Source organism: Diospyros lotus, chromosome 7 (genome assembly GCF_014633365.1).
Source record: "Diospyros lotus cultivar Yz01 chromosome 7, ASM1463336v1, whole genome shotgun sequence".
NCBI classification, from domain to species: Eukaryota; Viridiplantae; Streptophyta; class Magnoliopsida; order Ericales; family Ebenaceae; genus Diospyros; species Diospyros lotus.
Genome location: NC_068344.1, coordinates 28,408,021 through 28,480,109, shown reverse-complemented (window position 1 = coordinate 28,480,109; position 72,089 = coordinate 28,408,021). Strand labels below are relative to the sequence as shown.

General features: G+C 34.7%; 4 protein-coding genes across 6 annotated transcripts; 1 reads left to right on the top strand and 3 right to left on the bottom strand.

Annotated features, from left to right (window-relative positions):
• The first annotated feature begins 13,892 nt into the window (after positions 1 to 13,892).
• Positions 13,893 to 19,227, top strand: LOC127805649 (uncharacterized). The gene is made up of 3 exons (XM_052342400.1): positions 13,893 to 14,786; positions 14,915 to 15,838; positions 19,157 to 19,227. Exons 1-3 carry the CDS (start codon positions 14,783 to 14,785, stop codon positions 19,225 to 19,227), a joined length of 999 nt encoding a protein of 332 aa, XP_052198360.1. The 5' UTR covers positions 13,893 to 14,782.
• A 5,118-nt stretch (positions 19,228 to 24,345) lies between these two features.
• On the bottom strand, positions 24,346 to 26,170 carry LOC127806897 (transcription factor MYB36). Its single transcript, XM_052344471.1, has 3 exons — positions 25,789 to 26,170; positions 25,501 to 25,630; positions 24,346 to 25,262 (listed from the first exon to the last, which is right to left on the bottom strand). The coding sequence occupies exons 1-3, from the start codon at positions 25,922 to 25,924 to the stop codon at positions 24,470 to 24,472; spliced, it is 1,059 nt and encodes a 352-aa protein (XP_052200431.1). The 5' UTR covers positions 25,925 to 26,170; the 3' UTR covers positions 24,346 to 24,469.
• Positions 26,171 to 34,630: 8,460 nt separating this feature from the next.
• LOC127806896 (uncharacterized) lies at positions 34,631 to 55,364 on the bottom strand. 3 transcript variants are annotated; one of them, XM_052344468.1, is made up of 16 exons: positions 55,033 to 55,179; positions 54,834 to 54,881; positions 54,101 to 54,221; positions 53,784 to 53,901; positions 53,474 to 53,652; positions 52,176 to 52,258; positions 51,905 to 52,089; positions 42,298 to 42,359; positions 41,994 to 42,102; positions 41,791 to 41,910; positions 41,181 to 41,300; positions 40,924 to 41,044; positions 40,669 to 40,825; positions 39,550 to 39,622; positions 35,547 to 35,674; positions 34,631 to 35,013 (listed from the first exon to the last, which is right to left on the bottom strand). In XM_052344468.1, exons 5-16 carry the CDS (start codon positions 53,576 to 53,578, stop codon positions 34,891 to 34,893), a joined length of 1,386 nt encoding a protein of 461 aa, XP_052200428.1. In that variant the 5' UTR covers positions 53,579 to 53,652; positions 53,784 to 53,901; positions 54,101 to 54,221; positions 54,834 to 54,881; positions 55,033 to 55,179; the 3' UTR covers positions 34,631 to 34,890. The 3 variants fall into 3 exon arrangements, with proteins under 3 accessions (XP_052200428.1, XP_052200429.1, XP_052200427.1); XM_052344469.1 differs by having other exon boundaries at positions 54,142 to 54,221; XM_052344467.1 differs by lacking the exon at positions 54,834 to 54,881 and having other exon boundaries at positions 54,142 to 54,221; positions 55,033 to 55,364.
• An 8,530-nt stretch (positions 55,365 to 63,894) lies between these two features.
• LOC127806895 (ALA-interacting subunit 5-like) lies at positions 63,895 to 67,022 on the bottom strand. The gene is made up of 8 exons (XM_052344466.1): positions 66,904 to 67,022; positions 66,140 to 66,198; positions 65,960 to 66,034; positions 65,634 to 65,750; positions 65,450 to 65,520; positions 65,069 to 65,363; positions 64,595 to 64,884; positions 63,895 to 64,164 (listed from the first exon to the last, which is right to left on the bottom strand). The coding sequence occupies exons 1-8, from the start codon at positions 66,977 to 66,979 to the stop codon at positions 64,104 to 64,106; spliced, it is 1,044 nt and encodes a 347-aa protein (XP_052200426.1). The 5' UTR covers positions 66,980 to 67,022; the 3' UTR covers positions 63,895 to 64,103.
• Between the last annotated feature and the right edge of the window lie 5,067 nt (positions 67,023 to 72,089).

Here is a 72,089-nt window from a genome sequence, read left to right as displayed (position 1 = left end):
TATTTGAACAATATTATTGTATTTGTTTTGAGAATTTTTGTTTATCTTTATTATATTTGTTATTATGTAAAAATAAATTTTATTAATGACTTTAATTAAAAAAAGTTTCTGGGGAGACAAGCTCAAGCTAGAACATATTTTTGAGCACGAGCTCGCTAAAATCCTAACGAGTCGAGTTTTATTAGAACCTTATATATAGGTGCTACTAGTTATAAACTATATAAATATTTGATATATGAGCTTCCCTTTTTTTTTTCTTTGGAGAGTATCTACTTAAAGTGTTTTTTTTTTTAATTTTTGATTACAGGGTATTTAAATCTTGGCCGACCTCTCGCCAATTCAAAGACAAGGCCAAATATCATACATGTTTCCCTTCATATTATATGTATACATCGAGAAAAAAAATATTAAATGTATATGACTTTAAATACTTTGCAGGTTTATGATAGGGTAAATCATACCCAATATTGCCAAGTGATCATTATACTTCAATTTTTTGTAAAGTGATCGTAGAAATTTAAAATGTTTTGCATTGTAGTCACTAAATTAATTTTTTGGCAAACCTCTCGTCAGAGTTGGTGATGTGGCGCTAACATAGTGCTGACATGGTAAATAATAAAAATCACATGTTTATTGTATAATAACAACCAATAAAAATTTATCACGTGTCACTAACTCAAATCCCCAAAAATAAATTCCCCTCCCCCCATCTCTCTCTCTTTTCCTTCTTGTCAGCGACTGCTACCTCCTTCTAGTGGTCGTTCGCCGTCGTCATTGCAGCCACCACCGTTCGCCTCCAACCCAGCTGCCAAAGCCTCCATCTCAATGGCCGGAAGTTCACTCGCACTAAACTACACTGCCCTAATTCCCAGAGGACTCTCTAACTCGGCCACCATTGAAGGCCTGCTGGAGCTTGATAATAGAAACGTGGATGCCTAGAACGAACTCATTGATGCTAATAAACAAGTGAAAAATGGCCAGGAGGTCATGGACACCAGTTCGTCATTTGGATCAAACTCTTCCACTCATTTAATGGCAAACTTGTCGTCGATCAAGGTGAAAGTTGAAGACACCTAGATGGTTGGATTGGACAAACACTTTTCGCATTTGGCTATCGCTTTCGATGTTGTTCAAAAGCAAGACGAAAAGTTAGCGCTTTTGGCAGCTCATCTTCCACTCGCTGTTTGCCATCCATGTTCCCAGCTATTCGCAACCATCACCAGAGAAGATCGAGAAGAACCAGAGAAAGAAAGAGATGGAGATGGAGGCATCAATGGTTGGGTCAGAGGCGAACGACAGTGAGTATGACGGCGGCGAACAACCACCAAAAGGAGATAGTAGTTGCTGGCAAAAAGGAGAATAGAGAGAGATGAGGGAAGGGGAAAGGGTTTTTGGGGATAGATTATGCTATTTGTACAGAAGGCCTTTTATAGGTAACTTGAAAAAGACTATTTTGCTCATTTCTCTCTTATCTTAATGATCATTTTATTCCTTTCTTTTTTCTCTCTCCCCCTCATCTCCCCCATCTCCCTCTCTCTCTTCTCCTCCCCATTCAGCACAACCCATCGCAGCCTGCCTCACCCTTGCCCTCGCCACTCATTGCTCACTGCTGCCTTGCCTGGCCAACTGCCGTTGCGAGAGGTGAGGCGGCCAGGTGAGGATGCAGCAGGCGGCAAGCAACGACCGTCGAACAGGCGAGTACGAGGCAGCGACGACGGTCAACGGCGAGGGCGAGGCAGTGGCAGAATGTGAGGCAGAGGCAGTAGTGAGATAAAGGCTATGAGAGGCAATGTTAAAAGGGAAAGGAGAGAGAGATGTGCGGTTGCTAGAGGAGGAAGGGGAGAGAGAGAGGTGCGGTTGCTAAAGGGGGAAGGAGAGAAAAAAAGATTAGATAGGAAAGAAGAGAATATTGAGAATTTATCGCGATAAGTCTTCAATTTATTGCGAGAATATTATTCTATAAACCCAACTGTAAAAGAGCTTCTTATAAATTTATTGACTAAAAAATCAAAAAAATAAAATTGAAAATTCAAATTAGCGACAAACTTCTCGTCTGTTGCTAAAAATATTTTTATAATGATCAAAATATATTAATAAAAAAATAAAAGAAAAATTAAAATTAGCAACAAATTGAATAATCCGTCGCTAAAATTATTTTTTTATTTTTAATTTTAGCAACGAAAATAATAATTCGTCTCTAAATTAGCGACAGACAAGTGTCTCCATTGCTAGATTTTAAAAATAAAATTTAATTTTTATTTAGCGACGGAATTAATTTTTCGTCGCTAAATGAAAATTAATTTCATCACTAAATAAAATAAAATTTTATTTTTTTAATTATTCAAATTTAGTGACTTAAACACTTGTCTGTCACTAATTTTAGCAACGGATTATTATTTCCATTGCTAAAAATTTAAAAACTTTTTTGTTTTTAATTTTTTTTATTACAATAGTGACGGAATATTGTTCCATCACGATTCCGTCATTGTTCTGTAGCGAAGGAAATTTGCGTCACTAAAAATCCATCACTAAATCCCGAATTTCTTATAGTGTCTTTTCACTCTTCAATGGACATTCAAATTTCATGTCCAAATTTTTTGCATCCATATTATTTTACTTCTCTTATATATTTCTTCCCCTCAAACTTATCATTCATCTCCATTGAGCTTTTTCTTTCTTCCAATTTTTTCTTTAATTTTTTCCCTCTAATGAACCTCTTGAACTTCCCAGTGACTTACTAAATCATCATGATCCTCACTTTCTTCTTCCAATGTGTAACCTTGAAAAGAAAAGACTTATCTATTTTCTTCTCATTATCATTTATCTTCATCATAATCTCATAAGTCATGAGAGATCCAATCAAATCATCAAAAGATAAAATATCTAAATTTTTAGTCTCTTGAATGGCTATTACTTTAGGATCTCATTCCTCGGGTAGACTCCTAAGAATGTTTCTAACTTTCTCTCCATTTAAATAAGATTTTCCTAAGCCTCTAAACTTCTGACAATATCATTAAATATAGTAAACATAACCTTAATAAGCTCCCAAGATTTCCTTAAAAAAAATTCATACTCATGAATTAATAAATTTATCTTTCTTTCCTTAACTTGAGTTGTACCTTCATAAATGACTTTCAATTTGTCTCAAATCTCCTTGGTCGTCTTGCAAGTTAATACGATCTATTGAATTCTTCTAGCCCAAATGCATAAAAAAGGATGTTCATGTCTTTTGCATTTATCTCTACAACCCATTTTTCCTCTTTAGTTCATTCTCTATATATTCTTCTACATTGGGAGTAGTATGACTCCATACATGATAGTCTCATAAATGTTGAGATCTTACATCACATAGCAAGAGATCATTTTCTTCCAATATGCGTAATTTGATCCATCAAAGTAGAGCAGTCTTATGGTGCTTTGACCTCCAATTATTTACGCCATCTTAGGTTCCTCCTTAGGTGATTAAACTTGTGAAAATAAAAACAAATGAGACCAACCTCTGATACCAATTGTTAACTTTGTGTAATCAATGGCACCACACACCCAAGAGGGGGGTGAATTAGGTGTTTATGATTTTTAAAGAGTTTATGAATGTTTTCAAGAAAAAAAATTAAAACATTGAAAAATAAACAAGAAAGTATAAAACAAATATGCTAGAGACACAAGAATTTTAGAGTGGTTCGGCTAAACCCAACCTAGTCCGCTACTCTAGCTCCCCACTAGAGATTTGAAATCCAATATATCCTCCTACTTTACCAAAGTACTCTAGTATAAACCGTTAGGAATTACAACTTCCTACTTATACCCAAGTAGACCCTCTAACACAACCACTATGATTACAACAAGAATACAAAAGAGAAGATTTGAGAGTTGACACTTTCATTTACATGATCTCTCAAATGAAGATAAAAAAGTTAAAACAAAATAATACAAATCATATCTATAGCCTTTTGAGAGAAAAATGAAAAGATGAGCACTAGTGAGAAAATGTATAAATCTTGTAATTTCTAATCACTTCATTTCTATCCATTAGCCTCTTTAATACATCATTGAGCTGGTATTTATAGGCTTCTCACAAGCATTGAAGAAAACTAGTTGTTAAAAGCTGTTGGATCTTGTAACGCCCCGTTTTCCCAAGTGAGCATTACCTCGAGATTTCGGGAATATTTTTTTTTTTCAATATTATATACAACATAAGTCTCTCGATATACATACTCTTATCATAATCGTTTCCCGACAATCCCAATTGTACCTTCTTAGCATATCAAAATTTGATAATTAATAGACTAAGATAGGCATTATCAATCACATCAGCGGAAGCAAGATCGAAATCTTAATGATATATAACCGACAATTCCTTTATGATAACCAAATCGATATTTCACATGAAAGTATCAAAATATTACATAACCTCTGAACATCGTAATCATATACAAAACCTAACTAAACATAGCAGCTACATCTCAATGACATTCTTTCCCTTGGCGCCACTACTTTCACCTGGAACGTTTGAATATTCCAGTGACATAGTCCAAATTAGATGCTGAATCATCTAAGTGAGAGTTCAAAAATATTTTCATGCAAATATGCAAAATCATATATAAAACCTATAAATCCCGACACGCCCGAGCCTAAGAGAATCCCACATAGCACTTAGCCCTAACTAGAGAAAATACAATCTCTCTAAAGGTGACATGATCACACCGATCCATTGGCAAACCAATCATGCTTAAGAGGGACAACCTCGACATATGAACCCGGGAATCACCCCATTGTCATTGTTAGGCTTTACGCTCCTACTCAAAAGCATTCCAAAACCCAACGCAACCCTAGCCCCAAGAGTGTCACATCAGCACTATCCCTGAAATCCACGACACCTCGAGTGTTGACACTCGAGAGCTACGTCACAGGTTAACAACCCACGTCCCACATGGACAACATAATATGCCAATGCCAAAAAATTATAACATGCATAAAATCAACATCTTAATGTATGCAATTTACCGTACGAAATATAACACATGTGTAAGTAATCATTTGTAAAACCATCAATAAATCTAGCCATGAGGATGAACACTCAAAGTAAACCATTCATATGCCACAAACGAGTTTTTTGATAGAATCACTCACCTTGGGCTAAATTCAAGATTCCTCGAAATGTGTGCCCGATCGACCTCGATTCTCGTGCCAGGCGCTCTATAGTTCAAATTCGAGCCTCAACAATACCCTAGACATCATATGCATTCAAAGGGAAATTAATATCTATTTTCCCAATTTTTTCATTATTTTTCTCTAATTTCTTCTTATTTTTCTCTCGATAATTTCAAGGAAATACCTCTTCAAGAATTTTTTTTCTAAATTTTTCTCCACAAAAATTTATAAAACAATATTTATAAGCCTATTGAATTTTATGGAAATTTTCCAGATTTTTTTTCCTATTTTCTCAAATTTTCATAATTACGTTTCCTTGAGAAAATTTATTTCTCATTGATTTTCTTCGAATATACTTCAATAAAAATCACCAAAATTCATAAAATAAATTCCTTATCCTTTTGGAAGTTTTTCAGAATTTTCTAAAAATCCCTCATATTTATTTTCCATTTACATTTCCTTTAAAAAATCAAAAATAACTATTTCCTCAAGAAATTTCCAAGATACAAATTCATCAAAATAAACTATTCATTTTTCTTGAATTTCTGGATATTTTTCCAGAATTTTATTTTCTTTATTTCTATTTTTTCTCGAATTTTCTATATTTTCAATATTTAAAAAATACAGAAAATACCTCCGGTCATCTTCTCAGGCGACGGCGACCGGCGACCTGCTCCGATGGCTGATCCGACGACACCACCTTGAAGCCCTCCTCAAGTTGATCACAATGGTACTCTCACATGGCCGAAAAACTCACCGAAAATAGCTCGATTTGACGATTTACAGTCCGGCTCCGACAAAGCTTTGCGTTTTCCGGCTCGCCAAATTGACCTTCGATTCGAACTCCGATTGACACGAAACTTTCCAGATCAGTTACCCATGACCTCGCGACCAAAATTCCCTTATTAGATCATTCGATCAATCACTCTACAACCCGATTTAACCATTCCCGCAATATGTATATATATATAGGCGACCGAATATATATATATATGTGAAAACACCCTCTATACTACTCCAAAAATTCTCAAAATCTCCAGAATTGCTCCTCACAACCTGGGGAACAAAATCCCCTTATCCCCGACCTCTAATTCGCTCCCAAAAGTGAGAAATCCGAAGTAAAATTTTTTATACAAACCCTCACCAAAACTCGACTATTTATAGCCAAATTTGTCCGTTTTTCTGATCAATCAGAGGCCATATCTTCACCCTTACGTGACCTTGGCCATGCCCTGTCGAATAACACTGCAAATCCCCTGATTTTTTGGCCCAAAATCGCGGCTAGATATGCCATTTTTGAGCAGATTTTCTAAAATTACACTTTAGCCCCTTAGAAACTTTCTTTTACATTTTGGCCCTTATCCTCAAGCCCCTTAATTATCCAACTATACCACTAAGACCCACAAGATTAGTACTTCTCATTTCTCCCTTGAAACTTTCAAAAAATTATCTTTTTGACCTCCCTCAGGCAAATTCAGAAAATTGCACTTAGGCTCGATTGATCGTTTTGACCTCAAATCCACTTGATTCAACCTGAAACCACTTAAGGGTTGTTCTATACATTAAATATTAGTTCTAGACACACTCAGTTGATTTTTCGGACATCGTCTATAATAATTCGGTAATACGACCTAATTGGCAGTTGTATTTTTGCTGTACCGAAAACTATTTTCGATCTCATTTTTTTTATCACTAAAAATTATAGTTTAAATCACTCGTTGATACTATACCATTTTCCTTGGCTATCTAGGGTCCGGGGTACTCCCTCTGACTAATTTGGTCGTCCAAATCTGGTTAGTGTACCCTATAGTCTTATTTTTTTCAAAATTCCATTTATGCCCCTTATCAAATATCATTTTTATCCTCAATTTATTCTCGAGTATTATAGATCTTGTAAAAAGTAGCCATTAAAAAAATTTGCAAGAATGCACATAGATCAATCGATTTTTTCAAGAATGCACATAGACTGGTCGATAGGTTGGAGAAATCAGTCGGCTAACTTCATAATGAGTGAACAGATTTTATACAGTGGTTGTCGATCGATGGTGGCCAAGAGCATGCAATCAGTCAGTCGACATGCATATTATACCGATCAACAATTTTCAACGAAATGATCGACCAAATTTTTAGGACAATAGATAGTTTTTGAACTTGAATGAAAAGAACAAAGACTTGAAAATTATCCTGTCGACAATTCAAGAGAACAATCGACTGTTTTTGCTGAAAAGCCTAAAACGGTCGATAGTTTTAAACAATTATATCAATCGACAATTTTTCCTTTCTTCGACAATCCAAAATTCAAATGCATAAAACGATCAACAGTTACACTAACAAGGTAGACAATTTTGTCTTCAAATAGATTGTTCATGATATGAAAAATATTTTAACAGTCTTAACACATTTGACATCAAAACAAGTACAAAAGATTGATTTCAAAGTAAATATAAAAGATTTTGCATACATTGAAAGCGTATTTATCCTTTGATATTGATTAAATTGATCATTTTAATTTTCAAAGATAAAATATAATTCAATTTCAAATGCCAAACATATAAAGTTTTTCATCATCAAACACAAAATAACAGATTCCATATTCTAGTGTAGTGGGGACTCTCATGTATGATATGGTTTTACATGTCCAAATCTAGATCATACACTGGGTGTGGTTAGTAGATACATAAATAATCCCGATAAATAACATTAAAAAATAGTCCAAAGCATTTGGCGATATTTTCGTGGTACCTATATGGCGTGTTTAATTTTGTTAATTTTGATTTTGAAATGGAGTCATAAATTTAGTTAATTTTGATTTTGAAAGAGATCTTGACAACAGAAAATCACTTACTGTGTATGTTTTCACCGTTGGTCTGGCTCAATAAATCTGGGCAAGTTTTTGGTTTAAAGATGGCAAAAGAGTACAGACTTTGGCTTACTCATGGTCGGCCTCGGAAAACAAAGGAGGCCCGGCCGTTGGTACAAGACAACGAGGATGAGCAGCAAGCCCACACTTTTCTTTACAGTAGTATATCCAGCGATTCTTGTCCCTTTTCTCGGTACAAAAATCACAGTAGGAGTCATTATCCGTATCGTTCTGAGGATCAAGAATGAGCTCAAAAGGGTGTCTATGAGTTCTACAGACAGCCGTCTTGGGTAACCAAGCACAATAAGGTTCTACGAGGTACGAGCAATCTTGGCACCTGTACCAAAGACCCTGCCCATTACGAAGCCCACAAGCAGCACACGCAGAATCATCTTCATATAACAGCTCAAGCTGCAGCTGATGCTCGTGAAACTCCACTCTCCGTTTGGTGGGCAGCAAAAGGCAGTCAAGGTCGAGATTGGTTAAGCGGTTGCCTTTAGGCTCATCACTGTAGTAGTATCCTTTGAGCACTTGTTTGCAGGAAATGCACCTCGATTCCACACCCTCCTCATCGTCCTCCCCATTTCGGAGGTGGAAAATACCGCTTAAGTGAGGGTAAATCAGATTTAGCTCCAGCGGTAACTGAGAGCAGGATTTGTCCAAGATGAAGTTGCAGCCAGAATTGGCGCATCTATGAGGATTGGCCTTGTTGGTCCCCATCTCCGTATACAAGTTAATGACATGTTTGCAAACGCATCCTTCATCGGACAGATCAAGACGAAGATCGCGATGGGGATGAGCGAAAATGGCGTGGATGACGTATTCGATGGAACTTTTATACCCAGCTGGTGAAATCTTCACATTTAACTTGGGTATTTGGCCTTCACCGTAGCATGATAACCTGGCTTGTTCCAACAGCTTCTTCAAATGTTCCAAACTGGACGGCTTGACCCACAACGGTGATCCTCGAGTACGACTACTACCGTCTTGATGATTCTGATGATCGCCCGGGAAGCATTCAACGATGAAGAGCTGGGCTGGATGATGAGACGCGGCCAAGCTTTGGAGCCGGAGAAACAGAGAGCGGTGGGAGAGTTGGGAATCGACAACGACCGAGAGGCCACATGAGAGTTGGAATCAGCGATTCGGCAAAGGAGGTGGGGGTGGAGACCGAAGTCGTCTTCCTGGATGAGAGGGCATCCAATTGCCGCAGCGAGCATGAAAGCCAGGTGTCTCCGTTCTGCGCAGCCTTGGCCCTTCATTGCTATCAAAAGCGGTTGATCAACAACCCCTTCGGTAAAGTCTCCGTACAGTCCGCGGAGTTGAATGGCTTCCTCTTTATGTTGAACCAGCAGCTCTTCTTCCATCTCCCTCTCCCTATCAGCCACAAAGAAAGAAATTTTTTAGTACCTACTTTTCATTTGGGTGGGTACTATCAACATGAATGCGCAAAAGCCAAAAGGAGATCTGTGACACCAAATTCACAAAAACCCAGCTTGCAAAAATGTACGAAATTAGCAATAAAAAGTGAAACAGAAACTCCGCGTTCAAGCCATTTGTTTAGTGTGTGTGTGTGTGTGTGTGTGTGTGTAAGAGTAAGAGTTAAAGCCATTTGTCTCTTTTTGGGTGTGCATTTGTTTCAAAGCAATGAATTATTTGGTCAACCAAACTCAACGTCTTTCAAGTATTGCTTCCCATGAATACCCGAAAAGAATATTCGTTGGCATTATCCGAAGAATCCAATGGCAAATAGCGTTCTCTCTCTCTCTCTCTCTCTCTCTCTTCAATCCGAATCAAATTGAAAATTTTAAGGGAAACGTCACTTCTCTCTGTGCTATTATTATATATAGGTAAATCTATCTGGATAGAATCTATGAAAAGTAAAGTATTTAATGCTTGTTTTATATTATTTTATAATATTTTAATATATTAAACAAAATAAAAAGACAATTTTAACTTTATAAAAATTCTAACTCTTCACTCATATGCTTTCTTACCTAAAACTCCCACCTAAAACTACTGTTCAACACATTAAAGCTGCACATTTCTCAAATAAATAAAATTAGTTATGAAAATGAATAATGACAATCATGACACTTAGGGAACAGCACATCATTGACCGTAATTAATGTATTCTCTTTGCATTCTCCTTCTATTTTATTTCATTCATGAATTATTTTACTTTGTCCGAATTAATTGACGCACAGGATGACTAAAGACATCAAATCATAAAAATATCATCATTTTAAAATTGTCGCATTGCCTCGAATTGAACGGGCAAACTTCATCTATGTTGAAGTCTGCCCACATTAGACGAATTGCATGCAGTGCTGGCGGACTGCATCCAAGATGCAGCCCGCCCCTGCATCCCAGCGGGCTACATCATAGATGTAGTCCGCTGGCGGGCTGCAACTGCATCTGGCGGATTGCATTTAGATGCAGTCCGCTCAAATGCAATCCGCCAGATGCAGTTGCAGCCCGCCAGAAATTGAGGTTTACCTAAATTATTAGGTGGGTTTTATTATTGATATTTTTGTTATTTGATGTCTTTAGTAATTTCTTGCGTCAATCAATTCGAATAAAGTAGAATAATCCGTATTTAAACCTATTGTAACTTTGAGATTCTAAAAATTTATTAAATGAGGTGAGAGATTAAAATTTAAATTTAACAAGAAAGAGAGAAAATGAAATTTTGAATTATGACGGGAGAGAATATTGTTAGTAAATAAAATGTTAAATGACATAATTATTCTAATATCAATAATTAAAATAACAAAAAAGAACAATTCTATAACAAGGTCTTTATATATATATATATATATATTTCTTGCCTCAAATTGGCTAAATTATAAGTAAACGGTGCAAGCCAAGAATAAATTAATAATTGTAGCACAGACGGCAACGAAAATCACGCCGTGCCTAGCAAGGACCTTTACCTATATACGAGGATCTTGCCTTGAAACTGTTGGTTATTGAACCGTGGGCTTCCCAAAACTCAATTATTGAACTGCACGAGGACCTTGTCTTTAAGGACTTGATTTTTTTTTTTTTTTTTTTTATCATTATCTACCTAGAGAGCCTCAAGTGAAAAATTTAATTATTGAACCATACGAGGACCTTGTCTTTAAAGAGTTGATTATTGAAATGTTGGCTCCAAAACCCAATTATTGACTTTAAAGAATTGATTTAAAAAGACATAGAAGTACAATTTAAAAGTAAAAAAAACCCTTTTGTCTCCCAATAATCATGTTCCCCTTTTGTTAATAAATTGATAGCCAATACTAATTTTTAATATTTAATTTTGATATTTAAAATTATAAATATTTTTTAAAGAAATTAATAATATTTTTATTAATTATTATTTTTCCAAAAATTATAAACATTTTAAAAATTAAAAGTGTTTAATTTTTTTAAAAAAAAACTATAAACACTTTTTAACATGCCAAAAATATTTATAAATTTTAAAAAAGAGTTGATAATTTGATAAGAAATATTATTAATTCTTTAACAAATATTTTTTAATTCTATAAACAATCAAAATTAATGTACACTATAAAATCCAAAAGGTTTCAAGACTTGCTAATTCAATCTCTGAGTCCCTCAACCAAAACAAAAGGAAATTTAGTATCCATCTGATTGTCCAAATATCACCAAATTCACAAAACTCAAATTGCAAAGAGTTATCCCACACAAGTAGGGTCGGATCGAATCTATGTTAATGTTAGTATTATTAACACATTATCCTTAAATATTTATTCCCATCATTCGAACAACATAATCGCAAATAAAGACAACAACAACGCTCTAAATACATTTACTCCACCTTTATAATTTTCTTATGTGTATTTAACGTACTACATTGTAATTAATCAATTTAATAAGTGTAAACACAGTTTCAACGAGATATAATATAATATTAGTGTAAAAAACATATATTATTTTAAACAAGATAGTGCTAATTATTATTTTAAGAAATAGTTATTTTTCAATAAATATATCTTATTTTTAAACAAAATATATTGTTTTTAGTCTTAAAATAATTTTATTAATAAATGAAAAATAGATCTTGTTTTATAATACTTTATTAACCAATAAAATGTATTATAGTCCTATGAATAATAGTTAAAAATTAATAAATACATTTTTTTCAAACAAAATATATTTATTACGTTTTATTTTTAACATTCAAATAAGTATTATTATGTTTTTTAATGTTTAAAATAAAATATAGTAAATATATATAAAATAAAATTATTAAATTTTAACCATGCCCTAACAATTTTTTTTAAGATGTTGAAACGCTATTCAGATGTTCAAAATGTGCACATGTTAAAAAAATTTATAACTTTTTTTTTTTTTAGAAACATAGTCTTATGTTCCGACGATCTCATTTGAAGTTAGTTTCGTTATAGTTAGAGTATTGTTCTGAGATCGAAATCGAAAACCACAAAATTTTCTGATTTAACTCGTTTACCATACTCTAAAGCCAATAGCTAAGAGTGCTTGTGATAGAATGTTACCTAAAAAAAAAAATTTAATTTTTTCTTACCATTATCTCCCTAAAGAAAAATTTAAAATAAAAAATGTTATTTGCACCTTCACTTTTTGTAACGCCTTTTTTTATATCTTTTATATTATTATATATACAAACATTATATTTTTGTATTATGAATCTCAATTAATAAAATATTTTTGAAAATATTATTTCTATATCTTGATTAAAAAAATAAAAGTATGTTAGAAAAATTTAAATTCATAACCCTTTAATTGATAATTAATTTCTTAAATAATTTTATCATTTATTTTATTAACATTTTACTAAAATTACAATTGTGATCGTCACCAAATAAATTTTCATCTAATTTTCTTTTTACACGTGCATGATAAAACCACCCTCCTAGTGGAGGGACAAAGGCAATCCCGGCCCTACTGTAAGACTAAGTAGGCAGCTGCTTCAGACCCCCAAATGTGAAAAGGCCCAATTTTTTAAATTTTTAATTTTTTTTATTTTTTAATAATAAATATTTTATTAAAAATTAAATATAAAATATTAATTTTATATTTTCTTCCCATACTCTCTGTCCAATTTTGTACAGTCGTCTGTCCAATTTTATAGTGTATTCATAATTTCCAATTCTTAAACCCACCCATTAAACTCACTTTTCACTTCTCCCTCTCTTCCCCATCTTTCTCTCAAAATCCCAATTAAACTCATTTTTTCCTACTCTCTCTCTCTGTGCAGTCTAGGTCACTGTCTCACTACATGTTCTTAATCTCACTTCTCAGTGTCCCCTCTTTCTCTCGCACTTATTTGCTTGTTTCAGTATTCAGACTCAATTTTCACAAACTCATAGTACGATTTGCAGGTCTAATTTATAACTAATAATTGTAATAATTAAATTAATGTAAGTCTACCAATAATATTTTTTTACCCATAGTATGAATTTGATGTTGAATACAAATTTAGTAAAATTAAACGATGTTTTCAATTTTTAAAAAAAAATTAATAAATAAAAATAAAAAAATGACATCAATTATGTAATTGATTGAAATAAAAAATTAACAAATTTCGTAGTGGATTTAACTTTAACTTTTTTTTTAATTTAATAAAATGATGAATTTTTTTTTAAAAAATATGTATTATTTATTTTTTTATTAAAAAATTAATACTTTTAAAAAAGCCTCAAAATTTTTTTTGCCTAGAGCCCCCAAACTGATTGGGCCGACTTTGGGCAAATGTGGGTGGATCTGCTGGCGAAGGTGTTGGTAGACGACAAATGCGACGATGGTGGTGGAAGGAAGGCCTGACAAAGTCGAGCGGTGGCGAGTCTGAAGGCTCTATGTAGCAAACTTGAAGGCAGCAAAGTAATGGCGGAGGGCGGTGGTGGATGGTAATGGCAGGCGATGGTTAGAAGAGGAGATGGAGTAAAAGAGAAGGATGAAGAAGAAAACTGAGAGTTTGAGCAAAGAGAAAAAAATGAGAGAGAGTGAGAGAGTCTGTATACAAAGGGGGGTATTTTGGTCAATTTATGCCATCCATTCTAATTATATTTTGAGATTATTTAATCTAAAAATTTGTGATATATATTTTCATGATTTTTCCCTTAATAAACCATCATCTTCTCCTTGAGCCTAGCCAAACTAAGCCTTACTCTTTTTTTGGACTTCAACAAGAAAAACATAGAAAGGCGTGAGAATCCAATTACCGTAACCACCACCTATGGGTAGGTTGTCTCATTTTAAATGAATTTTTTTATTTCATGAAGAAACAGTTGACGCTGCTGCTGCTGCTCATCTCCGATTCTCCGCTACAAGCAACTCTACTCTGTTTGAGGTAATTCTACCGTATACTCTCACGGATCTGGTTAGATGTGTTGTTTTAATTCTAGTAATGAATCAGGGAAACACTTGCTCTCAAATGGAAGCAAAAGCAGCAGCAAACAAGCTTAAATCCATCTCAAATATCAAGATAAAAGAACCACTCAATTGCTTGAAAATTCTGGTTTAGACGGTGATGAGGCTTTTTTGAAATGGCAGAACTGAAGCAACTAAGCAAAGTGTTTCTGTCCCTGTTATCTTCTTTTTATGCTCTGCTTGTCCTCCTGATTATATGCCATCCGTCTCTTCTGAGATATCACAATGAATGTGCATATTTACATGCACCTACAATCCTACTGACTTATCTTCTTTGAATTCTGGCGAATTTTCACATCTGTGGCGAACTGGGTTTTCCTTAAATTGGCTTTGCTGTAGCAGATCCCTTCTTGGCAAATGGGTTCCTTCATTTACAACCCTTTACCTGCTCTTTAAATTTATTTGATTTTAGCCCAGAATATGTGTGATTTGATTTGATCTGCAGGCTAATCTTAGTTACGCTAGCTGCAATTAAACTTGTGTCTTCAGAAATAGGTATGGCTGGAAGACCCCATCATCATGAGTACAAAAGCTTTGCAGAAGAGCTCAGGCCACTGATTCCGGAGGCTGAAAACATTTATAGTCCTATAATTGTAGCAATGAAAGGCCATCGCTGCACAGGCAGGAGACTAGTTGCCTTTTCCTTGGCAGTGACACTCAGATGTTCGCTTCTCAAGGAAGATGACATTTCTGAAGAAGAGGCAATAAACCAGCCATCTAATTACCAAATGCTTCGCAACTTTGTCGCAAGGCAACTCCAGGTTGCGGGCTCTGTTGTTATTGATTCCGAACTCTCCGACCCATCTCTGTTTAGCCAGCTAAAAACCCTGGCTAAATCTACAAAAACCACATTCTTTATCATCGAATGCAGGCCGAGCAACGTGGTTGAGTTGTGGCAGGATCTGGATCGAGCAGTAGGAGATAAAACCATTGCAAATTGGTGGGATAAGCCGTCTTCTTTGGAACATCTCCAGAGGCTGCTGAAAACCAACTCAGATTACGACATCGGCGATGTCCCCAAGTTAGTAGTGGACGTCATGCCGAGTGGAGATTTTAAGAAATGTGTCTCTGATGTGCTACGCTCCATGTCTTACCATTGTTATCCAACTTTGGACCCCAACTATACTCAGCCACCATATTTGAGCCCCAAAGACTGCAATTGGCATGAATTTGGGTTCATACACGACGGCAAAGGCAACTGCACAGAGTGCCATCAACATATGTCAGGACCTATATACCGGTGCGCAAAGTGCGGCCGGACATTCCATAGATCACGTTCCAAGTTACCCGAACAATTCATATTGGACTTTAACATTTGGTTATCCCTCGGACATCCCAACGACCACAGTGAGGAAGAGGAGGTAGTTACGTGCAGTTGCTGTAAGCAGCCTATCGAAGAAATTAATGCAATAAGTGTTGTTTTACTTTTATATACTTAGTTTTGATGATAAAAAATAATATTTTATTTAATCCCTAAGTTATGAATCAAGGTTGTGGTTTTCAACATAAATCAATTTCAATATCAAGTATTATTTTGTGAGAATGAAAATCAAATGAATTTCAAGTATCGAGAATTCAAAGTCATATTTTTCTAAGTCTGGAAGGCTAGAACACCTTATAAGGAGACATATATGAAAATATTTTAGTTTTATAAAACTAACTCTCGGTAATTCAATAGTTAACATTCATTAATGATAAAACGATTTTTAACGAATTTTTCAAGAAATAGAAAATGTATATCTTAGAGGTGGTAAAATCGCAAAATCCTATGTTCCTACTAAAACCCAAATTCTACTTTTTTATTCTTATGGATTTTGATTTTTTAGATATTTTTATGGAATCCAAATGAGGGTATTTTTTTATTTACATTTATGTATTAAAGTAAATAGAAGGTAAAATATAAATTAAACAAAATGAGGACATTTACTTAAACTAAAGAAATGTAAATATGTGGTGATATTTTGTATTAATCAAGTGTACTTCTACATGTTATCTGTTAAGTTTTCAGATTTTCCAAGAAGATAGTCGACTATGTTGTTTAGTGCTGTCGACTATATATGGCCTCTGTCGACTATATTTCATTCTGTCGACTATTGTGTAAGGATAATCGACTATGCTATTTCATCTGTCGATTATGTTTGCTCATGAATTTCAAAATTTTCCTTGTATTTTTGATCTGTCGACTGTGTAAAAGGATATGTCGACTATGAAAAGTTTTGGTTGAAAAATAGTCGACTATGCTTTCTTATCTGTCGACTATCCCTAGTTTTATTTGAAGAAATAGTCGACTAACCCATTTGATCTGTCGACTATGTGTTTCACAGAAACTTACAATGGCTAATTTTTCAATCTCCAACGGCTAGTTTCTCATTTTCCAACGGCTCAATAAAGGCTAGTTTTGTGCAAAACTCTTGAGATGCTTATATATACATATCAAGGAGATCAAGAGAAGGCTAATGGACGAAAATGAAATAATTTGAGCTTACTGTTACTCTCGTTTGTATTTACAGTGATTGGGCTTCAATTTTTTCTCTCTTCAAGGCTTTGATTTTAACTTGTATTAATTCATTCAAGCCTTGTTTTCTTTGTGAGAGAACTTGTAACTAAGAGTGCCAACTCTTAGCATCTCGTTTACATTTGTATCACTTTTATTTTCCTATCTTTGTGCTAGAGGACTTGCTCGTTAAAGCAAGGAGTTGTAATTCCTAGCTAGGTGCTAGAGGGCTTGCTTGTATAAGCAAGATGTTGTAATTTCTAGTCTTGGACTAAAGCACCTACTTGGTTTAAGTAGGGGGTTTTAGTGGATTGTTTGCAAAACCCTTAGTGAGCAGCTAAGGTAGTGGATTAGGCTTGGGTTAAGCCGAACCACTATAAATTCTTGTGTTTCTTGTGTTTGTACTTCTTGATTTATTTATCTTTCCAAACATTTCATTTTTCCTCACTTGGTTCACATATTTTTCTTTGTAAAGTTACATCTGTCATTTTATATACTTTACGTTTAAATCCTAAAACCTCAATTGGGTCAAAAAGATTTCAAGTCTTATCAAGATTTTTAAAATAGCCAATTCACCCCCCCTCTTGGTGTGTGCCATAACACCTCTCAATCTAACAATAAGTATTAAATGAAAATCATTAATGCAAGTTTTGGGGGAAAATTTTATTACTACTTATTACTTCAAAGCAATTGAAAATTTTAAATTATTAATGCAAATTACAAAATATAAATTATTAATATAATAAGTATTAATCGCAAATCATTAATTAATGCAAGTTTTGGAAGGAAATTTCTTTTTTCAAGACTATCCTACTTTTATATATATAAATATTTTGCAATTAATTTAAATTAAAATTTTAATTTCTTTTTAAGATTTTATATTTCTTTTTATTAATTTGATTCAATTTAATTTTAATTTTGAATTATTTAATTATTTTTAAATTTAGCGACGGTTAAAAACCGCTGTTAAATTAAAATTTTAATAAATTTTGTGGCGGTTTTTAAAAACCCCAGCAAATGTTAATTTAATTTTAATTATAAATTATTTAATTATTTTTTTAATTTAGCAGCGGTTTTTCAAAACTGCTGCTAAATTAAATTTTTTAATGAATTTTGCTAAGGTTTTTAAAAATCGCGTAAATGTTAATTTAATTTTAATTATAAATTATTTAATTTTTTTTAATTTAGCTACGATTTTTCAAAACCGCCACTAAATTAAATTTTTTAATGAATTTTGTAGCGGTTTTCAAAAACTGCCACAAATGTTAATTTAATTTTAATTTTAAATTACTTAATAATTTTTTTAATTTAGCGGCGATTTTTTAAAATCGCCACTAAATTAAATTTTTCATGAATTTTGCAGCGATTTTTCAAAATCGCCGCAAATATATTTTAATTTTAATTTTGATTTATTTAATTATTTTTTAATTTAGCTGCGATTTCTTAAAAATCGCTGCTAAATTCAATTTTATTTTTTAATTATTTAATTATTTTCTAAAGTTAGCGATGGTTTTTTGAAAACCACCGTAAAATTGAATGTTTTAATGAATTTTGCGACGGTTTTTCAAAATCGCCGCAAAATGTTAAAAAAACTGCCGCTAAAATAGTATTTTGCGGTGGTTTACAAACCGTCGCAAAATTTCAATTTTTGCAGCTATTTTAAAAATCGCCGCTAAAAATCAATTTTTTTGTAGTGAGCAAACGACCACTTTTAGCCCGTAATAGAACCCCACCCCAAAAGACCGGACCCCTGCCCAGAGCAAGCCATCTATAACAAAAATACCTCACCAGACCAACATCAACAACGGAGCCTGCCACCTAACTGAACCCAAGAAAAAGCCTTTACCCAAATCAACGGAGTAAGAAAGCAAGGTGCACCATAGCTAAAACAGTCATCCTTTTGGGGACTCACTGTTACAATACGCCTTGCTAAAGTAAAGACACTTGTTTCCACTTATTACTTGTCGTAACCTAACAAGTGTAAGACACGGACTTCCTAGCAAAAATTCCCAACAACCTTCAGAACACTCCCATTTTCCCGTCAAACTTAGGCCATCTTAGCTCAGATCACCTTGGCCCGCCTAACCAACCAAATATAAGACCAAGACACCTGCAAACTCGCCTCACCTAGCGTATGCACTGACAAAGGCAAATACCCGAACAAAACACTAGCAAAGCAGACCAAAACAACAAGGTATTCCAAAAGTCCGTATTTTACTAAACAAATTCAAATACAGGTGTAGACAGGCGCATAAGACCTCGAGCCAGACTTTGTCCTCTTTTAAGCCGTGCTCAGGACCCAGGCTGACATGGTTAGTCCACCTCGCACGGACCTCGAGCACAGCCCCATCATCACTCTAGGCGCCTCGAGCCAGTCTCGGCCTTATCGAGTCAGGCCTTGTATCAGACAGGCACATAGGACTTCGAACCAGACTCGATCCTCCTTTAAGCCGTGCTTGATACCCAGACCGACATGGTCAGTCCGCCCCGCGCGAACCTCGAGTTTACCTCAGTCTGATTCTAAAGCCGTGCCTTGTAGCAAACATGCACGCTGGACTTTGAAACTACACCAGTCCGATCCCAGAGTACTTCATATCAAGACATAACCAGACAAACTAAAAGACGCTAACACCAAAAAGAGTATACAAGACACAACGAAAAACAAGGTACCCAGAAGACACTTACATTTGATTACGAAATTTACATTTGATTACAAGCTTAATATCTATAATGATTTTACGTTACACTTGCCTTTCACGCTACAACTGCTACATGGCACAAATGCTTGAAAACACAACTGGAGTAAAACCAAAGCCAGCACGGTCGACCACCTCGATCGGACTTTAACCCATATCTCCAAAACTAGCACATGCAGCAAAAATTGCCCAGGCCTCCTTTCTCTAGATCGAATGCTTGCTACTCAAATATCTGACCTAGGGGGCTGTGGACTGTCTGGGCCTAATCTTTGCCCTCTCCTTGGGCTCAGTCTTGGCCTTCTCTCTAGGTCGAATCTTGGCCCAACGCTAGCCTACCATGGCATCATTGCAACCCTCACTAGCTAGGTATCCGCGTGGCCGCCTAGATCTCGTCCTCATTAATGGCGGATCTCATATATCCACATTAATGAGGGTCCAGTCGACATATAATGTCACCTTAGAACCTTCACAGATGCCAAATACTCAGTCCCATCACCTGCAAACACACGACGCATGTAGGAGGACATCTCCTCCTCCTATATCAACCAACTCTTTTCATAGGCAATATATGTTCTGACCTCTAATCTACTGATACGTTGGTTTCTCCTTACCCTCTCACTCACTAGAACGTCGGAGTGCTTTCAAGTGTCAGCCACCCCCCCGAACGGATCCATTGCCTGAGCCCGCGCCCTGCCGTTGCGATCCCGCTTCCAACCATCCTTTTTTACTCAGGAAGAAACAAAATTATTAACGCTTCTGGTCAAGGAGTTTTAAAGTATATATTATACACAAGAACTAGATGAGTGGTAATTTCTATTGAGTATCTACTTCTAAAAATTTCTTCCAGTCATTTGCATGATTATTATGTTCTCAATTCTTTGTGGTAATTATATGAAAAGCATTTTTGAATTTATGCCACAATATTGAGAATATGGGTCTAGAATATATATGCAATGGTTGGAAAAAAATACTTTTGTAGTGTGTTAGCTAACATATGAATATGATATGAGAGGACTATTGAGGTGAGTTCTAAAACACCAGAAAGCACCATGCTGTCAATAAAAAAAAGGATAACGGCAACAAAATTACCAAAAAATATTTAGAGGAAGAGGATTGAACCTCTGACCTTTCTCATCAATTGTTTGAGAAATGGGCTAAAGGCACTCCTGGTGACTAGGTTAGTCTTAGTTATCGTATGAACATATATCATTGTTGATGATTTCATGTGATTTTTTTTTTTATTTCTTTTTATATATAGAGCATACAAAGCAAGAAACCGAAACAAGAAGCAATAGACCAAGCAAACAAACAGAGAAGAGAGCAAAACAGAAAGAAACGAACAGCAAAAAAAAAAAAAAAAACCTATATTATTTCATGATCATTATTAGTTCTAATAGCATTGGATATCAAGTACCAAGCCAAGAAAGAATAGGAGATGTAGGTTAGACCCGTACGGACAACAATCAAGAAAATAAAAGAAAAAAATTTATGGGATCGGGCTATAAACAAGGAGAAAGAGGACTAAGGTCAAAAGCCCAAAACGGGGGGGGGGTTTGTAAATGAGCGATCGCCTGCCATGGACTAAGGGGCCTTGAAAGGCTTAATGCATAACCTACTAGAGTCATAGCGGGGGGGGGGGGGGGGGGGGGGTGTGTTTGTAAATGAGCGGTCGCCTGCCATGGACTAAGGGGCCTTGAAAGGCTTAATGCATAACCTACTAGAGTCATAGCAAAATATATAGGTGCACCCTCAACTTACAATACACTGAAGGGAAATTCTATTAGCACTGAACTTTTACTCTTCACAATCATAATTAAAATAAATTTAATAATTACTCTTCACACCCATAATTATTATTTGTTGCAATCATCTATATTCCAAAATTACTCTCATATATCCATACATTGCGCCGTCCCCTTCTCTATCGCAACTTGGCGTCGTCGCCTTTCCTACAGCTGCGTCTCTCTGTTGTGTGCTTGGTGAGGTAATTTTTACTTACATTTTTGGGTTAGAAGATTTTAACTTGAGAGATGTTGGATGGGTGAAGGTGACGGCCACCTGAGTTCGAATGTGGTGGCGGCGGCCTTCGAACCCTGGGTTCGGATCGGTCACCACCATCGAAGGGAGGCAATGGGAGGCAGCCTGCGTCTCCGAACTGGGTTCGGAGGCGCCCAACGCCTCCGAAACCTAGGTTTCGGAGGCTTGGGCTACTTTCGAAACCTGGGTTTCGGAGGTGCCCAGCACTTCCGAACTCTAGGTTTCGAAAGCGGCCCGTGCCTCCGAAACTTGAGTTTCGGAAGCGCCCAGCATCTCCGAACTCTAGGTTTCGAAAACGGCCCGTGCCTCCGAAACTTGGGTTTTGGAGGCACCCAGCACCTCCGAACTCTAGAGTTCGGAGGGTTGGGCCACTGGATTATATAAATCCATCCAAACACAATATTAAAATAATTCAACCAGCAACTTTAACCTCAACTTCAAAACTTCAAGTGGCAACAACCAATACACAAGTCCAGTTTCCGTCACTCTCATGGCTACCACCACATTCATTAATTTTAGTTTCACTGCATACAATCAATTACATATAAATTTTAGATTTTTAATTATTTTTATTTATAATTTTGTTTTTTTTCGAAGATAATCATATCTCATGTTAAGTTTTCTGTGGTCTTTTTATTTTTAGTTTTTATAAATTTTCTCCATTTCATCCATTTGTTTAGTAAGTATATTAGTTTTTTTTTATACCTCACTCTCTTAAGTAATGAAAGAAAATTAATATATTTACAAAAAGCTTATTCATAAAAATGATGATTGAGTGATGTCACAGAGGCATGAACTTGAATAGCAAGAGATATTAATCAGATAAAAACTATATATAAAGTTTTAAATTTATATGATTTTTTATCATACTTAAATTATAATAATTAATAAATGCTATCAAAAGAGTCTTTACTTAAAAGAGATCTCGATCAATATTAATATATATGTAAATATATAAATATGTAGTTGAACTAATAAGATGGGTACACAAGATCAACTGCTTAATTGGGCTTACAATGTCCATACATTATTTGAATATTTGAGTCTAAGGTCAAGGAGTTTAGATTCATTCTTGACTAAGTAATTACTTGTGAAAGATTGTCAAGAATGGCATCACAAAAGATAATGGTGGAAAAGTATTTCTTTTCCTCGAAGGTTATCAGGAATTCTAGTGGGAGAGTACAATAGAAGTGATGTGGCAGTAGGAATGGTGTGTAGGAGAACCACTTGTAGAAGTTGTAAGTGATGATGTCTGTGTGTGTATTTGTATAATACATAAAATTAAAAAAAAAAAAAAAGAATGATGTCTGTGTGTAGGGTTCGGAGGCGGCTGCCCCCCTCCGAAAGCTGGCTTTCGGAGGGGACCTCGCCCCTCTGAAAGCTGGCTTTCGGAGGCGAGGGCCGCCTCCGAAAGCTAGCTTTCGGCGGGGGGGGGGGGGCACGCCCCTCCGAAAGCTGACTTTCGGAAGGGGGCAGCCGCCTCCGAACCCTAGCTTTTGGAGGCGGCTACCCGCCTCCGAAACCTAGGTTTCGAAGGGTTGGGCCGCTCCCGAAACCTAGGTTTCGAGAGCGGCCCAACTTTCATTTTTTTAATTTTTTTATTTTATATATTATTTTTTATAAAAATATTTTAAAAAACTTAATTTTTTAATTAAATTGTCTTAATTAATATTTTTTATACTTAATTTTTATTTTATTTTTATACAAATATTTGAAAAAACTAAATTTTTTAATTAAATAGTGATAATTAAATAGCATTCGGGGAGGCCATAATTCCCCGAATGCCAGCATTCGGGGAAGACTGCCTTCCCCGAAGGCTAAAATTCGGAGAAGGCCAGCCCTCCCGAATTCCAACTTTCGCAGAGGCAAGTAACCTTCCTTACAACCTTCCCCTAAAGGCATTCTTCCTTACATTATCTCTATATTTATTTATAAATACTCTTACATTTCAATACAACTCATATTACATTTTTATAAACACAAACACATATTTTAAAACAAATATTTACAGATTACTTACCCGTGTCTGTGCGTCATATTCTTTTTCTAAATAACTATCATGTTCTTCCTCAAACTCGTCCCAGTTCTCCGTCAATAGTTTAGTGTAGTAATCCATAATCGATCATAAAATGTATGAATCGCTGATGAGAGAAAATAGATTTGTATGAGTGTGAGCTGAAAGTGAGTCTCTAAGTCTCTAAGAGAAAGAGATACAGATAGGAGAAAATATTTGATTGGGATATGAGCCACTGTGAAGAAAGAAAATTTTTCCGGCGAAAGACGTATGTCAGGTGGTGGTGGTTGAGTATTGTAGACAAGGGTAAAATTGAATTTTTATTTAAGGATATTTTAGGTATATTAAAAAATGGTTGCAATGAGTAAAACGTTGGCTGCAAATAGATACACTGAATGGTTAAAATTTTGTTATGTTAGTCAATAATTTTAAAGTTAGCCAAACACAAAAATAAAGTAAAATAAGAATTGGCCAAATCTGAAATTTTTGGGCATCACAAACATTGAAATTTCTGGTTATGAATTCATCAGTACTCGACCTAATATTTTTGTAGAACTATACAAATATCTCCGTGCTATTTGGCCTTCATCACATTGGATTTTTTCGTTTTTATGTAACTAGCAAAAATAAAGCAACCGCGCAATAAATAGTCATGTATACGTTTTGTTTGGCAACGACAATAAAGAAGATAACATTATTATATATATATATATAAATATTCACAACCTCTATATATATCTCCAGTTCTGATCAGCACCTCCTCCTCCCTGAATACAATTTTATAAAAACATTAATGCCATTCATTACTCTAGGCTGTAGCCTAATCCATAACCCTGATACATCCCCTCGGAGTGAAGGGCAGAAGAAGAATTCCAAGAACTTGGGGAAGCTGATTTTGGGTCAGGCTCATTGGACCACCAAATCAAGCCGTCCTTCGAACTATCCATCTCTTTAAAACAATCAAAGTCTTCGACTATTAGATCCTGCTGCGGTGAAAACCCAATTGGTTTGTTGCCAAGAAAGGCATCAAGCTCAGCTTGAAAAGTTGAAACTGGCTGAGATAATCCTGCATACTCCATTGCATCTGAGTTTGTCACATTGATGGATGAGTTCAGCAGATTGGTTCCAGTACTGAAGGCGATGGAACTTTCCGAATTAGATGACATGCCATTCATAAAATTATTCTCTATTTGATCCCTTTTTAAGCTGGTTGTTACTGGGAATTCTTGTCCCAGTTGACGAGGCAACAAAGGATTTGAGCTTTCTTTCAGGAGTTGGAGGCTTTGGATCATCTTTTCTTGGAGGGGATGCATCTTGGGCCACAGTGCAGGATTGTTGTAGAAAGACAAAGGGTTCTGGAAGCATTGAAGCTGCAAATGGAGCTGAAGCCTTTCTAAAGCTGTGGGACTTAAGGATGATGAACTCGAGTTATCTTGCTCGTTCGTATCTTTTGGATCCTCATGATTTGGTGCTGATTTAGGGTTTGTGTTGGACTGCTTCCGTCTTCCTAGCAGCTTCTTCTTCAGCCTAGTGTTCCAGTAGTTTTTGATATCATTATCAGTTCTCCCGGGCAATTGAGCGGCAATTATGGACCACCTACATCGCATGAAATTTGATCCAAATAAGCTCTTGATTGAGAATTTAAATAAAGGATATAAAAGTTTTAATCTGGAGCTGGAAGAATTGTCTTTTAAACAAAGGCATCAATTCACATACAAAGAGAAAGGACAGGAAATTTAGGTGAAATATGTACCCAGAATTCAATTGTGTGTGTGTGTGTGTGTGTGTGTGAGAGAGAGAGAGAGAGAGAGAGAGAGAGAGAGAGATCAGGTACCTGCTCCCAATACTTATATAGAGACTGCAGATGAGGTTGTCTTCTTCTTCAGAGAATCCACCATGCTTGATGTTAGGCCTCAAGTAATTCAGCCATCTCAGTCTACAACTCTTTCCACATCTCTTAAGCCCTGTATGTAAATATATATATATATATATACACACATATATATGTCATGATTTAATCCAATAACTGATAAGAACTCGTAAACTGAAAGTATGTACCTTTACAAACAGAAATGATACACAGAGTCATGCAGAGAGAAAGAGAGGAGAGAGAGAGTGATACCAATCTTCTGGGGAAGAGCGATCCAGTTGCCACCAGTACCATACTTCTCAATGTAATCCTTGAGCTTTGCATCTTCTTCAGGAGACCATGGACCCTTCTTCACGTTGGCCTTGTCACAGCATGGAGCTCTACCCATCTCTTAATTTGTGTTGTGTGCTATCTCTGTGTCTCTCTCTCTTTCTATATATGTAAATATACGAAGCCCTCTTGCTCCAATCGAAGAGCAAAGGATCATGGAATTTGTCTCTGATTGTTGGGGAAAATGTCTAAGGGAAGACCAAGCTTTATAGGTGGAAAGAGTAGCGAATGATGTGATGCTTAAGAGAACCAAAAAAAAGTCCAACACCCTCAACTTCTCCTCTCCCACCTGTCAAACCCCATTTCTCTTCTAGCTGGGGTTAGCTCTCTCTCTCTCTCTCTCTCTCTAATATGGATTAGGTCATTCATCCATTGACATTTTCTTTTGAAGCATTCATGCAAGATGACAAAGTACTACATAATCTTTCTTCTACAAACTAATAAAAAAACCATAGCTTTTTGAATTCCATTAGTTTATTTTCACAAGGCAAGTTTTAGAAGTAAGAATGAAGAGGGAAACCTCTATTCTCTATGTTTATCGCCAATCTACCTTGAAATCGTCAATTATTGAGCTATGCTTTTCGGGTGTATACATATTCTTGGAAATTAAAAGGGCTTGTAATATACCAGATGAAAAGCTGTGCATGAAGAAACATGACAATTATCTACAGGATAACAACAAACTTTGTATATCAAGAACCAGTAATAATAGTTTAATGTTTGTAAATTTCATACTATTTCTTCTAAATGCATGAACAAGGTTTTTTTCTTCTTTTTTTTTCTAGGTAAAATGTACAAATATCAACAAGCTATTTCATAATGAACAAGGTATTGTATTCTTAATTCTGTTTGGAAAATATTCCAGCTATAATTAAGCTTCATCTTTCTCTTTCTTTTTCTGCTCGATCGATAGCTTCATCTTTTGAACACCCTGTCCGCTGCATGCCGGTTTAGCTATAAAAACTTTACAGGACTCAGATAGAGACATCCAATTGCAGTTTTCCTTATCCACCAAAGAAAGAGAGAAATGCTTTCAGTTTAACTAATTGTTTTAGGACCTTCAACTAAAATACACAACTTAAAGGGCTTGTTACCTTGAATAATTGTTTTAACCTTAATTCTTTATTGAATAACTAAATCTCTTGTTAAAAAAATAGAAAAATCAATTTTTTAATCTTTTAAATTTATATTATAAATTAGAAAACATAAGGTAAATACTGTGTTTTTTAAATTTTCTCAAAATGAATGTTATGTCTTTTTGAAACATAAGATGTTATGACATCGATCTTTAGTTGTGAAACTGAAGTTGAAAACCGAAAAATGTTTTCTAAAACTGAATTTGTCCTAAAATTTTTAACTTTTTGCAAAGTATGTACATTGTTTATCCTAAATTCTTGAGTCGTATTCCTTGTACTCAGAAAAACCAGGTCGTTGCAGGTTTGTAGAGCATATGTGAGTGACAGGAAGCTTCTTATTTTGACTATATTTTTTGTTTAGATTTGTACTGACACCATAGTAAGTTTTAATTCTTCTAGGACCAAATAATTAAATAATTTTAATTGAAGACATGCTTTTCAATTTAATAGTTTTAATCGAGACCAATTATGAAGTTAATTAGCCCTTTAATATATACATACACCTTCTGTCAATTCAGCCTCAACTTACACGTAAACTGCACGGTTGGTGGAGTAAATTTCTTTGAATTCATCAACTTGCCGATCATGTTCACATTCTGATAAATTAAATTATTAGTATCAGCGGCCCTAGTTTACACAAGGTGGCTAGGGTTTTGTATTAAAGAATAGGGAGGGGAGGCAATTGAGGCAATTTTTGAAGAGAAAAGTAGAAAAAACCAAAGAGGAGGGGCCTTATTAATTCAAAGCTTTTCAGAGAAAAGCATTCATTGGTTGACCTCGGCTCGCTACCATTATAATTTTCTAATCATTTTCATAATCAAGAGGAGAGGAAAAGGAGATCCAGAACCAGAGTTGGATACAAATTAACAAGAGGAAACCATCAAATTTCAGAAAGCTCCCTCCCAAGTATACTAATATATATATATATATATATATAAAAATTTTGCTATCATCATCAAATGGACTCAGATCTTGGGGAGGAAGAAAACCCGTTTCCCCTTGTCTCTGTCTCATCGCTAGAATCTGATCTTCTCTCTCCATTGACATGCTGCATTGTGTGTGTGTGTGTGTGTGTGTGTGTATTTGCATCATCAACAAGACCATTCTTAATACTTTAAAGGTGAGCTGGTGAAGGTTTTTTTGATAATTAACAAGATAAGATCAGATCGGTGTTAGCTACAGATCCCAGAATAATGAGGAATGATTGGTGATCTGCTCTCCTTAATTAATGCTTCATTCAAGTGTATCCATCATGCTAAATTAATTAATCTCTCATGTGAATATATGATGATATTTTGTTAAGGAATTAATAGTCCGTTAAAATGGCTGTACATTTATACTTGATTGTTCAGGGGGTACAGCAACCATGCACACTGCACTGAAAAATCAGAAAGTGTGTGTATTAAATCCCCAGGACTAAATTAAAACGTCTTTAAAAAAATCAAAAAAAAAAAAAAAGTATAGCACCACGTACACATGTTATTACTCAACACTGTTAGCCACTAAGGAAAACATACGCAATACCTCGCCATTAAAACTACTGAAATTTTTTCTTGTCTTTGATGAGCTAAAAATTCATATTTCAATTCAACTAAAGATAACTTTTTAGCCTGTAGCTACTGAACTAAAGTGGTCCTAGATGGGCTCTTATATCACTTATAACATAGTTCTTACTCAATACAGTTTTTAAGACTACAACTCTTGGGTTCATCCCAATGGATGGTTAAATAGCAAGAGGGCATATATAGTGATATCTTCTATAGTTTAAGAGTTTAAATTATTTTTTAAAGATGAACCGCATATACATTTCTGTATGCTTTTTTAGTAAATGTGATTTCTATGCTATTTTGTGTGTTCATTGAATTTATTTAATGCATATCCAAAGAATGATGAATTAATACGGATTTTTATAACTAATAAAAAAAGTCATAATTAAATTAATATTATATCAAAGATATATATTCTCGATATATATATATACACACTGCGAATGTGAAGATGGGCTATGACATATTTCCTATTCAAACTGATCGATATAAAGCTATTTTCATCATTTTCTCTCCTTCGCCATTTCTTTATATTAATAAAATTTCGCCATTTTCCCTTCAGTTGTTGGGTCATTATTTTCATTTTTATCTATTGTTTTTTAAATTATAATTTTAATATTTAATTGTAAAATTAAAATTAAAATAATTAAAAAATCAATTAAGTCCTAACCTTTTTCTCGGGAAAACAAAAGTTGCAAGCCAAAAGAAATAGAAGTCTTACAAAGTGAAATTCCTTGGAAGTATGAAATTAAGCAGGCATTGCACATCTCATCAATACGGACACTATAAAATTAATGTGATTTTCCCCTTCCCTTCCCCATGGTTGAGCCACGGGTAAATCACACTAAAGGTCATCAAACTTTTATGTCTTTTGTAATGTGGTTATTAAATTTTAATTCCTTACAAAGTGATCATAACAATTTAAAATGTTTGACAATTTAATCACATTTAAGATTTTTTTAGCATACACTCACTAGAGCTTCTGTCTTGACAATTATGTGGTACAGAAGTGGCGATGACATGGTAAACAATCAATTGAGTGTATAAAAACTGCCAATAAAAATGTGACACATGGCACAGCCCCCCTCCCAAAAAATAAAAAACCCCAAACTCATTCTCCTTTTCCCTCTCTTTCTCTTTCTTTCTTCTTGCTTGCGTCTGCAACCCTTTCTTCCTTCTCCATGTGTGACCGAAGTAGTCGCAGGTGGTGACAAAGGATCAGGTGACCGGAGGTGGCAACGAAGCAGTAGTGACTGGTGGGTGAAATAGAAGCATTGATGGCAACGGCAACAAATGGGGATAAAGACAATGGCGAACGACGACGACCCTCTCTTTCTTTCTTATGCATGCGTGACTGAAGTAGTTGGAGGCGGCGACGAAGCACTGGATAATTAAAAGGGGCAGCGAAGCAGTGGTGACTAGCGGGTGAAGTAGTGGCTGATGAAGTAAAAGTGTTGATGGCAATGGCGACAAACGACGATGGAGGCGACGACGAACGATGATGGAAGCAACGGTGAACAGCTATCGAGGCGGGGACGGAGGCAAACGGCGGTGATTGGTGACCAAAAATTGAGGGTTGCAAACACAAACAAGAAAGAGAGAGGCAAGAGAGAGAGATAGAGAAATGGGGGAAAGGAGAATGGGTTTGGTTTTTTTTGGGGGGGAGGGTGGGGGGGCGTGCCACGTGTCACATTTTTATTAGTAGTTTTTATACATCTTTAACACCATGTCATCGCCACGATAGAAGTTCTAGTGAATGTATACTGAAAAATCTTAAATGTGATCAAATGACAAAATATTTCAAACTTTTATGATCATTTTGTGAAGAATTAAAGTTTAATGATCACATTACAAAAGACACCAAAATTTGATGATCTTTAGTGTGATTTTCCCCCACCGCTTATATGATTTGACCTTGTAATTGTTCCCTTCATTGCCTCGGTAATTTTCTCTGTTGCTCCACACTTTTCACCAGTCTCACTCTTGGTAATTTTTTTTGTTGCTCCACACTTTTCACCAGTCTTACTCTTATTACGAGGCTACTTATAACCTTATTGACACCAAATAATGGTAGATGAATTAAATGTCTTGAGAAAAATTCGCGTTTAGAGATCCTATTAATTTTACTCTTACAAACTTTTGATCAGATACAAATAGGTCTACAAGATTAAAACTCTATTTGATGGCTTTGTTAATTAATCGTTCGCTTTGTTGCCAAAGGATTTATCTAATAGTATGGCATTAACTATGAAAAACATTTACTCTTGTTCCACATTTAACTGTTTTCATAATCTAATTGTGTTTTTGTCTATTCATATCATTGGCCTCTTTTTTTTCTGAGATATGTGAAAAACATGTTTTTCAACAATGATTTTCACGGAGAAGTCTATATGCAACGTACCCCCCACCTAGCTTTGTCAACCAATCTCATCAAGTTTGTCTTTGCCTCTAGTAAGATTGTCTCTAGCTACCCTTTATGTTACTGTCCTCCACATTCTTCGTTACGTCAAAGGCACCCTATTTCATAGCCTTCATTACTTTGCCTCTTCTACTATTGTTGCCTTACATGCCTATTGAAATTTCAAACCATTGTGCTGCCACAGGCTTTTGCTTCTTTTTTGGTAACTCTATTATTGTTTGGCGCAGTAAAAAGAAAGCTGTAGTTACTCATTTTAGTATTGAAACTGAATATTATTTTTTGACGAATATTACATCAGAACTCATTTGATTACGACGACTTTTACCTAACATGGGTGTCCCTTCCCCGAGGCTTTGTGGTTAGATTAACTGCGTTATTCAAATTGATGACTATGATATCTTCCATGGGTATACAAAAGAGTTTTGTTACCTGTACATATACGTACGTTTATTCATAAATTCACATACAAATACTCGAATAATAAAAATACTATTCGTTCAATTGTAAAATTATCTTCTTCTTCCCTTGGCCACCTCCTCTCTTTTTTCTCTCCCTTTTCCTTAGCTATCTCCAGCAACTGCCTCTCGCCGCCTCACCTCTCACAAGTCTATTGTTGCTGCATCCTCTCTTTCCACCATAAAGAGAGAGAGAGAATGCAGCAGTAATTGGAGTGCAAAAGGTGAGATGGGGAGAGAAAAGTGGTTGTCGGATGCAACCAAAGGAAGGGAAAGGTAATTTTTCAATTGAATAAGGAGTATTTTTGTCATTTGAGTGCGTGTGAATATGTGAGTAAACGTGTATATACAAGCACTAAAATTTCATACAAAAAACATATTAAGAGTGGTTGCCACTTTATTCCATGCATATCATTTGTTCATAGCACTCACACCTTTATGCATATATGTCCTCCGCTCATTCAGCCAACCTGCTCATTAATATGTTCACCAAAGCTCACTTTCCAAGCCGCTGCCATGATCTTGAGTGTGAGGGGATGTCTAAATTAACAAAGATAATTAATTTCAAAATACAAGATAATTGTCGAGATGATTCAATTAATTAATGGTAAATCATCATGGTAGATTAATAAACTAAATAATCTATTGGCTTAAATTGAAAATCAAAGCTATAAAAAGCAATGCAACTTATGGCTTAAATGCAATGTTATGTGAAAAGAGAGTATCAAATATCAAGATTGAAGTGGAAAGAGTTACACAAAAAACGCACCTACTGTCACTGTCACCGTGACTAAGGGAAGAGACGGCGGTCTGTGGTGACTACCGCTGGGCGGCCACCGTCAGTGACCGATGGCTAAGGGGAGGCAGGAGGAGCCGACAGCTTGAGGGAGGCAGGGTCAAAAATGACCTTTGTGCATGAAATTACACTTGTTTTTATTAAGGTAATGTTCGTTAAAATAAAAATAATAAAATTAAAAAATTTAAATTAAGATATGAAATAGTTAATATAAAATTAAAAAATATTTTAAGATTTTTATTAAATTATCTAATAATTTTTTTAAAATACATTAAAAATTATATTTTTATGAGATGAGAGACATATAATTTATTTTTTCTTATATGTAATAACACAAATAAATTTATCTCTTTCTTTTTAAATAAATTTATTTATAAAATTTTAGATAAAAAGTCAAGTGACCTTTTTTTTTAATGAGTTGTCAAATAAATTTAACAGACATAATAAAAATTATTTTTATCTAAAATATTTTTAAAATTTTATTTTTTTAACCTATATATCTTGACTAATAAACACTACTTAAGAAGTTTTTTTTACTATTTAAGCCTATAATTTTTAAGTCACATAAAAGTAATTTTACCCTTTTAACTGTGTAGAATTATGAATAAATAAATGCATATATATAATATGAAATGAATAATGACATTTGGCCCAAAAATTTTGTAATTGTTGACTCAGGGAAAAATAGTCAAAAAATTGGCCGCCCATTTGGACTAAAATTTTTGACCCTTCTACTACGTTTGTATAATATAGGAAAAATTGTAATAACCATATTTGAGATTTGATTTAATTGTAAGAATGATTTTTTTATATTGTAAAAATTATAATAATCATTTGTGTTCTTAAATAAAAGAATAAAATGGTCATTTTAACTTTTGTTTCTCTTATTTTTCTCTCTTTCTCACTTTTTTCTCTTTTAATTTTTTAAAAAATAAAATAAAAAGATAAAAAAATTAGAATCAGCGAATAATTGTTGGTAGCTGGCAACCATTATTGTAGTCAAACCAACATTTAGGTATGATTTTGACAAAAAGGAGAACACCTGAGAGAGAGAAGGGGGGTTATCGTGTTATCGACATTTGTTGGGGGACAAAAGAGAATGAAAAGAGATAGAGAAAAACATAATTAAGAGAGAGAGATAGAGAAATTACTGATAATGTCACTATCGTGTCATCGAACTTTGTTGGAGAACAAAAAAGAATAAAAAGAGAGCGAAAGGAGGAAAACATAAAAAAAAAAATGAAATGATTTTTATATTATACGAGTATTTTAATTATTTGTTAATATTTAATTAAAATTAACTAATAACAAAAAAATAATAATATAACATTAAATATTAAGCGTACTCACTTCATTTTTTCACACATCTAGAACAAATCTTACAATTATCATAAATCAAAAGAAGTGTCGCGTGTAATTTTTTCTTCATATTTTTTGAAGGAGACTATAATCACAAACATATGTCACTACCAAACTCCAATATAACATTTTATGTATATATATGTTAATAATGAACAGTAATATTCCTTGAAGGAGACTGGTATGACTAGTCTTCCTTATATAATTAATTAACAGTTAGTACCCGTATGATAATTAATCAGAATATTGTTATCTTATGATCTCCCATGCACTTTTTTGTAGCGTGATCAACAAGGGCGCCACCAGCAGACGCAGTTGCTGAGCTCATGGACAGTGCTAGCTAATCCCTCCAAGCCATCTGCCCTCACTTCACTATTGTCAACCCCTAATTTTCAACCAAACCCAACTCCTTTGGCATCCAAGAAAATATAATTGACTTTGCCTTATCTTATTATCACCTTGCATGTTAGCGCACAGGGCCTTAATTGGCTACTGGTTGGTTCAGCTTCATTTGAAATGAAAAGAATCAGTGACAAATCAGAAATTGACCTCTGGAACAAGCGTATGTTCCGTACGTGTATTAGGTACAATAATACACAGAGCTGGCACTAATATATACACACATATTGATGATTATAAGAGAAAGAGAGGGTCTGGTGTCAGGGAATTTGACCTTGGTGGAGCTCGGCAAGAAAAGTTTGTTTAATATAAAGAATTAAATAGAATTTAATAAAGCGAGGTTATCATATATTATATTATATTATATTATAATGATTGAAATCTTCTTAAGAGTAAGGTCATGCACGGAACCGTGTACCAACAAAATCATATTGTCCATTACAAACATGGCATCTATTTTTACATAATTTTCATGTTTGAAATCCCATCAAAACGTTGGGTTTTTAGGAAACTTGTGTATGAAACTAATTCGATTTAGATTATCAATTATTAAGGTCATGATCAAAGAGAGTTTTCAACAAAGATGGAAATACTTGCTTGCCGAAACAAATAAAAGACAATGTTTGGAACTAAGATTGAACAAAAAATAAAAATGCGTTATTTCATTTTATTTTTATTCCAAACTTATATTTGATATTTGTGAAACAAAAAGGGGGGGGGGGGGGGGGGGGGGGGGAACAAATTAAAACCAAAAACAAAAAGCAAGAGGGGAAATAGCTTTACACTTGATATTATCTGCAAAACAGTTACCCGTTCCTTTAGTTCCAGCTTCCAGCTTATTCCTTGTGAGTATACCTCATCTTTCATGGCAATAAAACATTTGATCAACAGAGGTGCAGGAAAGAGTCTTCTTCTATGCCAAAGCTTGAGCCATAAGGGAACGGTGAGAAAGCTGCTGCTCATAAAGTTGGCGGAAAATTTGGTATTTGGCATCATGGTACTTCTTCACTTTTGGGTCTTCGGATGGATGGACAACCTGCAATGATCATGCAAAAAATATAATGGTAATTCAGGATTAGAGTGGATAGAAGAAATTGAAAAAGAGGCAGCAAGTTTTATGTTTGTTTCTTCCAAGATCAAGAACCTCCCCCTGGGGCCATAACAATATAGAACAGACCAAAACAAAAAGTAAATTTCTCCCGCTCAAGTCAACTGAGGTCAAAAGCTAATTACTGGCTGCTATTGGAGACACGCGGAAAAACGAGATTAAAGTGGTAATCATGTCTTCAGGTTTTATATCGCTTATTTGATTTATAGGGGATCCCAATCCACTACATGCAAGTTTTAACAAACCGAAGCTATACAAGTCATCTCAATCTTCCTATTAAATAGCAATCTTGATGTGAAGATGCTTAAGATTAAGAAGCAAAGAAATGCAAGTGCTAGCTAACATATTTACCAAACAAGCAGGAAGGTTCTGCCTCGACTGCAGATTCAGCCTCCCCATTCTTCTTGCTTTTCTAAAACTAATAAAATAGATACATCTAAGGACGGTAGATGCATAGATACCTGTCCAGGTGCATTGAGTGCCTTCATGGCTTCATGGAGACTAGAGTATTTCTTTGCAGCAACAGCACCAAGAATGGCAGCACCCAAGAGCACAGATTCACTTTCTCGTGGCAGAATTATAGGATAACCTGAGCAAATGATAGAAAATCAAGCCTTGAATTCGTCAATGTGCAGACAACGCAGACAATGAAGCTGATAAGCAAAGATCATGCTCAACCAAACCTAGTTGGGTTAAAGGCCCAGGAATATTGAATAAGATACTAGCTCTTCACAAATTCAGCAATGTCAAGTTAGCATCTTCCGCCCCAGAATTGCAAGCAAGCTGGGGTTGAGCCTAGTAGGTAGCTAGTTCTGCAAAAATTCTATTGATGATAGGTCATTCTGGTGTTCTCATTCATGCAAAGTTCCATTCTCTCATCCTCTTTCTCCCTTCTCAGGTAGGAAGTGAATCATTGTAGACTAGCTTGGTATGTTTAAGAAGCAGACATATAATTCCTTGTTTCCAAACCAACAGAGGAACCTACTTGATGGTAACCTAGAGGAAGGACTATAATTATGAACTACATCCTTAGTTCCCACTCTGACGTGTTGCATAATATCATATCAACTTTATTACTGATGAGCTACGTACAGTCTAACAGATGCTACCATTCAAGACATAATTCAGAGCATATGCCAACCAAAAGAAAGTACCAAGTATATTTAGCGGATAGTTGATGCCTTAACCAAAGCTCAAACTCAGATCCACTACTGAAAATTTTTGTCATGCATCATATGTAATTTTACATATGATATACACATATTTTCTACATGCATATGTTTTTTTAAGCAATCAAACACATAGTTCGTTGGACATTGATTCAATCATGGCTACATGAGTGCAGGATTGTTAGAAGTTAATTCAAGCATGGCTAAATGAGTGCAGAATTATTGGAAGTTACAAATCAGTTGAGCGCATATATTGTTTATATATAGTTAGGATTGTGGGATGTTACAAGTAGTTATGTGCATGCTGTTGATAAGTGCAGGATTATGGAAACTTACTGAGTGCAGGCCCATAGTTTATGTTCCTATTATGGTGTAGTAGTGCTAGTCAATGCAAAGGAGTTGGGAAAGTTTGGACAGTCTATAACTGTTTCAGTTCAATAATAATAATAATAAAGAAATTTCATTCCATTGTGATTGTTGCAATACTAGTGAGTTATTCTTTCTTTTTTCAATATTTGAGGTAGCAGACGCTAATTAACTAGTGAGCCAATCCTCCGAACCATGGGTGCCAACTGCCAACATGTTTCAAATTCTTCGCAACATATACCAGTCTTTACAAGATTGATTATCAGTTTTGGCAGGTCAACACAATGAGAACCTTTATATCATGTGATCTCTAGGATTTGGTGGAGAATTGCTTTCTTGAAGACCATAAGCAGGCTCTAAGAATGCCAACAGCTCAATTAAAAGAGCAAAAGCAGCAGCAAAAGAAAGATGCCAAAGCCTTGCTCATAATTCAACAAGTTTTGGACGAGGCCATACATATCAGAGGAAGCATGGAAATTGCTTCAGTAGGAGCACCAAGATTCAAGCAAGGTTGTTGGTCAAATTATAGACACTTAGTTGAAATTTCAAGAACTTATTAATAAAGCCTTCTGATTCAGTTTAGGGGTTTTTCAAAAAGGTATTTTTTTTCCTGTGAATAAAATTTAAATCTTACAGAGAAACTTTGGAAGACAACAAATCATTGAGAAGATTTCGCAAAAGAAGAATCTACAGATTTCTCTGAATACATACAAGTTGAACCAATGGGATCTCTCTCAGCACAGGAGCAGCACTTGAACAGGGTAACAGAAACTTCCTTGGAGTATGCATTTTGATCAAAGGTGAGTGTGAAAGAAAAACCAGAAGGCTCAAAAGACTTAGGGAGAAACAAGAAGTATGGAGGATGTGGTGATTGGGGAAATTCAAAGGATAGAAAAAGCAAAGGTAGAGACTCCAGAAGAGGAACTTCAACGGAGGAAATAACACTAGTTCTCCATCTTGTTCTCATTGTGGAGAATCAAATCATGGGGAGAAGGATTGTCGGAATAAACACAAGTCTGTTTCCTAGTGTTACAATTGTAGCTAAAATGGCCATATTTTAAAGAATTATTGGTCAAAACCTAAGGGCCAAGTGATAGGAAATTTTTTATTTTTGATTTATTTTAATTTGATTTTAGTAAGATTTGTTTAGATTTTAGCTTTTATTCTTGGTAAGATTTGTTTGATGATTTGATTCATCTTCTTAGTGATGTAATAAAAAATCAAATGATTGAACCGAAATGCAATTGTTTGAGATTTCCCCTGATGAAACCTCCCTCCCTGCCACCCACCCACACATGTTAATATACATATACAGCTCTACCATCCCAATTGGGATATGGCTTCCCCATATTCCTTTCCTATTCTCTCTTTATCTTTTTCATCAACATCGTATCAGAGCAGGATTCTTAACAAAACCTGTACTGATCTAACCCTTATCCTATTATCTCTGTATCCTTTTCATCAACACTTGTTATCCAGCATCACCAATCTTCATGAAGAAAAATTGCATATGATGACAATTTGTTCCTCCCTTGCTTGTGTCAGATGAAATATGATACTTGAAGAGTGGTTGTCGCCACTCTAGGACAGGGAATAAATATTATTTCATGAAAATTGACAAGTTTGTGACCTCAAAGTTTTGGCCTTGGCCTGGTATTAAGAGACTATAATGTTCTCCTCTATAGTCAGAGTTCAGACCTCCTTGGGGGCAAATACAAATACAAATTTCTATATGCTTACATGGTGTGCATGGTTTATGGATTATTATGCATGCCCAATGAAGTTATCCAGTGCACACCCAAAGAGTAGTGCCTAACAACAATGTCAAGCAAAGACCAAGTATATTGCAATCACTGCTATGGCTTGTCATGCTATTTGTTCAAGGGAAATAATTGAAGCAGCAAAAGCAAGAGAAACCAATATTAATCTTTTGTGTTAACAAATCCAATATTGCATTGTCAAAAGTCCAGCCCGGCATGGGAGATCCAAGCACACATGGAGACATGTCATTTCATCAGAGAACCGGTAGCTAAAGAAGAGGTCGAACTGCAATGATGCAACACTGATGTTCAACCAGCTGATATTCTCACAAAAGCTTTAGCAGAGAACAAGTTCAACACACTCTGGACTATGTTGGGAGTTCAGACCCTTGCTTGAATTAATAGAAGGATTGTTTTTAGCTAATTAAATAATGGATACAAGAGTGCTGAATTGTTGGGAGTTAATTAATAACAGAAGTTAATTCAATCATGTCTACATGAGTGTATGATTGTTGGAAGTGACAAAGAAGTTGAGTGCACACATGTTTAAGTGTAGGATTATAGGAAATTCTTTTTTTCTCCCTAGGAAAAGTGGGGAAACCTCAGGAGTATGCTTAACCCGGTGAGGCCCTTTGGTTGCTGCCCAAGATGGTAGGTACACCAGCTGCCTGGGGGGTGTGCGTGCACGTCCGCCTACAAGGGAATCTAGTCCAATCACCAGACCGTCTATTGTGGGAAGCTATAAAGTAGTTGAGAGCAGACATGTCTTTATGTTCCTATTATTTTGTGGTAGGGTGCCAGTTATGGCAAAGGAGTTAAGAAAGTGTAGGAGATGTACAGCGTGTACGTTTTATGCATATTTGACATCAATGTTTAGATAGTGACTATATCTGTTTCAGTTCAATAATAATAATAAAAGAAATTACATGTTCCATAGACGTATAATATATTTCCAAATGAAATAAAGCAAACATTATAAAAAAAATGAAGAATAATGAAGCAATTGAACCAGAGTTTGACCCCAGATAGTGGGATTAAGGCTTGATATGTTGTTGTGAGTGTCGTTAGACAAGTGAGTTGTTATTTCTTCTCTCAACACACTTTACACCTATGAGTGCCCATGTAATGTTTGCACACAAACACAGAGACAGAGAGGGAAAGAGAGAAACCGATTATATCTGCATGCTCTTGAATGAAAACAGGGTTCTTTGCAAGTCCACCACAGGCAAGTAGCGTATCAATCTGCAAACAGAAAATTGAAGAGACTTCATTTATCCTCACTCACATTCTGTCATGCTTCTATTTTCTGTTTCTTTCATTTTTTTTAAACTTGTCATGAAGGGATTGGATCCCATCTGCACTCAGATCACCACTTCATGTTCCAAGCAGTGGTTTCAAACATCTTACAGATAAATTATTTATCAAGAAAGAAGTGTCAGGACAGCCACTTAAGGGATACAGGGACAGTTCATATATAACATCTGAATCCATGCATGCCATTCCTCCCAGCTCCATTTGTGCGTCTTTTCTCTTTTCCCCACAAAGCAAAGTCATTTATTTACTTTTTTCACAAATGAATTACTTCCTCTAAATAAAAATATCTACAATTACTTTGCTTGACAAATGTTGGTAAGCAAGGGAATAAATGATATTAATTTTCAAAATATCAGTGTAGCTGTTAGACTTTTGACTCTAAATTGAATTGGAATTGGTATAACAATTTTTTCTATCTTGTTCAGAAATTGTCACGTATAAAACACATTTGAGAGTGAAATAGGATATGTAACAACAAGTGAACATCTGAAGCTTCTTGGTCGCTTCCAGAAGGATAACAAATAAATATAAAAGGTCTGGTGACTGTTTCTACCAAAATAGAAATGGGCTCAAGAGGTAACTTTAGATACCACCGAAAGATTGGAAGACAACAAACTGAAGCAGATCCAGAAATATACATCTATCTCTGCTATCAACAAAAAGGCATATTGGGATAACTTATAATTTTAAAATACCATATTTTTATGCTCACAGAGGTCCATGTCAAAGCACAGTTTGGAGATAACCATCTCTCCTTACTGTACAAAAAAGATAAGTAGGGTCAAACTAAACACCAAGAGTACTGAACTCATTATAGTTTTCATAAAGTTTATCCCGTATCTTACAAGAAATGTTTAACCTTCTGCTTTAGATTATAAAACTATTAAGAGAAGATATCACAAGCAATAAGAATGTTTTAATATGAGACTAACCTTGTTACAAATTAATATTATAGGAACAAAGTGCATTCTTACCTTATGCCCATGGGCATTACAGTGCTCCACAATATGGCGTGTACCATATGCAATACCCTGCATAGTGGCAAGGTATAGAATAGCCAACTGCTTTTCACTTGTCTCAAGAGTTAAGCCACAAATAATACCTTTTGCCTTTGGGTCTGCAATGGGAGACCTTAAAGAGCAAGCCAACAGCTTGGTTGAGAAAGAGAGACAGATAAAGAGGCCTCAGAAATACAACTGCCTGAATCACTAGAATCTCTAAGGTTTTACCTATTTCCATGGAAGTCAGGAAGGATATGTATATCATCGGTCAAGGCAGCAAGAAAAGGAGAACCCAGGTCATACATCATTGATTCCAACATCTTGTTTAGCAGTTGAAACAGGGAAATACCTGGATAACTTGAAAATGATTTGAGAAAAGATACTAACCCCAAAATAGTACACAAGTCAAATTTATGCATGGACCAGTCAACCATATCTTTCACAATAAGACATGATCATAACATTAAGAGTAAAGAATATCTCACCTTGAGACGCAGCACGATTTGCAAGGTGAGGAGAAGCAACATGGTCCTCAATTATATGGTCCAATAAAGCACCAGTAGCACTCTGACCACCTTCTGTCAGCCAATACTTAGGTACCATGGCTGAACATATTTAAAGGAAAATGTCGGTATTTATTAGTCAGGAACTACTCCACAAGGAAATAATATAACAGAAGAAGAATCAACCAATGATTTACTTTTTTGCCTCTCCAACCATTCTAAATTATGTAAACAGACCTTGATCTAGAAAAGGAATTGAAGGAAAGAAACAAGTTATTATCCTAAACAAGTAGCATTTTACTATGAACCATTTTGAAGAGTTTGGTGTTACCCAGCATCATATCCACTCACTCGAGAACCGCCAGATCAAAAATAGGAAAGCATCAGCCAAAACATTCACTAAAGTAGACATAAAGATCAACAGAAGGGAAATACTCCAAAAATCTTTAATTTGTTTAAGTCAGAAATATTTATTTTTTTTATTGTCTGCTATTTCAAAGCTAATCCCAAGGCCTTGAATTTAAAATATATTAGGAGTCATGATTAAAAAGCTAGCACAATAAGGACATCACATTAAGTTACCATAGCATACCTGACCAAAAGGGTCCCCAGACCCCTGGGATGAACAATTTGCTCCTGGATACAGCCATATGACAAGTAGAAGTTCCACAGACTAATACCATACGGTGGCAAATGGCATCCTCATCAAACTCTAGGCAAACCAAACATTGTCAGGAAGTGTTTTGGCTCAATGATAAATTATTAGATTATGACAAGAAGTAGAAAACCAATAACCTTGAGAGTCAGAATCTGGCACTGGCACACTTTCCATTACCCCCACACCACCAGCATGAGCATCAATCAGTGAAGTTCCTACAGGAATTCCTTCTACCAGACCCAATTCCTGAAATTACAAATTCCTTCTCAGCATAATTCAGGGATGGGAAAAGGCATTACATAAACACCCTCAAAAGGCAACAGAAGAGATGCAGTCCTATTTCATTAACTAAATATATGTTCTTGCTTCAAAAATGGACCTCACAAAAATGTCACTTGATTTCAATGTGAAGTGTGAAATCTTCAGTGCAAAGTTTCTTGCCTTTGCAGCTGTAGGTGTCAGACCAGAACCCAAAGCATGGCCAGGAAAAGCTACACTTCGTCCTGTTCACAAAATAATTTTCACAAAAATAAATAAATAAATAAGTCTTTGCATGGTGCAACAAGAAACTATTTCTTTTTAGCAGTCGGCACAACAAGAAAACACCTGTGCACACAACACTTGTCATTTGGGGGGGGGGGGGGGGTTGTTAAATGTACACAGCCTTACCCTGCTGCATGCAAAGTTCAATGATGGTTGAAAAAGATAAATCCCTATGCTTGTAAGTAATGCATTTTCCTTGACATTTTTTATGAAAAACCACAAAAAACCACATTGACTTCATCTACCAAAGCCTGTTCGAATCATACATCTCCGATAACTTAACAAGGCATATGCTAGATCAAGTCAACTCAACTACATGGGAACAGTTACCTAGCCTCATTATATCTAAGACAATCATGTCCTTTCTTATTGCCTCACCAATATCCTCCTTGGCTTCCTATAATTGTTTGAGCACCCTCAACATGAATGAAATCATTCCTTCTCAGAAGCACATTACTAGATTCATGTTGCATGGCAGTTCCATCTAAAATGTCTTCAACATTTTACTCCTACTAGGTGCCACCTCCAACTTCCCCCAATTCATTTATTTCTTATTTCATCTTTTTTTCTAGATCCAGTGATGGCAATCTGGAGGGTATTGGTAGGAGACCCAAGGTAGTCAAGGGCAAAAGGCACCCTTAAGGTGCTATGATGTTCATATCACCTAAAGGCGCTAGGTGCCAAAAAGGACTCGCCTGAGAAAAGCAAGGCACTAAATTAATAACAAATATATTTAATATGAAAAAGACAATCAAATAATGCATATAATTATAAAACATCTAAAACATTCCTAAATACAAATTTTTTTAATATTTTTCAAGCAAAAACAGAAAATCTAGAAAACATGATTGTTAACTAAGTTTTCTTGATCTGAAAACAATATTCAAAATTAACTTCTTTGAACCCTCAAAGCAACAAACACAATATATATTAAAGAACACAAACAAAATGTCACGTCCCTAGGATTTAGCTAGGGTCTAGGAAGGAATTAGGAAGGATTTGGGAGGGAAACGGAGGAGAATTAGAGGGAGATATAGAGCAGAAATTAAGAGAAATGAGAGAGAACTAGGAAGAATGAGAGGGAGAAAATATGGAGAGAACATATGAATTCACTATATTGTTTCAGCATGCCTTTCTCTACATACTAGGGCCTATTTATAGGTTATTCAACAGTAAATGAAATCTGGAAAATAGCACCCATGTGCTCCTAACAACTCACAAAATGCCTCCTACTACTACTACAACTTTATTACAATAATACCCTTCTAACTACCCTTGAGTTGTGACATTCCCCTCCCCTTGAAAGGTTTCTTGTCCCCAAGAAACTTATTACAACCAAGCTATCGTTTCTTTATCCAATGCCCATCTTCACCCATTGATTTCTTCTTCGTTTTTCCTTCTTCTTATCTTGTTTTTCCTTTTTTTTCCTTTCATCTTGTTTCGCTTTATCCTTCTGCTTCCTCCATTGCTCCAAATCAGAAACATATTGCTGAAAAGTTTTAGTGTAATCAATATCATGCAAGCATCCTCCCTTAACCTCTAACCATTCTTGAACTGCCCTCCATTGGTTATCCACTTCGATTAAGGCACAAGTTTCCTCCCAATTGACTAATTTCTCAGTTGGAGTTACCTGATCCATAGTAGGTAATTTAGCAACTCCTTCCATTCCTATTCCTTCAAGAGAAATAGATTTAAGGTCTCCACAATCTTAGGCTGTTGTGATTGTTTCCACTCCAAGATCTTTGGCTCCCGGATTTCTAACAAACATCTCAGCTTCATCCTCAACAGTTACCTCCTCCAATAGTGTTATATTGAGGGTTTTAGAAGCTAGATTTCTAGTACTAGTGAGAGTGCTTGGGATGCTGCCAACCATTGGACTGCCATCCCCCAATTCTTCGATCCCTTCTACTGCTTCTTTTTCTTCCTCATCAGCTTCTTGCATCTCTAGATTAACAGCCTTAGAAGCTCCATTGATCATATAGGTTTTGATCCTTTCTCTAAACCGATTACACAAGTCAATTACAAACTGCGGCCAGCTCAATTCCACCCTTCCCCAGCTCCAATTCTGGAACCAAACGTATGAAATTCCACTCAAATTACTTGCAGCCATTTTTACCTTCTCCTTTTCATCTACTTGGTGTTGGTAGAACACCCGTTCACATTGCCGAATCCACCATTTTGGCCTATCCCTGTCAAATACCGGAATAGCCAATGGAGCAATAGTGGCCCAATCAACACTTGGAATTGAGGTCGATAAAGTCCCATTAGCAATCTGAAATTTATGTGAACACATTATAAACAAATGATCCAGCTGCCTACGAAGGTCCTTAATTTCCTTTGTTGTAACAATTAGTCCTTCGGCCATCTCTTCAGTTCAATTTCTTGAAATTGCACCCTGTAACAGCCTCTTGATCAGCTTCCAAAGACCCTTCGGAAACTTATTTCGGTACTCCAAACTCACCGAAATTCCGTCACTGAAATTGCTTCAATAAATCACCCAGACCTACTGATAATTGATTGCCGCAACTTAGCAGCTTCAAGTTCAGCCAATCTAAATTCACTGGAACCTGAATTCAGTAACCTATTCTGCCTCGGTCGCTGCTTTGCCTCGACTGCAACTGATCACTGCTAATATTGCTTTGGGAGCTGCCTGACTCACAGCCGAGGAATGATCGGTTCCATTGCAGTACATCAAAGTCGCCTCCCACTCTCAAACGAAAATCACCACTGGAAATTAATAACAGAGAAGTATCATCCCGCTCGCAATAATTCCTCTAGATTGCCAAAATTCACCCCTGTACCGTTTCTGATCGCACCTTCTTTCACGACTCAATCACATGCAGTGACCTAGACCTGTTTTTTCTGCTCCTCACCGCGCCTGCCTTCCCGCCTCAACCACAAGCAGCGAGTATGCCGGAATCAAAGTGATTCAAGGATCGCCCAGTCTCACCCAATCACCGACATCTACTTGAAATTCTTCTGAATTCTTGAATCGCCCACGACTCTGCTTCAATCGCGCCTCAGCTTCACCTTTCAAATCCGATTCATTTCCGATCGATGTTTGCTTTGCTCGGCTTCTCCATTCAAATTTGAGTTCAGTTCCGCCTTGCAACTAGTCGCTTTCTACCCCAATCGATGCGAGTCAAATTCCCCCAGCGGAGTTGCCACCCAATCATCGTCCACTGTCTCGCTTCCGAAGCAACTTCCGCTGCCTAACTCCTCTTCCTACCTGATTTGAGTTGGTCACTGAAAGCAGTTGCAATTGCTGTCGACTTCGATCGGCTTTTCTTCGATGCCTTAATTTTCGTTTAAATCGCTACTCAATCAATGGCCAGAAGTCGCTGACACTCTGGCCCTACCAATCCACTTCCACGCAAGTGGTGGCTTCTAATTCGCCTCTGCTCACCTCGATCAATACTCGTAGCAGTCTCCAGAGAACCGATTCTTTTTGTGGACTTGCTGAATTAACTTCACGGAATTGCTACTCTGATGCGCCTCAGTATTAGCCGATAATTTCTTTGCTCCACTTCAGTTCGCCCTTCCGATAATCACCATCGGGATTCTGGCCGAGGTTAGCCTGGCTCTGCTCGGTTCCAATCTGCTTTCAAGTCCTTCAAACTCCGATTGGAACAAATGCTCGAAATCGCCAGTCACAGCCTAGAATCAACCGGCTCTATTTCGCTTCTCAATTTCGAATCGAGTTGATACGAATTATCGAAATCACAGCCGAGGAAGGACTTGCTCTGATACCATTTGTCACGTCCCTAGGATTTAGCTAGGGTCTAGGAAGGAATTAGGAAGGATTTGGGAGGGAAACGGAGGAGAATTAGAGGGAGATATAGAGTAGAAATTAAGAGAAATGAGAGAGAACTAGGAAGAATGAGAGGGAGAAAATATGGAGGGAACATATGAATTCACTATATTGTTTCAACATGCCTTTCTCTACATACTAGGGCCTATTTATAGGCTATTCAATAGTAAATGAAATCTGGAAAATAGCACCCATGTGCTCCTAACAACTCACAAAAAGCCTCCTACTAACTACTACAACCTTATTACAATAATACCCTTCTAACTACCTTTGAGTTGTGACACAAAACTAAGGGGAGAATGCAGGGACCAGTCCGAGGACCAAAACTACTAGAATAGACCTCGATGCTTCATCAAAGATGCTCGCCAAGGCAGCGCCTAAGTAAAGAAGCCTCACCTCACCTAAGCACCTAGGCGAGTGCCTCTCTTGCCTTTGACTACACTAAGGGAACCCCTCCCATCGTCCCCATACCCACATCCTCATTCTCGTCCTCATCACCATTCACATACCCTCTTGGTATTTTGTTTAACCCCTCATCTCCATATCCATAAGGTAATGGGTACCCAATAAATACTCATATATCCCATATATAAGAATCAAAAGAAAATTAAAATTTTCATGTGCTACTTCTAATTAGGTCAATGAACCAAAACAAAAACTAAAATCAACATATACTAAGTAATAAGTATTCACAAGCCTTTAAATCCAATAAATCATGTCTAGTTGGGGCTCCTCTTGTTATTGAAATCATAGTTTTGAAAGGCGCAAGGCACAAAGGATCCTAGAGCCTAAGGCACGAGGAGAGGCGCACCTTTTAAAAAAAAAAAAAAACTTAAAATCTTGTAAAATCATAAAAAAAAACTATCAAATTATCAATAATAACACATGCATATCATTAATGATTCATTATCTTCAAATTCTCAACTAACAACATCAAAGTTGATTCATTCATCATGCAAATTCTAAACTAGAAACATCATCAAAGTTCAAACTTAAAGTCTCAAACTGAAACAAGTACCAATCATCATGCAAAGTTCTAAACAAACATATAAACACTACAAGTCCACAATCAATAAAAAAGTTTTAAACAATCATCATCAAGGAGATCATCAACATCAAGATCAATATCTTCATCATCCCCTTCAATCACCCCTTCATCTTCTTCTTCCTGTCCCAATTCTTCTCCCTCTTCCAAGTCTTCATCATCTTCAGTCTCTATCTCACTTTCCTCCTCTTCAATCACTTGAGTTACTCGCCGTTTTGAAGTCGAAGCCGAAGTTGAACCCGATTGTGATCGAGTTTGTTTAATATACTAGGTAGATACATTGGGTCTTTTTCTACTTTGAGGCAGCTCCTCATCATCATCATCATACCCTTCACCAAATTGAAAATCATCATTTAACGGTGCCATATTTCGCTCATCCCTGTTATTTTTCTTCTTTTGCATGTACTCTCCAATCTCTTGTTTTACTAATGGAGGACATTTTGGACAAGCTTTAGTACTCTTCACAATCAATAAACACTACAAGTCCACAATCAAGAAAATGTTTTCATTTTGAAAAATGTTATTTTTCTAAGTCTGGAAGATTAGCGCATTATAAGGAGAAATATAAGAAAATGTTTTCATTTTGAAAAACTATCTCCCGGTATTTTGATAGCTAATATTCATTTTTGTTAAAATAATTTTTAATGAATTTTTCAAGAAATAGTAGATATGTATTTTGGGGGTGGTAAAGTCGCTAAATCCCGAGTTTGTATTAAAACCAAAATTCTATTTTCTTATTGTTATGGATTTTGATTTTTTAGATATTTTTATTGAATCCAAATGGAGGATACTTTCTTATTTACATTTATGTATTAAAGTAAATGGAATGTAAAATATAAATTAAAGAAAATGTGGACATTTACTTACAACTAAAGAAATGTAAATATGTTGTAATGTATACATGCCAGAACTGAAAAAATGGGAGGCTGGAAAGGAGAGGAAGAGAGGATGCAAGCGTGACTGGAGTCAGGAGGAAGATGGAGTGAGGAGCGAATTGGGCTACCCGGGTTTTAATTAAAACCTAGGTTTCATGAGGCACGCCTCTCGCCTCGGCGCCTCACCGTGCAAGGCGAGGGCCTCGCTGAAATCGCCTCGCCTCAGCCCAGAGGAGGCGCTGAACTGGCGCGCCTTTAACAACTATGTTGAAATGAGTTTGGCAAACTCAAATCCAGCTCATTAATCAAGTAAATGAATATAAAAAGCGCCCATTGTCAAACCTTGTTCGAGAATTTTACGAACAGCTTAGTTCAATTGCATCTCTACTTGTTGAAGGATTTAACTTTCATATGATACCAATAAACATAATTTTGGTGGGTAAGCTAATCATATTGGGGATTCTATAAAATGAAAGTGTAAGATTGGATTGGGGTTTTATTTGTCTTCTCACTACTTCTAAATTATAATTCATAAAAAATAAAAATAAAAAATATATATAAACTAGTAGTATAGGGTAGAGGACCCCATCCTCACCCCCTACCCGCTCTCGATAGGTATTTTAAATTATCCTACCCAAACCATCCCCGGTGGGTTTTTTTTTTGTCCCTAAACCCTCACCAAGTTGTTTGGGGGGCACCCACGTGTCATGGTCCCATAGTTGGAAGCATTAAGAGGAGGGCATTCTTGTAATAAAAGTAGGAGATAGTTAGAGAATGATATTATTGTAATAAGATCAAAAGGTAGTTAGGGAATAATTCAAATGGTGATTGTAATTCAAATGTGGCGCCAAGGCTGGGTATATAAACCAAGCCCCACGACCAGAATGGGTATATGGAAAAGTATTGATCCTGTTTTCCCTCCAAAATTTCTCTTAATTCTCTCCCTTCATTCTTCCATTTATCTCATTTGATCCTTCAATTCCCGCGCAATTCCCACTGAATTGCAAGAGAATTTCCTTTGTCAGAATTGAGTTCTGACACCACGGCCATTCCTAATCCCACTAACTTGAGACTAACAACAAAACTTTTATATCATGAGCACAATAGCTCCCAAGGCCCCCTACATCAATTACTTGTTAGGAGCAATTGTTAGGCCTAAGCTTGAGTGTTTGGCTTAAGCTTAAGTGGTTGGCCTACTTTTCTGATCTAGCCTTCAAAGAATTTTTTGATGTTCATAAAAAACACAACTTCAATTTTGAAAGTCATATAAATGAAAACTGGCAAAAACCAAATTCAAACTCCCAATTAAAAGTTGATCAACATGATAGTGCTAGAACCATACAAACCATGCACTGAAGAACCCTCAATTTTCTTTATTTAATGTGTAAAACCACTCATCCATGCAAACATTCTCATTCCAACAAGATTACTTTTGCCACATATTGTTTCTTAACAACTTTCTAAACATTTTTTTTTAGGGCAAAGTACTAATTCAATACAAAACTTCGATGAGTTTATCAAATAAACACTAAACTTTAAAATTATCAAATCTACATGTGAACTTTCAATTTATATCAAATATATATGACCGTCATAAATCCTTCAAATGCAACTGATGTCTTTTAAGAGGGCACACAAGATTATAGAATATACTCTAAACTTTAGAAACCCTTAATTTTTGGAATGGGGAAAAATTAGCAAAATCTTAATTTTCATAAGTGAAAGAAAAGGGGGAAAGTGGAGGAAAGAAATATGAAAATCAAAATAGAGAGAAATCAGATTGAGAATCTAAACACATCTAGGCCCATCTTCTTCATGATCTCCACATCTTCCTGATGAACCGAAGTCAAAATTAAAGATTAAATTCACAATTATATATATAAATATAAAATCAATTACACCTTATCCTAACCACGTTAGGTAGGTGGTATAATGTCAATTGACTTCTAAAAACCACATTGGCAATACAAATCCATGCAAAAAGAACAACTACATATAGTTTTAAGTATACAAGGATTGGTGCTACGAATGTTGAAGTTTACCTTGTAGAGTTGATAGAAATCAACAAAATAGAGGGGATTTAGTACCAATTGGTGTTGAGTTTATATATATGTATATATGCATTGTAACACTTTTATGTAAGTATGTGTGTTGTGTATGTGTGTATACGTGTGTGAGTGTGTGTGTTTATAAATAAAGAAGCCCTAACCTCATAGATTTGATGATGGATCTGGGAGAAACCTAATGATTTCTGCATCTTTGCTTCCTTGGCACTGATATATGCACTAATTTTGTATGTGCACGCTAACATTTGGTGTGTGTGTGTATTAGGAACCCTAACCCTAAACTCACATATTTGATGACAAATATAAGAGAAAACAACCTTCCCCCTATTTCTTTCTCTTTATTTTCCCCTTTTTTCTACCACTGCTAGAAATTAGGGTTTTGGTAATTTTTTCCCATTTTTGAAATTAGTTTTTGAAGTTTAGTGTAGATTTGGTAATCTCATGTGTGCTCTTAACAAATGTCAATTCCACTTGATGGTTTTATGATGGTAGTGTATACTTGATACAAAATAGAAAATTCACATGAAGATTTGATAATTTTTAAAGTTTTGTATATAAATGAACTTGTTAAAGTTTGATATTATCAAATTAGTACATTACTCTTTTTTATATGTAATAAAGAAACACTAAAATAACTTTGTCATGTGGGAAACCTATACAAGAAAGCCCAAGATAAAATTTACAGCAAGAACCATGTCACAATTCTACAGAACTTCTCACTCAAATTACTCTTTACACACTTTTCATTTCATCCAAACTACTCTATTACATGATTGACCTCAAACTCTCCTTATAATTGCTCAAAGATATCATAGCTAATCACTGTTGTGTGTCTATTGGACAACAAGTTTTTTTCTATTTACAGTTCTATATTTAGCTTCAGTAAAATTACAGTCCATATGTGTTTATGTTACTCCTTGAACCTAAAACCATTAGTCTAAATAGTCTCTTTCCGGTTCTTACTAGTGCTTGCTCTTGTTTTGTCAATTAAAACAAAATCTTTGCAAGCAACCTCCACTAATACACCTAAACCCATGTTTTTTTCTTTTAGAATCAACTCCCTGGAAACTCCAAGTTGTCAAGATGAAACGATTCTTTGAAAAGTCTGCATGAATTCATGAGTTATACATTCAAGTAATTGTCAATTTATTTTTGCTTAAATGGCATTAAGAAGTTTGTATATAAGCTGAAAATCTCATAAAATCATCATTTCATTAGTAAAATATAGGACAGTGAAAAGATAACTTTACTCAAACAAACACAAAGCATTATTCCATGAGGCAAAAAATACTTTAGAATGAAAAAGAAGATTCTGATGATAAGCTTCCTCAAATTAAGAAAAGAAAATGCACACTATCATGTTTAGCTCCAACAGTTAGACCAGCCATCAACTTTAGGAATGCGTAGTAGTATACTCCAGTTCATGAGAACTCAGATGTTCTTCCCCTATTAAAAAAGTTGAAGTTCCAAGAGATGAAAAATTGTATATTGCCCAAACACTTCAATAAAAGCAGTAAAGCCATCTAAATATTAATCAAATCAGAGCACTAGACATTAGTACCAATAAGAAAAGCAGTAAGTTTTCTTTAAAGTCACCACAGAAACCACATGAACATGGATAAATCAGGTTTATGTTTCGTAGCCCAAAAGCTTTTATCAAACAAAGAATCAGATAAACAAAGTTTACAATGAAGCTTGACAACAGTACCAATTTTAGCATGATGTCCATCCACAAGATCACCTAAGCCAATCTCCTCCCAGAATTCATCATCCCATCCACAAGCTTCCATATCTCGAGAGTCTTTCTCCTTGATCTGATCCATGTGTGCATGACCAAGATATGTCCACTTGCACACTGTGGTGCACAAACTCCGAGTATCATCTCCTGTTGCCCTGGAAAAAGAATGGACATTAGGTCAAATTCATGCAAGCAGCACCAGTCCACACTCCAAAGTAACATAATAGCAATTAACCCTTACCTGTATGACAACCAATCACTCAAATCCATCCACCTAAATACCAACGACCAAGATTCTTGCAAATTTTCTTTCACCCATAAAAGCTGTGAGACATAATTTTTGCATTAAGAAATTTCAATGTGAACAACTCAAGAAATAGAACTACTCAGCCATTATAACAGTTGGTGGCACCATCTGGCTAAGCTTTAAAAGAAATAGAAAAACAGAGAAAGGAAGATTTCATTTTCTGCAGCAACAACAATATATCAAGCCTTAATCCCACAAGTTGGGGTAGAGTACACGAAATTCTGGCTTGCAAACCATTTCTATTTATTCTCATACCTTCTGTAAGGCCCTTAAAATTCACATAATACCTAAGAATTGCCACAAAAAATTGCTTGGTCTTTCTCTACCTCTTTTGCTAACAACTTGTTCCATTCCATCCACTCTCCTCACAGGAACCTTTATTGGTCTTCTTCAAGATTTATTTTTCAGCCTTCTACTAAAATCTAAATGCAAAAAGAAAGGGAAAGAAGTAAAAGCAGCTTTTGGCTATCATTTAATGTATTTTACTCTCATAGTCACTGTCCTTTTTTGGCAAAATTAAAAGATATTTAACGGCATCTATTAAGAAATTTAATTGAAAAATTCCTATATGAAACTTTGACTCGTCATCTTTAGTTTATGTTTTAAAGTTGATCTTGAAGCCATTAAGTTCATGGTAAATATCTCCAAGATTATCAAATGTAGAAGTTCAATTTGGCATGCCTTCTGAATTTTGGCTATTAACTTTCCATGATTCCACCTGATATCCAATTAAGTTATTCATGCACCACATAAAAGGAACTTAAAGTTACTACATCTTTTTGTCTCATGTAATTTCAGAATTCCAGTTCATTCAAGGTCAGAATAGGGGTGTAACCTGGGGGCACCAAGAATACTGCTTGAGCAACCTAGAGCATAGCTCCTGCCAAATTTTGACCAGCTCAAGCAGACGGTGAGATTAATATCAGTCAATTAGACTTTAAAATCATTTCAAATGTCTATCGAGTTTGCTTTTCTGCAAGTATGAATACAAGTCTAATGAAATGCTCCATATATTCTCGAAACCTTAGAAACATCAAAGAGCAGACATAGAGTATTTATCTTGAGATTTTCATGCTGAAACTTGTCCAAGATATTTTGTTCTGATTTCTATGAGTGATTGAAATACCACAGAGCATACAGAGAGTAATTATCGTGGCATTTTCATGCTGAAACTATCTGAAATATTTTGTTATTCATTACAATGAGTGATTGAAGGTTAATGGTTCTAGTACCTTCGGCGGTTCCATTTCAGGGGAAAGAGCTCCACCACAATACTGTAGTACTGTTGAGTTACATGAGTTGATCCTCTCAGCTTGTTTCACAGCTCTATGGTCCATCCATACAATCACATTTCTTCTTGAATCACCACTCCATGAAACTGAAACAGGGGATCCTTCAGAATCCACAGCAACTGCACGTGAAAACCATTTTGCATGAGCTATATCTAGGTCATGCCCACCATACCTCACATTTTGGTAATTTATGCAGTATGGTTTTCTTATGATGCCAACCATCATAAAAGGTTGGGTTGAGAATACAAACCAAGAGAACAAGTAGCCGCAAATCCCAGACCAGTTACTTCTTCCCCAGCAACATTTGCAATGGAACATGCCAATTTTACAGCCGCACAAATTGCATGCCAAATATCAGTCGAAGATTGCTGTATTTGGAACAGAAAAATAAATAAATAAGCAAAAATAATAATTTATGAATAAGCATTAAAATACACAAAGGTCAGTATTTTTAATAATTTCTTGACAACTACAATATACTGAACATGCTACACATGGGTAGTTTTCCCAATGCTTATGTTTCTAAAGCAAAAAAGTAGTTTCTCAGGCAAGCTCAAGATTATGTACTGATGATCCATGTCAACTCGATGATGTCCATTGTTTATCACCTCAACACAGTCGCCCTCCTTCCAAATCTGTATTGGGCTGCTAGCAGAACCTAGAAGTTTCCCATTCTCATCAAACAAACCTGCATGAAGCATACACGAGAAAAAACTGCTTTGACTAAGGAGAGTGTAGATATTGACTTAGTTGCATGAATAATCAAAATTTGAAGACTTTAAGGAGGTTAAGATTCTGCAGAAACCTGATGAAGAATAAAACAAAAACAAGCAAAGAAAATCAGAAGTCATAATTGGTACGTCAAAATACATCAAAAAGAATAAACACCTCTGAGCACAGTCCATACACATGAAATGGCAGCATAATTTGATATGTGAGACCATAACAACTGATTACAGTCAATTGGCATTTCTATAAGTTTCTGCACTGCTGCTACACAAGTTCAACAGTTTAGATGAAAGCACCAATTTCAGTTAGACTCTAGGCTTACTTACACCTCTACTGGGGGGAAATAAAAGGGAATTACAAACCCAGATTCAGTAGCCGAACATGAGATGCCACGAGTAATACCTTGTACCATGAGGTTAATGCAAATGAGAAGTACTCTTAATTGAATGCATAAACTCAAGATTTCAACCTAAACTCAAACGAGAATTTCAATACAACTCCTGAATGACCTTAATCTAAGACTTTCACTGCTTACTAGAAACTGAATAGTATATATGAACCAAGAGCACACCTCAAACTAAAATCATCAATCCATCTTGAGAGTTGTTGAAATGGGACACTGATAATTCCAAACGACAAGAACAATCGTCAAATAAACAATACCCAAAAAAAAAAAACCTAAAAACCAAACCATAATGCACCATATTAATTAAAAAGCCAACATACATGTGTATATAAGTGTGTGCGATTGGAGGGAGACGAAAGCTGACCTGCGCGAGCGCTGCCGGTGCCTACGTCAACGCCGAGGAAGATACAACGAGGGGGAACAGACAACACGGCGTCGACGGTGGCGGAGGCGGCCATTTCCACGGAGGACGAATGGTGGCTGGGGGGCTTGAGGTCCAACAGCTGCGTCGTTTCTGACGTCGATCTTCTTGCGCCAACCATTTTTTTCTTTGGCCTTTTGGAATTTTGTCCGGATTTGATTATTGGATAATCTGCTTCTTTTGAAACTTAATTTCTGTTAAATTTCATCTGGCCTTGCTAATCTGGCGATGGTGATGGTGATTCAATTAGGAAGGATTCCAACTGAACATCTTCTCAATCCTTTTTTTTTTTTTTTTTTTTTGGCTAGATTTTTTATTTAGTTATAAAAATATATGGTCTTGCTACAAAGGCTACAAGAACAAGCCTAGCCGGGTCCGTATGGCTAGGGCCCATTGCAATTGACCAAACAGATAATAATAAAATTAAAATCAATTTCCAAGAAAAACATTCATATAAGCATTCAATTTTAATTAGTTGAATCGTTTTGTGGTTGTGAATTGTTTGTGGTAGTCATTAATTAATTAATTACTTAAAATATGATCGTCCAGGTTCAGCGAGTTGAGCGAGTCATTTGATTTTTGGATAATTTTTATATCAATTGTTAGAGGTTTATTTAAATTATATTAATTATTTTTTATATTTTTAAATATAAAAATATATTTTGGTTTTCACTATTTTTATTCCAATAAAGTCATTCAGTATATACTAACAATAAAATGAATGAGTGAGAAAATTAATATTATTTTCAAAAAATGAATAACTTTTAAATTTATTTAAAATCATTCCGATAAATTTACTTGGACTTGCGAAACATATTAACTATATGTTTGTGGGGAGAATTTAGACTTGTTATTTGGATTAAAAAATAATAATAATTTATCTCTTGATCACTTTACTTGAGCACGTGCGATGGGGTGGTAGAAATAAAATTATAATTTTATTATTTCTTTTTTTTGGATAGCACCCTTTTTTCTCATAAATAACCCCAAAAAAACATAAAAAGTCTTTCTATGTATGCTATTTAAGATGTCAATTATTATATGTATTTATTTTTTAACATTAAGCCTCAAAAAATATTTTTCAATATGAGGATAAGCATTTTAAAAAATAATTATATAAAATTTAGAGAACTATATGTCGCATTGCATATCACATTATGAATTTTGTTATAATATATAAAATCATATAAATAAAAAATGAGATATAAATTAAAGGTGAGATATGTGGGAGACACTAAAATTATTTTCTGCAAATTATTAGATGATTTTGATTAGGCTTGTATATTATATTAAATAAGTAAAAAATTATATAAAATGTTTTTATTCCATCATTTGAAATCATTCTCGTTTTAAAGGCGATTCAAAGAATCAAGGCATGCATGTCGACACAATTGAGGCGAAGGGCTAGCATAGCCCTTGAAAAAATTAAAAAAAATCTCTTTAATTTAAGTTAAGTATCACATAAGACATAATTTACATACATAGAATATCATAATGTTCAGAACATAATATTGAACATTCAAACGATACAAGTTGAGACAAATTGCTTCTATCCCAATATGTGCACAAGTGCCTTTAGTGAAATTATTTCAAAAATAATTCTAAACTTAGTAACTGACGCTCGATTTGTACTAATTTATTTAATATTTGTTTGTTCACTTTGCAGTTATCAAACCGCTCTCCGTTTGTTAGCTTCGCTTGACACCATTTGTTATTATAACAAATAATGTTTGATTTAAGCTTATAAGTTCATGTTAAGTTAAGAGCATGTGACCCATAATTTGACTTGACATGTCTCATCATTTTAACATGAATTACTTGTGAGCATAACACAACCAAACATGTCCCATTTGCTGAACAAATCTTTTTTAAAATTTAATAAATCAAGTAATCTTTACCATAATTTAAGTTTTAAAATTAATATTATATTCAATATTTAATGATTTAATCATTACTTATTAGAACATTATGCACTAATCTTATTAGTAGCATTACAATAAATTTAAGTTATACTTTTAAAATTATGAATTCTATTTAAGTGTTTAAAATCATCATTTTGTGATCTTGAGATTATGAGTTATATTTCACTAATATTTAAATGATTTTATGTCATAAAATTTGTAGATTTAACCAATAGAAGTTCAATCAAGAGATAAAACTGATTCATATTAAATAAGTCAAATATAATATTTTTTTGCTTCTTTAAACTCAAGATGGTCTTTGGTCGACTTGTTTCCATTTACCTAACAAATAAATAAATAAATAACATGCTTTTATATGCATCAAATTCTATTTCTTATGGAGGATGAGCAATAAAAAGTTAATTCTTGTAAAAAATATATTTTTTCTAAAAAATCTCATAATAACAAAATTTTATAAAAGAACTAAATAAATATTTAAGCATATAAAAATAGAAATTAAATTAAAAAATAAATATTTTTGCTTGTACGGATATGTAAATATATATTTCAATCCCAATCCTTTATTTTTTTTGTCCTATTCATTTCAAGTATATAAATATAATCCTTTCAATTGCAGGGATTCCTTGACCAACCACAAATTCAAATTGTATACAGCACAATCATTTCCTTTTCGATCCCTTTAAATGTACAATAAAATTACAAGAATTCTCTACAAAGAATCTCTGCAAACCCACCAAAAATTCAAATTATATACGGCATAATTATTTTTTTTCTTCAACTCCTTCAATTTGTGAATTATTCCTACGAGGAATCCTAACAAAATTGCAAATGCACCACAATACGTTTGAAATTTGAACGGTTAAATTTCAAACAATTATATAAAGGGTTTTAATTTATTTTGTTCAATATTTTTATTATCTCTCTCTTGATATTATTTTTTGTAATTTATATGAGTCTCATTTTGATAATAAACTATCAAGTGAAGATTTTTTTCACAAAGGAAGTCTAAAGGATTATTAAAGTGAAGATGATCTAAATATTTGAAATATAAAAATAAAAGGGCACAATATAAACATTTAGCGAATTTAATGAACTTAATTCTATTTAAATAGAAGAATTGTTTTTTCTAAAAAAAATTAATAATTTTGATATTTTGACATGGTGGCATCAAAATCAATACACATTTTAGGTATTGCTCGTCATAATTTGAGATCTATTAACCCTCGATGCCAATAAGGCCATTGGAGTCTATTTTTTCTACAAGAAGTAAAGCATTAAATTCAAAAAAATCAAGGTTATCCCATTCAACCCTAGAAATGTGTATATGCCTTAAGAACTAATTGGATGCCTAATTGTACATTCGTTATAACCAAATTGAACTAGGCCGAAAATACCTAACTAAATTAAATTGAACCTAGACATAAAATTGAATCGATCGAATCTATTCACTAACCAAAATAATCGAAATTGGTTTAATCAAATTTGAATTTTTGGTAACCGAATTGAAAATCGAACCAATATATTTGCCCAAAAAATCAAACTGATTAGCACAATAACCGACCATAACTAATATATTAAACTGAAGACAAGCTACCTAATCGAATTCAAATACAATAAACCGAACAAACAACAACCAAACACAACATAAACCAATGTAAATACACGTATATGAATATTAACATAGCATCCATCCACAACATCAATCTAAACATCAATGTTCAATATTTATTTATATAAGCCTTTGCATCCAAAATCTAAGGCTGCGTTTTCTTTACTTTTCAATTTTCAATTTTGAATTCATTTTCAGTTTTCTATTTTGATAGTCTGTTTTTAAAAAATTAAAAACGTGTTCTCTTTGTCATTTTGAAAAATTATTTCTCAAAACAGAAAATTAGAAAACGCACTCTTTTTGAAATTTTGAAAATAAGTTTTTAATGATATTTTATTCAATAAATTTGATTATTTAGTAAATTAGAAATATTTAATATTAATATATTATTAAAATATATACATTTTAAAATTAATAAATTTTGTAATATTTTTTCTCATTATAATAATAAAATATGAATAAATAAATAAATATGTTTTGAATTTAGAGTTTATTTTAAATGAAAACACTCAAAATAACTTTTTGTTGTTTTGAGTTTTCTTTATAAATTTTTTTTTGTTTTCAAAAATACATTTTTAAAAATAATAAAGATAACGTGTTTTCATTATTTTAGAAAATCGAAAATTAAAAATGGCTTGAAAACAGTAAAGAGAACGCAACCTAAAATTTCAAGGAATTTGGGTAAATTTCATTCATGGTTAATAAAATGGCATTAGTTGATTTTTACGATCATTCACTCAAAGTTACACAAAACCTATATTGCAATAAATATTATTCTCATGTACGTGCACTGTATAACTATATATATACACATATATGTAACTGTTAACCTTTAAATTTGAATCAATCAAGAAATTGAAGTGAACGAAAGCTTCGATACTGATCTCAATACTATCTCTCTTGTAATAACCCAAATCTTCATGAAATTGCCATATAATTTAGATGAGTTTGAAATATCGAAAAATGACTTGATGGTAAAAATAAATCGCCGAATCGACTGTAAGGAATGTCCCGAGGTTGAGATTTCAAAGGAAAATAATATGTCATTGCTAAGTCTCCCGAGATAGGATTTTTAGTATCAAAATAAATCGGATCAGAGTTAATTTTTGATACAGCTTCAGTTCGGACTGAAAATTGAATTATCAGTAGGGAACGTCTTGGAATTTAGATGTTTAAAAAGAAATGATATATTACATTATAGTTGTTTTTTTATTATAGTTTGTCATGTCAAAAAAAAAAAAAACTAGAAATTGCAGCGTGAGGCATGGCCGCCACACCTGTTGTTGTTGCTGTCAAATCAGCAACCAGGGCATGGCCAAACCTGGTATGGACGTGGGGGTGGTATCTAGCTCACATTACCCCTTGTAATTGGTTGAGAGAGGCTCGTATTTGACTATAAATAGTCGAGTTTTGGTTGAACATTTTCATCAAAGTTTATAAACTTAGATTGAGAGTTTGGGAAGGAATTGGAGCGTTTTGATAAGGGGCTTTTGTTCCCTAGGTTTTGAGAAGCAATTCTGGAGATTTTGAGAGTTTTTGGAGTGGTATAAGGGGTGTTTTTGAATTCGGCTGCATATATATATATGTATATATATATATATGTTGAGTGAAGGTTGAAATCGAGTTGTAGAGTGATCGATTGAAGGATTTAATAAGGGGCTTTTTGTTGCGAGGCTATGGGAAGCTAATCTGGAAAGTTTCGTGTCAATCGGAGTTCAAATCGAATGTCAATTTGGTTCGGTGGCGGGTGGCTTGGGCGGGCTGCTTTCGACCAAATTAGAGGGCTTCCGATGGTGTTTTCCGACAAAGAATGGTACCATTGGGATCGACTAAAGGAGAGGAGCAGCCTGGTGTCGTCATTTCAATTTTCCGGTGTGCCGTTGCTGGAGAAGATGACCAGAGATATTTTTTGTATTTTTTAAATGCTAAAAATATAGAAAATTTGAGAAAAATAGAATTAAAGGAAATAAAATTCTGAAAAAATATCCAGAAATTCAAGAAGAAGGAATAGTTTATTTTGATGAATTTTTATCTTGAAAATTTCTTGAGGAGATAATTATTTTTGATTTTTGAAAGGAAAGGTAAATGGAAAATAAATATGAGGGATTTTTATAAAATTCTTAGAAAATTTCATAAGGATAAGGAATTTATTTTATGAGTTTTGGTGATTTTTATTAGAGGATATTCGAAATAAATCAAGGAGAAATAAATTTTCTCAAAAAAAAGTAATTATGGAAATTTGAGAAAAATCTGAAAAATTTCCAAAAAATTCCAAAGGCTTATAAATATTGTTTTATTAATTCTTGTGGATAAAAATTTGGAAAAAAAATGCTTGAAAAGGTATTTATTTGGAATTATCGATAGAAAATTAGGAAGAAATTAGAGAAAAATTATGAGAAAAATTGAGAAAATAGATATTGATTTTCCTTTTAATGCATATGATGTCTAGGGTATAGTTGAGACTCGAGGATTGAGCTATAGTATGCTTGGCACGAGAATCAAGGTAATGTACGAGGATCGAGGCAATCCAAATACGTTCAAGGTGAGTGGTTCTATGGAAAAACTTTTTGTGGCATGTGAATGGTTTGCTGTGAGTTGTTCAATCCACATTAAATTTCGTACGGTAAATTGCATACATTGAGATGTTGATTTTATGTCATGCATGTTATGATTTTCGACATTGGCATGTTATGTGTTGCCCATGTGAGACGTGGGTTGTAATCCTGTGACATGGCCCCTGAGTGACAACACTCGGGATGCGTGCCGAGGATTAATGTTATGTGACCCACTTAGGACGGGGTTGAGACGGATTTCACCCTACGGTACTCAAGTGACGGGGCTGAGAGTGGACACCACCCTAGGTTCCTTTGAGCAATAGCATTAATACCGAGGTGTCATTGATTTCGGGGATAGTGCTGATGTGATACTCTTAGGGCTAGAGTTGTGTTGGATTTTGGAATGCTTTTGAGTATGAGCGTAATGCCTAATAATGACAATAGGGTGGTTCCCGGGTTCATATATCAAGGTTGTCCCTCTTAAAGCATGATTGGTTTGCCAATGGGTTGGTGTGGTCGTGTCACCTTTAGAGATATTGCATTTTTCCCGGTTATGGCTAAGTGCTATGGGGGTTTCTCTTAGGCTGGGGCATGTCAGGATTTGTCGATTTTATATATGATTTTGCATATATTCATAAAAATATTTTTGAACTCTCACTTAGATGATTCAGCATCTAATTTGGATTATGTCGCTGGAATATTCAAACATTCTAGGTGAAAGCAGTGGCGCCAAGGGAAAGGAAGTCATCGAGATGTAGCTACTATGTTTAATTTTCGTAGGTTTTGTCGATGATTACGATGTTCAGAGGTCATGTAATATTTTGATATTTTCATGTGAAATATCGACTTGGTTATTTATCTGTAAAAGGAATTTGTCGGTTATATATCATTGAGGTTTTGATCTTGCTTTCGCTGATGTGATTGATAATACTTGTCTTAATCTATTAATTTTTAAATTTTGATATGCTGAGAAGGTATAATCGGGATTGTTGGGAAATGAATATGATGAGGGTATGTATATCGGGAGACTTATGTTGTGTGTATGATGTTGAAAAAAATATATATATATATATTCTCGAAATCTCAAGATAATGCACGTTCTGGGAAAATGGGGCATTACATCTCTCCTCTCTGTCTATGCTCTGAATATGATTACTTGAGAGAGAAAGGATGAAGGGGTGACAATGACGATGTCAAGTTTATCGGTCTCGCCTGTTGGTGTCGGTGTCAGTGGGGGTGGGTAACTACTCAAAAGCCAACAGCGATTGGTTCCAACAGCGACGACGAGAGTTAGGGACTTAGGGTTTCGATTTGCTCTCTCATATGGGATTCAAGATTCAGGTGTAGGAGGGTTGGGTTGGGTGTTGGGTAAAAGGGCTACAGTGATTGGTTCTGAGTCTTCTGATGAATGGTGACGATGAGGGTTAGGGTTTTGAATCAATTCCCTCTCGGGTGGGATTAAGGATTCGGGTGTAGAGGGGTTGGGCTAGGTGTTGGGTTGGGGAGGGGGTTGTATGCAGGGCGCTGAATGATTCAATTTTGTTTTTGTGGTTATTTATATCGTAATAATCGAACCAAATCGATCGGTTTAGTTCAATTAATTCGATTTACTTGAACTTTTGTACACCCATACCTAGCTAAGAGATAAAAATAATAGATGAATTTAGTGAGTAAGAGCATAATAATGTAAGAGGGTCATCCACAAAAATAATTATCTTCATCCACAAAAATAATTATCTTTCAATCTTGGAAGGAGGTTGGACACCTTCCATGGATTGGTTTGAGCTTGTTTTATATATTTTAATGGCCAATTATTTGTTTTCATTTAGATTTATTATTCTCTCAACGACTATATATACTAACTTAAGTATTAAGTATTAGAGTATTCTTATGGCCAACTTCAAGTGTAGTTTTGTGCAGGTGCTCTTAGCATAGGAAGGAGGTTGAACACTACTCAAGGATTGGTTTGTTTGTTTTTTTTTATTGGATTTAATAATTTATACTTTTCTCAGACCTAAATTATATATATATATATAAATATATATATATATTCTCCTTTGAATTTATATTAACTTAAGTATAAGAGTGTCCTCAATTCTTTGTAATTACTTTTAATATTAGAAGAAGATTGAGCACCACTCAAAGATTGATTTATTTTTCTTTTATGTGATTTATTTACATATTGGCTCGAGAATAGTTTTTCATACACACTTTTAGTATAAGAGATATTATAGAGGTTGGCCTAAGCAAAATTAAGAAATTTGACAATTGATTGTGAGTAAAATTATATATTATAAATAAAATAAACAAAAATATTCACTACAATTAAAATTTCAAAACTGAAAAAATATTCACTACCAAAATAATTGGAAGTTTATTTAAATTTTTGTAAATAAATAAAAATATGTTTGACACATCTAGTCCGCTTTTAAAGCCTTTTATATATAACAGAAAAAAAATAAATCTGAAACTTTGGTTGTGAAAGGAGAAAAAGAAGTGGAAAATAAATTACTTTCAGGTCAATTAAAATTATTCTCATAAAAGCAAGTTCTACAAAAATAATTTTTTTAGCTGAAGAAATTTGGCAGCATAACTTTCCTACGTATGTTTCTATCAATCAAACAGTCAGCACAGCTGTTTGTATTGCCCATTTAGACATTCTCAAACAATTTTAATACGCTGAAGCCCTCAACAAAATGGTTTGCTGTGAATAAAAACAATAAGAAGCGCTACATAGAAAGAAACAGATATACAGTATAGCACCATTTACATCTAATCAGTTAAAGCAATTACCAATGATTTTATTTTTCCAGAAAATCAAGGTAAGAGTTAACTGTCCCGCAGCAGCCAAATTCGACCCTCTGATGTTGGAAGCCTTCAAACATGAAGCAGTTATAGCAGCCGAAGCTGATGTATCACGAAGTGATGTTAGTTCAAGAGCCCACCGGGATTTCTGTTCCATGACAAGTAGGATGGATCCCCGAGTGGCCTAAATGAATAGCAACATGTCAGACTTACAATTAAACTCAACTTGTAAGATACTTTCAGCGAACAATTAGATATGCTCAGCAAAATGCAATTAATTCATTGATGGAGTATATGTTGGATTCAGAAAACTAGCTGCTATGGTCGGGTTGGTAAGCCAAGTTTGACCCAAGTTCGGTTCGTGTGCGGGCTCTAGGCTATGGGTATATGTCATGAATGGCAATTGAAATGAACCTAAGGGACTGAACCCAGACCAGGATTGATGCCGATTAAATTGGACCCAAACTTGAACTGAACTAAAAAATAAACCAAGCCAAACAAATCACCTTGGGTCGGGTTGATTCTTGGGTCTGCCTAAACTGACAAACATCGCTACATAGCGCGCCCCATTTGATATAACAGTAATAATGACAGTGTGCAAATTTTTCACTTACCTTGGCCTGACAACATATAGGAGAATGAAGCCTATTGCCATGAATAAGCAAAGTCCACCAACTGTGAGATATGCTACACCGAGGAAGTCATTTTTTCCACCAACCCAACTTGTGGTTGAAAGGACCAGCTTCTTCTTCCCCCCAAAACTGTATGTGTTGTAGTTGTTCTCAATTGCAACTTCTATCTTCTCATTAGCTTCAAGATCCACCTCTATCCTTCCATAAAGCTTGCGGAAAGTCGGCAATGCTGCCGGCCTCATCCAAACAATAAGGTTCTCTTGCTCATTCAACTGTTGCATTCAGAGTAAACAATAACATATTAAGTCTTTATCTCACTATATGGGGTCAGCTATATGAATTTTAATTCATCACTCATTTCTATCTATGATCTTGTCTTAAATTCTAGATGAACCACAAAAGAAACAATATATTGAAAAAGGATAGCTATAATGGGAGAAATATATATATGCATACCGGTTGGCTTTCATTTAGCTTTGCACCACCAATCAAACCCTTTTGGAAGTTTTTAGGGTATACATCGGACCCGAATTTGCTTGATCGATCACTCGACCATGCTATCTCCTTTTTATTCACTTGTAGTGGCTCAGTGCTCAATGAAAACCCATATGTGTCATTGAACAAACTCCAAGCAATGAGGCCACAAGGAACGATCGGCTTGCCATCTATGGTGGCTTCCGGAGAACAATCTTTTGTAACATCCTCATGTTTCTTACTGCGTAGCTGCTTGTCACTTCTACTTTTGACATACCTAAACAAAATATAGTTACAAGTTAGAGAAGAATGCTATGTATCCCATAAGTATACACAAAAATGGGTCAGTTTTTTAGAGTATACCTGCGGTGGTTCTGGTAGAAATTGTCTAGCTCATAGTATACATAAATGGGTTGTTTCATTTTCTTTGGAACCTGAAAAGATTATGGTAATGCTCTTATTTTAATGTGAGGAAGAGGGGAAAAATAAAAGACAGTCAAGCCTAAATTAATATTTTGAATTTATGCGTACTAGGTATTATACTGACAGTTAAAGTCTTGATACAAGTCTTGTTGGTTTGGGAACTTTGAATAAATCCAAGCACGTCATTGCTGTGAGATGAAGGAACACAATCCTTGTCATAACGCTCTACAATTTCCACCACCTGCTTGCCAAAGAAGAGATAGTTTATAAACAATATCAATCAGGTTGATGTGGTCAAAGTTTTGGCTGCCCCTTTCCCTCAAGGGTCCTTTTAGGACAAGACTGCGTAGGCCATGCGGACAGTACCTTATGTGGGACGCAGCCAACACTTTGACCGCATCATGGATGCTAACTGAAAATTTTATAGTAAGTATTTTTTTAAGACGTTACACTCTCTGATGCAAACAAGGAAGCAAGGCCGATGGGGATGAAGATGATGCCAACAAAGACAAATGCTGTAATTACCTGGAACCATTGGGGAGACAAGGAAAGCATGTTTCATATAAATATTTGGAAAAAGAAATGGCCATCTGCAAGGACAAATTGAATAAAATATACTTTAAAGCATACCCATCCAGGAGTCAAAATTGGTTTACAAGCTGGAAGTTCTTGTTGTGTAAACCTGGAATCTGGAATATACAGAAAACGTTAGGTAAGTCATCATGACAAACTGCAATGCTTTATCTTAGGAGCGTTCTTCAATTAATTGTGTTTGAAGTTTGTAATATATAAAATATGCTTACCACAGAGCATACTTCGTAAAGTTTTTTTTTCTAAAATCTATAAATAAGTATTAAACTTAATTTATTTGTTAAGGATTGGGTCTTTCCTAAACCAGTTGAATAGTGGAAAATTTTGGCTGTTAGTGAGATCATTAGTGGTGTCACAGGACACGTATTTTGTCGGAAAGTTTTCGGCAAAAGAGTGGAGATGACTTGTTATCTTGAACAATTAGTTGAAATATTTTCATACTCCATGGTAATCTGTGTTAAGAAAAATAAAATAAAGAACGTTTTCATCTTGTTTAGCTAAGGCAAATATGATTGGGAGTTGAGGAATTCTCTTAAGAAAAATTAACAAAGGAAATGTAACAAAAAAGAAATAATCAGAATCCATTATCAGAATTGATTCATGAAATTGATTTCTACATGGGTTTTTACAGATTACAGATTTCAAGAATCTCGCAACATTTGCTCAAAAAATAATCAGAAACAACACAAATTGGGACAGAACCCATCAAGAGGAATGCATAGAGAAGCTAATTTCATGAAAGGGCAATTAATTATAGGAAAAAAAAAGATATAAAATCAAGGATTGAGTTAAAAGGAAATTACATTTTGGTTTCCTGGAATGCTTCTTAGAAGTGACTTGAGATATTTCTGAGCCTCCATCCGCACTCCCTGCATTCATCTTTCAAATACTTCTCTGTGCAGAGAACTTTTTTGGAAGAGAAGGGAAACGAAGAGAAAGCTAGGAAAAGAATCAAAGATCATGGCTACAAGACAAGATCAATTTTCTTGGGAATTCTAATTCTTAATTTTTTTTCTTTATTTGACTGTTTCTTTTCTGTTTTTCATAAAAAAAAAAAATTGGTTGAAGACCCGCGTATCGTGCATTCTAAATCCGCCTCTTCCATTTAGTTTGGGATTTTTTGGCCAAAGCAATACTAATGCTTCAAAATAATCCTTAACTAAGGCTAGAATTTAAATCTGAGATCTTTTAGCCAACAAGAAAGAAGAACCAAAAAACAATGCCATGATCGAGCGATGGTTGATTTTAGATTTTTCTTAATTGCAAAATGACTTAATTCATCCACAAAAATAACTATTCAAGTATGCATTATTAGCTACTAAAAATAATGAAAACATTACACATGCACTACAAGAAAAAAAGTGAAATAGAGATGGATTTTGCATTTTTCTTGCTTGAAAGATTTGAAATAAATTTTGAGACAAAAAATTTATTTGTCTTAATAAAGATTGGCTCGATATCTCGTGAGTTTACTTGAATAGAAGCTCACAAGTTGGATGGAATATAGGCTAGTGAGCAGATTCGAATAGAGCTTATAAACAGACTTGATTATAGGCTCGCAAATTGCATTATTTAAAGACTCGCAAGTAAACTCGATTATCAACTCGTGAAAAAAATCAGGAATATGCTTGTTTATAAATATATTAATAAATTTGTTTATAATTTTATAAAAATATTATTTAATATAAAATTATCAAATTTTATATTATTATAACAATATCATTAATATAATGTGTTGTTAATAAGATATGTTGTGACTTAAAAATTAATCAACTAAAGTATGAGTTTAATAGCGTAATTATCGTTTTAATCAAATAAGAAAATATTTAATTGAGTAGCAACTAACAAGTATTATACTCTACTAATTTTTTTCTTTTAATCAAATAAAACCTAAACATTTAAGGAATTAATCGATTATATACTTATTTTACTCTAATATATGATTGAATAACATTAATTGATTAACCAAATAGTTACTAGACTAAGTGATATATTAGAGTAATTATAACATCTAACCGAGTAATAAATCTAGATTAAAATGACAAATCTCATTATTATATCATTAATTGATTAAAAATAAATATTAATCAAGTAAAATTATAATTTATTCTAATATCAAAAAGACTTACTCGAATAATTGCATATCTCACTCGAGTAATACCTAATTTACTCGACCAATGTTATATTAAATTTCAAAAAATTAATAGTTACATATATTATTAAATGCACATTTCAAGTATTTTATTTACAAACAAAATTTATAAATTGGTATGACATTGTAAAATTTATAATAATTTTATCTAAAATCAATAATAGTTCATAATAATTTTACCAAAAATTAATAATAATTCATAACGGTGATTAGAATTATTATTAATTTTAAATAAGACTATTATGAATTTTGTAATATTACATCAATATATATAGATAATATTGTCATAAAAATATAGTAATTATTTAAAAGATATAAAAATTTGTACATATTTTGAGTAATATACAGAATAAAAACTTTTTTATTTTATATATTATGTGTTGCAAAACACATCAACATCATGCATTAATTTTGAGACAATACATATTTATTATATCTTATTTTTTAAATATAACTATTTATTATTAATTTATTTATTTATAATAAATATATTATTAAAAAAGATATATTTAACGTTTGTTAACCATATATATGAATTACAAAAATCAATTGATTAATCAAAATGATTAACTTTATCAAACTATATATTATAATCCACCATCTATATATATGCATGTTTCTCATTTAACTATTTTTTTTTCTTAAGTACTTTAATATGATGTTAAAATCATTGTTCTTGATTATTATTATTTTTAAAAAAATATTAGAGAATAAAAAATATTTAAAAAAATAAATAAGATACATGTGCAGAATGAAATAAATAGATATCTATGTGAAATTAGATTATAATTTATATCATATTATAAATAAATAGCATTGTAAGTTGCAAACACTAGAGCCATTTCAATTTGAATTGCAAATTTGCAAAACAATTTCAGCCTACTGAAAGTTTGGAGCAACTAGAGAGAGACCCATCACCGCTCACCGCTGGCCGACGCTGCATCTTCTATCTCTGCAGCCGCTGCCACCTCTCTCGTCGATTTAGCTATCGCCGACCCGTCTCGCCTCTCATTGCTCGCTGCCAATCGACCACCGCTGCATCCTCCATCTCTGTCGTCGCCTCGTATCTCCTGCATCTCTCGCCGTCGCCTCGCCACTATCGCCACTGCACCTTCGCTCTGGCCGCCGCCTCTGCCTCTGCATCCTCCGCTCTCGTCAAGGTATGATTGTGCTATTTTGGGACTTTTTGCTTATCTGTGATATCTGCTATTTTGGAATTCGAGCCCGAGCCCAGTCTCAGGTTCGCCAAGCTTCTGGTGAGCTCGATCATGGTGGCGAGCCCGAGTCTGAGCTCGGCTTGTCAACCAAATTGACCAGCCGTGCCCCAGGTCGAACTCGAGCCTGAGCTCATATTTGCCAAGAACTCGAGCCTGAGCCAAAGCTCATATTAGACATGGCCAAAATTGAACCGGACCGGCGGTTCGAACCGGAACCGGACCGGCCGGAACCGGACCCGGAACCGGCCGAACTGGAACCGGACTGAACCGGCGAAATTCGGTTCGGTTCCGGTTCAAGGTTCCGGGGAACCGGAACCGCCGGTTCTGCTGAACCGGAAACCCCCCCCCCCCCCCGTGCCCCCCCCCAACGGTCCAAAATTGGACCGTTGCCCCCCCTCCCCCAACGGTCCAAAATTGGACCGTTGGCTGCCACCCCCAAAGCCAATTTTATTATTTTTTTTTTAATTTTATAATTCCTATCTATATATACCCCTCCCTCCCCCACTCATTTTTCACACTTTCTCTCTCTCTCTCTCTCTCAAGTCTCAAGCTATTATTCTCTCAATTTTGTCTCTCATTTAATATTTCAATTTCAATTTCTTCAATCTTCTCATTTTGTTATTTATCAATTTATTCAATTATATTGTTAATTATTTATTACTTGTTACTATATTATTTTATCATTATTATATTTTTTTATTATCATACTTTTTTCAAAAAAATGGCAAGTGAAGATAGAAATTTTGAAAATGTTGAAAATGTTGAGTTTGAAGCTCAAAATTTTCAAACACAAGAGAGTGAAACTCAACAAAAGGGAGGTGAAAAAATTTATACTTCTGATATTTTTAATATTCATTTCAAGAAAACACCAAAAGGAGATGGTAAATTTGATGTATCTTGTAATTATTGTAATCAGGTATACAAATTCAAGCAAGGAGGTGGATATGGTACTTTCGCCTGACATTTGCAAACAAAGCACCCGCTCAAGGTTGGATTGAGCCGCGATCAAACACAAATATCCGGGTTTGCTACCTCTTCAAACTCTCCTCAATTATTTCATTATAATGAAGCTAATTGTAGGTCTGGTTTAGCTGAAATGGTAGCAATTGATCATTTATCTTTTAGTTTTGGTGAAAAATTAGGTTTTACTCGATTTTGTCAAAACTTTGTTAATCCTAGTTTTAAATCAATTCCTAGAAATACTTTGAAAAGAAATTTGTTAAAATTGTTTAAAAACTCAAAAATTGAATTGATAACATATTTTCAAAACAATAATATTAATGTTTCTATTTGTAGTGATATTTGGAGTGATCATTGGCAAACTCATTCATATATGGGTATTACTTGTCATTGGGTTGATGAAAATTATGTTTTACAAAAAAGAATTCTTGCGTATCGATGTTTTGATGAAAGTCATAATGCTGAAAATATTTGTAGATTAATTCAACAAATTTTACAAGAATATAGATTAGTTAATAGAATTTTTTCAATTTCTTTTGATAATGCATCGGCTAATACTGCTTCTATTAATGAATTGAAAAGAATTTGCCAACCAAATTTTGGTGGAAGATTTTTTCATGTTAGATGTGCATGCCATGTTTTAAATTTATGTGTTCAAGATGGTATTAAGTCACTTAATTCTTATTTAGATCCAATTAGAAATGTTATTTCTTATATTTGGGTACACCCTCGAACTGCAAAAGCATGGGCACATTTTTGCACCTCCAATGGTCAAACCCCAAAACGTTTTTCAAAAGATGTCCCTACTCGTTGGAACTCAACTTTTAAATTACTTAATCAATCTTTTGAATATAAAGATTTATTGTGTTCTTTTGCAGCAAATTATATTCCACAATATCCTATTTTTCCAACTATGTGGAATGTTTGTAGTTCAATTTTGAATATTTTACGAATTTTTAATGATGCTACTCATACACTTAGTAGTGTTTATAAACCAACTTCACATCAATTTTTAATAGAAGCAATGAATGTGGCCGGTGTATTAATGGAAGGAATTAATGTTGAAGAAATTTGTCATGCTGTTTTAGAAATGAGAGAAAAATGGTTACGTTATTATCAATTTATTCCTGAAATTTCTCTTGTTACTATGGTATTTGATCCTAGGTGTAAATTTGATGGTTTAATTGAGTGTTTGTCTAACTATTATTCGTTGTTAGGATTAGAAAATAATGAAGAAATTGATGTGAATATTATAATTTCTAAGGTTAGAACTTTATGCAATCAATTATATGAAGCATATGTTATTGCTCCTAGTAGTGAAGAATCATTTCCATCCATGGCTTCGCATTCCTCTTTCTCCCAACCAATGAAATGGGGTCATAAATTTTTAGATCAAATGAGGAAAAAACCTAGATCGAGCTCACATTCAGAGCTCGAAACTTATCTAACCACAGTTTTTGAGTTTGGTGATGATACAGGTTTAAATTTTGAAATTTTGGAGTGGTGGAAAAGGCACAAGGAGACATTTCCAACTCTTGCAATTATTGCAAGTCAACTTCTTGCAGTTCCAGCTTCAACTGTAGCCGTTGAACAAACATTCAGTAGTGGAGGCAACATTTTGGACGAAAGAAGATCAAGATTGGCTCCAGAATCATTGGAA

What these genes read in the sequence shown, in the direction of transcription:
- LOC127806896 (XM_052344467.1), bottom strand. Translation starts at nt 55,210, where the DNA reads ATGGTTGGCGCAAGAAGATCGACGTCAGAAACGACGCAGCTGTTGGAC. An exon ending in TGGACATCATGCTAAAATTG is followed by an intron (nt 42,360 to 51,904) that starts GTACTGTTGTCA and finishes TTTTGTGAACAG; the next exon opens with GACGAAGTGTAGCTTTTCCT. An exon ending in TGACACCTACAGCTGCAAAG is followed by an intron (nt 42,103 to 42,297) that starts GCAAGAAACTTT and finishes TTGTAATTTCAG; the next exon opens with GAATTGGGTCTGGTAGAAGG.
- LOC127805649 (XM_052342400.1), top strand. An exon ending in CGAAGAAATTAATGCAATAA is followed by an intron (nt 15,839 to 19,156) that starts GTGTTGTTTTAC and finishes ATTCAAATACAG; the next exon opens with GTGTAGACAGGCGCATAAGA.
- LOC127806895 (XM_052344466.1), bottom strand. Translation starts at nt 66,979, where the DNA reads ATGAATGCAGGGAGTGCGGATGGAGGCTCAGAAATATCTCAAGTCACT. An exon ending in CCTTGTTTGCATCAGAGAGT is followed by an intron (nt 65,751 to 65,959) that starts GTAACGTCTTAA and finishes TTTGGCAAGCAG; the next exon opens with GTGGTGGAAATTGTAGAGCG. An exon ending in CTATATGTTGTCAGGCCAAG is followed by an intron (nt 64,165 to 64,594) that starts GTAAGTGAAAAA and finishes CTATTCATTTAG; the next exon opens with GCCACTCGGGGATCCATCCT.
- LOC127806897 (XM_052344471.1), bottom strand. Translation starts at nt 25,924, where the DNA reads ATGGGTAGAGCTCCATGCTGTGACAAGGCCAACGTGAAGAAGGGTCCA. An exon ending in CGCTCTTCCCCAGAAGATTG is followed by an intron (nt 25,631 to 25,788) that starts GTATCACTCTCT and finishes ATTTACATACAG; the next exon opens with GGCTTAAGAGATGTGGAAAG. An exon ending in TATATAAGTATTGGGAGCAG is followed by an intron (nt 25,263 to 25,500) that starts GTACCTGATCTC and finishes CATGCGATGTAG; the next exon opens with GTGGTCCATAATTGCCGCTC.